Source organism: Erythrolamprus reginae, chromosome 2 (genome assembly GCF_031021105.1).
Source record: "Erythrolamprus reginae isolate rEryReg1 chromosome 2, rEryReg1.hap1, whole genome shotgun sequence".
NCBI classification, from domain to species: Eukaryota; Metazoa; Chordata; class Lepidosauria; order Squamata; family Dipsadidae; genus Erythrolamprus; species Erythrolamprus reginae.
The window spans coordinates 203,388,322-203,460,410 of NC_091951.1; the positions used below are offsets into that span (position 1 = coordinate 203,388,322).

General features: G+C 43.5%; 1 protein-coding gene across 2 annotated transcripts; it reads right to left on the reverse strand.

Moving 5' to 3' along the window:
* Window positions 1–23,420: 23,420 nt before the first annotated feature.
* Window positions 23,421–46,160, reverse strand: DUSP9 (dual specificity phosphatase 9). 2 transcript variants are annotated; one of them, XM_070741359.1, is made up of 4 exons: window positions 45,446–46,160; window positions 37,885–38,777; window positions 30,998–31,420; window positions 23,421–25,991 (listed from the first exon to the last, which is right to left on the reverse strand). In XM_070741359.1, the coding sequence occupies exons 2-4, from the start codon at window positions 38,240–38,242 to the stop codon at window positions 25,693–25,695; spliced, it is 1,080 nt and encodes a 359-aa protein (XP_070597460.1). In that variant the 5' UTR covers window positions 38,243–38,777; window positions 45,446–46,160; the 3' UTR covers window positions 23,421–25,692. The 2 variants fall into 2 exon arrangements, with proteins under 2 accessions (XP_070597460.1, XP_070597461.1); XM_070741360.1 differs by lacking the exon at window positions 45,446–46,160 and having other exon boundaries at window positions 37,885–39,257.
* Between the last annotated feature and the right edge of the window lie 25,929 nt (window positions 46,161–72,089).

Here is a 72,089-nt window from a genome sequence, read left to right on the forward strand (position 1 = left end):
TTCTAGGCCCAGGATTGTAAGTTTAGTTTCGTAGGGAATTCTGTTACGGGAGGAGGAATGCAGGGCTCTTCTGGTGAAGTATCTCTGGATGTTTTCAAGAGTGTTAATGTGCACGCCACAAAACACAAAAAAACCCAGAACCCATCCCGACACTTACACTGTAAAACGGCTGTTTACACAGGCTGGCTATTGCCTCTTGACACTACACCCCAAACCTGAGATGCTTCTTCCCCATCACCCTTTTGTGGTCTAAAGCAGGGGTCTCCAACCTTGGCAACTTTAAGACTTGTGGACTTCAGCTCCCAGAATTCATCAGCCAGCAAAGCAAACCTGGTTGAGGAATTCTGGGAGTTGAAGTCCACAAGTCTTAAAGTTACCAAAGTTGGAGACTTCTAGTCTAAAGCAGTATTTCTCAATTTTGACAACTTTAAAATGCATGGACTTTAGCTCCCAGAATACTTGGAATGCTGGCTGGGGAATTCTGGTAGTCGAAATCCACATAAAATTGCCAAAGTTGAGAAACCTGCTCTGAAGATACAGTCTCCATTGCATCAAAGTTGACCCATGTTGACGTTTTGACACGGTTGTACAGGTTCCTGAGCAATGACAGAGAAGTGGCTTCCCATTAGCTTTTCCTGCCACGTTCTTTAGATCAGTGTTTCCCAACCTTGGCAACTTGAAGATATCTGGACTTCAACTCCCAGAATTCCCCAGCCAGCGTTCGCTGGCTGGGGAATTCTGGGAGTTGAAGCCCAAATAGCTTAAAGTTGCCAAGGTTGGGAAACACTGCTTTAGATGTTACACAGGCAGCCTTGGAATTTTTCTCCACAGCCGAGTACTAACCAGGTCTGATTTGACTCCTTTTGATACAGCTTCCAACATCATGGCTGTTTTTGTGATAAGGCAAGTTGAATTGGGTGGGGGGGATGTAGAAACACAGCATGGCAAAAACCTAACTATTCTGTGAAGAAAGCTGTGGAGCAGGATTGAGAGAGAAAGCAGTTGGCCAACTTGTCTACTACCATAGTTGACCTGTCTTCCCATTCCCTCCACCCCCAAGGACCTAGACCAGTGATGGTGAATGTTTTTTGTCTTAGGTGCCGAAAGAGCATGTGGGCACACTATCGCGCATGCAAGACTGCCCACACCCATAATTCAATGTCTGGGGTGGGCAAAAACAGTTTCCCTCACCCCCTGGAGGCCCTCTGGAGGGCAGAAATGGCCTGTTTCCCAACTTCTGGTGGGGCCAGTAGGCTCATGTTTTGCCCTCCCCAGGCTCCAAAGGCTTCCCTGGAGCTGGGGGAAGGTAAAAACGCCCTCCCCCATCCCTCTGGAGGCTCCCTAGAAGCCAAAAACACCCTCCCAGAGCCTCTGTGTGAACTGAAAATCAGAGGGCTGGTACACACATGCATGTTGGACCTGAGCTGGGACAATGGCTCGTGTGCCGGCAGATATGGCTCTGCGTGCCATCTGTGGCACCCGTGCCATAGATTCGCCATCACTGACCTAGACACTGAGAAGACTGAGGCACCAGAAAACTGAGTTTAAATCCCATCTTGAACACAAAGCCAACTGGATGACTTTAGGAATAGCAATAGTGTTTAGACTTATACACCACTTCACAGTGCTTTACAGCCCTCTCTAAGCTGTTTACAGAGAATAAGCATATTGCCCCCAAGAATCTGGGTCCTCATTTTACTGACCTTGGAAGGATGAGAGTCTGAGTCTACTGAGATTCGATCTGCCAAACTGCTGGCAGCCGGTGACCAGCACAAGTAGCTTGAAGTACTGCACTCTAACCACTGCGCCACCGAGGCTTTGGCTTTGGAACAGTCATTTTCTCTCAGCTCTAGGAAGCAGACAAGGGTGAATCCCTTCTGAAGACCCTTGCTAAGAAAACTGCAAGGGACTGCAAGCTCTATCCAGCCAGTGTCCCCAAAAAACCAGACAGGATTAACCAGAGGGGGAAAAAAGAAGTTCATCTCTCTTCCAGTAGATGGCAGGCACGCCCCTTTTTCAGAGTCTGGGGATGTGTTGGCGTCTCATGCTAATTTGGTGGGTGTTATGAGGCTGCTGGCAATGCCAAGAGAGTTATGCAACCGTGGCTGATGACAAATCCCTCTTGTCTCCTGGCTGAATCACACCTCCCCACGCAAGGCATTGGAACCGCGCAAAACAACCCCCCCCTCCTCCTCCTCCTCCGGACTGATTTCCCCCTCAGTGGCCCTACCTGACTGCCCTTCCTGGGCTCTTAGAGTGCTTATCCCTGCCACTTATTTGCGGAGTGCAGAAAAAGATGCCGCAGCCTGTTCTGTGGGCGTATAGAAGGAAGGAGGCTAAAAGTGTGGAACAAGAGAAGCAAGTGGGACTTAGACCGTAGATGGCCTCTTGCAATGAATCCCACCCACCCCCTGCCTCCCGGGCTGCCTCTTCCCCTGCAGAGTCTGTACAGTTGAAGCAGGATCCAGGAAGCCCCCAGGAAATCTGGGGATAAAGTTGCCAACTGAACAGGAAAAACACTGACTGAGTTTGCTACCAGTCTCCTGTTTAGGAGCAGCTTGATTTGCAGAAACAAGTCCTTAGAGCTCTTCACAGTTCTGAGGTGTGTTATCAGCACTGCACCTGTTCAGATGCCAAGAATGGATTCGCGTGCTTTGAACAGTCATAAAGATAAGGGTCCCTCAAAATTTATTATTTTATTTTATTTATTTATTGGACTTATATGACTTATTTCTCTCTCTCTGCCCTCTACCCCCTCCTCTCACAGAACTGTTGAAGCCTTAGCTGTTCCAGAGAGCATTCAAATGAAGTCTAGGTGATTTGGTGCACATCTCATCATGTTTTTATTTTAAAATATGTGAACAGTACAGTCAGGCAGTAGGGAAAGGAAGTAGAATGCTTGGCTGCATAGCTAGAGGTATAACAAGCAGGAAGAGGGAGATTGTGATCCTGCTGTATAGAGCGCTGGGTGAGACCACATTTGGAATACTGGGTTCAGTTCCGGAGACCTCACCTACCAAAAGATATTGATAAAATTGAACGGGTCCAAAGATGGTGGAAGGTCTTAAGCATAAAACCTACCAGGAAAGACTTAATGAACTCAATCTGTATAGTCTGGAGGGCAGAAGGGAAAGGGGGGGACATGATCGAAACATTTAAATATGGTAAAGGGTTAAATAAGGTTCAGGAGGGAAGTGTTTTTAATAGGAAAGTGAACACAAGAACAGAAGGGAGCACTATCTGAGGTTAGTTGGGGGAAAGATCAGAAAGAAAATATTATTTTACTGAAAGAGTAGTAGATGCTTGGAACAAACTTCCAGCAGACATGGTTGGTAAATCCACAGTAACTGAATTTAAACATGCCTGGGATAAACATATATCCATCCTAAGATAAAATACAAAAAATAGTATAAGGGCAGACTAGGTGGACCATGAGGTCTTTTTCTGCTGTCAGTCTTCTATGTTTCTATGTTTAAATAGTAATCTGGATTTTGGGGATCTGGTCTTATTTAAAGGCTTTTATTTTTATGTGATGCTCAGGGCGGTTGCTTTCCACTGTCATAAGTATAATCGATGCAACCGTAATATGAAATGAATAAATATCTTCATAAATGACTTAGATGAGGGAATAGAAGGAGAAATCAACAAATTTTTGAAGGACACAGAAATGGGAGGAATAGCCAACACCCTACACCTGTGATTATGAACCTATTGCATGTGTGCCACAAGTGGCACATGGAGCCATAATTGGTGGGCACACAAGCTCAGCTTGCCAGCTAATTTTCAGGTCTTCCAGGCCCACTGGGAGTAGGGAAACAGGCTGTTCCCAGCCTCTGGAGAGGGTGGGGAAGGCCTATTTTTTGCTCTCCCCAAGCTCCAGAGCCTTTCTAAGAGCTTGGGGCAGGGGTCCCCAAACATGGCAACTTGAAGACTTGTGGACTTCAAGTCCCAGAATTCTCCAGCCAGCATAGCTGGCTGGAGAATTCTGGGAATTGAAGTCCACAAGTTGCCAAGTTGCCAAGTTTGAGGACTTCTGGCCTGTGGAGTGCGAAAATAGCCTTCTCTACCCACCCACCCCGGAGGCTCCCAAGAGGCCAGAAATGGCCTGTTCCCCATCTTGAAATGGGCCATTTCTGGCCTCTGGGGGGGTCTCCAGTGGAGGGAGGCCATTTTCGCTCTCCCCAGGCTCCTAGAAAGGCTCTGGAACATGGGAAGAGCGAAAAGCGGGCATGCCATCACATGCTGGGAGAAGGGGGTTGGGGTGTCATGCACGCATGTGCCGCCCCCCGCATGGGATTATGGGTGTGGGCACATGCGTGTGCGACACTCCCGCGCTCCTCCCCTTTTGGCACACAACCCCCCCCCCCAAATCATCATTGCTGCTTTAGATGATAGATTATTAGATTATATTAGATTTATTCGATTTGTATCCCGCCCCTCTCCGAAGACTCGGGGTGGCTCACAACGAGAATAATACAATAGATAGAATACAAATCCAATAAAGTTAAAAAATGAGATTTTAAACCCACAGATATTAAAAGCAATCATACTGCACAATCACACCATTCTCATATATTACAGTCAGGAAAAAAGGTAGTGGTGGTGGAAGAGATAGCTATTCCCCCTATGCCTGGCGACATAGATAGGTCTTCAACATCTTGAAGGTTCAATAGGTTCAAGATCCAGATGGATCTTGACAGTTTTGAACACTGAGCCCTATCTAGCAAAATGAAATCCAATGTAGAGAAAACTAAAGTCTTACCCTTAGTCAAGAAACCTCACAAATGGACTGGGCAAAACCAGGCTTAATCTATCTATCTATATATCTGTCTGTCTGTCTGTCTGTCTGTCTGTCTGTCTGTCTGTCTGTCTGTCTGTCTGTCTGTCTGTCTGTCTGTCTGTCTATCTATCTATCTATCTATCTATCTATCTATCTATCTATCTATCTAATTTGTATGCTGCCCTTCTCCTTAGACTCAGGGCGGCTTGCAACATATTAGCAATAGCACTTTTTAACAGAGCCAGCATATTGCCCCCACAATCCGGATCCTCGTTTTACCCACCTCAGAAGGATGGAAGGTTGAGTCAACCTTGAGCCGGGGATGAGATTTGAACCGCTGACTTGCAAATCTATAGTCAGCTTTAGTGGCCTGCAGTACAGCACTCTACCTGCTGTGCCACCCTGCCTCTTAATACCAGTAAGAAATACCAGTGAGAAATACGATCCAACCCAACAATGTGCGGCAGCAGCCAATGCAAATCCTAAATTGCATTAACAGAAGGATACAATCAAGATCAAGTGAGGCAACAAAACCATTCTATAAAGCAATGATGGCGAACATTTTTTCCTCGGGTGCCGAAAGAATGTGCACACGCGCTATCACTCCTGCGCAAGTGCCCACACCCATAATTCAATGCCTGGGGATGGTGAAAACAGCTTTCCCCACCCCCTGGAGGCTGGAAACAATAAGGCCCAGTAAGCTTGTGTTTCACTCTCCCCAGGCTCACTACAATATAAAAAAGATGTTGAGACTGTAGAAAGAGTGCAACCAGAGAAGAGCAACCAGGATGATTAGTGGACTGGGTGGCTAAAATGTACTGTATGAAGAATGGTTGCAGGAACTGGGCATAGCTAGTGTAGTGAAGAGAAGGACCAGGGGAGGCATGATAGCGGTGTTCCAATATTGGAGAGGCTGCCCCGGAGAGGAGGAGGAGGTGAAACTGTTTTCCAAAGCACCTGAAGGCCAGACAAGGAATAATGGATGGAAACTGAACCCACGGAACAGAAGTTGCCTTCAGAAGTTGTGGGAGCTTCATCACTGGAAGCTTTCAAGAAGGGATTGGACTAACATCTGTTAGAAACGGTGCAGGGTCTTGCTTGGGTGGGGGGCTGGACTAGATGATCTACAAGCACTAGTGGGTTCTACGTACCTTGGCTACCAGTTTGGAAATGGAAACACACAAGTGCTTGAACTCAACGCTTCTGCGATGTGCAGACCATTTTTTGATGACATCCAGGCAGGTAGGTATAGCCTCCAGCTGCCACTGCTACCAGTACACCGTACCAGGTCAAACCAAGAGCAACCCACCACTACAAGGTCCCTTCCAATTTTGTTTGTTTGTTCATTCTATCTATCTATCTATCTATCTATCTATCTATCTATCTATCTATCTATCTATCTATCCGTTCATTCATTCATTCATTCATTCATTCATTCATTCACTCACTCACTCACTCATTAATTCATTCAATTTTTATGCCACCCTTCTCCTTAGACTCAGGGTGGCTTAAACACAGAGCCAGCATATTGCCCCCACAATCCGAGTCAATCTTGAGCCGGTGGTGAGATTTGAACTGCTGACCTACAGATCTGCAGTCAGCTTCAGTGGCCTGCAGTACAGCACTCTACCTGCTGTGCCACCTGGGCTCTTAATCTGTACTTGTATAAAATATCATATTCCTCAACTTTATGTTTTATTTTATGCATTTAAGGAAAACGTCAAGCTTTCCTGGTAAGGTAGAAGCTCCTTTGTTATGTCTTAAGGGTCAAGCTGGTTGGGTTTCTTCAACACTCAGGCCTTGGTGACACGATAGTATTGGCATCATGCATAATAGCTACTGCTAAAAGTTACTATAACTTTGTCCTTCTATCACTTTTTGCACAGAATTAATTCAGGATGAGGAAAGGCACATTTGGATCAAACTCAGTGAGAACCTCTCATTGCTCTAAAAATATTATGTTTGTGGTCCTCCTGGTTTTTGCCCAGGATTAAAGTTCTTCCTGCCAGCATGACCTTGGAGCCAGATCTGGCTTCTTCCTGTGAGATAAGAGGAAATGTAGCTTCCTCCAAAGAGCTTATTCTTCCTACTCTAAAAACGCCTTTCTCAGCAGCCACAAATATGGGGGAATGGAGTATTTACAAGAGAGGAGGGATGGCTGTGTTTTTTCAGTGTGTACATCACATCTTTATGAAATCTTGCTTTTTCTTTTTTTTTAAAGCTTCAGAGGCTGCTAGTTTAATTGACCACTTTAGCAGGCATTAGGAGTACTTGAGAGTGAGTTCAGAACAGTTTGTAATCTCCATCACTGTGTTTCTCCATCTTGGCAACTTTAAGATCAGAGGATTTCAACTCCCACGGTTTCCCAGTTGGCTATAGCTTCTCCAAAGCAGAGGATGGGAGGCCATCTTTATTTATAATGGCTCCCTTAACTTGTTCCCAGCTTGACCCATTACTAAAAACACAACTGTTCAAGGGGGAAACAATTGTACGGTTTCAACAACAGTTGTTTTGACATTTAAAGGCAATCGGTCGCTGGCACGAATGCCAGAGACCGATTAGGTCCCACAGAGTTGGCCTTCTCCGGGTCCCGTCGACTAAGCAATGCTGTCTGGCGGGACTCAGGGGAAGAGCCTTCTCTGTGGCGGCCCCAGCCCTCTGGAATCAACTCCCCCCGGAGATTAGGACTGCCCCCACCCTCCTTGCCTTTCTTAAACTCTTGAAAACCCACCTATGTCTCAAGGCATGGGGAAATTGATATACCCCTCAGCTGTTATGATTTATGTATGGTTTATGTGGGTTGTATGATTGCTTTTTATTACAAGGGTTTTAAATACTGTTTTTAATATTGGATTTCTATTCTGTATATTGTTGTGAGCAGCTCCGAGTCTTCGGAGAGGGGTGGCATACAAATCTAATAAATAATAATAATAATAACTACAACTTTTTAAAAAGAGTCATTTTTCTTTTTGTATGTTTTTGTATGTTTATGTTCATGTTATATTTTTAATGACTGAGTGTTTAATTTTAACTGGTTGTACTGCAGATTTGTATTGTAGATTACTGATGTACCAGCTGAAGGTCAGTTAACTTCAGTGGGCTAAAATTAAAATGAATCAACAGGTATTATTTTATTTACTTATTTACAAGTCCGGAAGGAGTTGGGCGGCTAAATTAAATTAAATTAAATTAAAAATTAAATTAAATTAAAAATTAAATTAAAAATTAAAAATTAAAAATTAAATAATTAAATTAAATTAAATTAAATTAAATTAAATTAAATTAAATTAAATTAAATTAAATTAAATTAAATTAAATTAAATTAAATTAAATTAAATTAAATTAAATTAAATTAAATTAAATTAAATTAAATTAAATTAAATTAAATTAAATTAAATTAAATTAAATTAAATTAAATTAAATTAAATTAAATTAAATTAAATTAAATTAAATTAAATTAAATTAAATTAAATTAAATTAAATTAAATTAAATTAAATTAAATTAAATTAAATTAAATTAAATTAAATTAAATTAAATTAAATTAAATTAAATTAAATTAAATTAAATTAAATTAAATTACTAAATTGATAAAGTAGCTTGTGATTTTGGGGTATGCACATGACTCTATTACAGTGTTTCTCAATTATTTTCTGTTACACCCCCCCAGAAAGAAAGAAACATTTCATGCTCCCCCCCCCAAACTCTCCACTGGGACAATTGTTTCAATATTCATTTTTGCACATTTTCACTGAAAAATCTCAAGCGGCTTATCAGCATGATTGGGGTGTAGTGACACCCTAATTTATTTGGCTTCATGCTGTCTGCTGCCAACATTTTTAGACATAGTAAACATCCCGGTCGTTCCTCGTCTCCCACCGTAGTCCCAGTGAAGCCAAGCACTATATAAGCGTCATCATATTTCCTCATCTTAGCTTTCAGGAGACTTATGTTTGTCTCATTGTCTCCGTCTCTCTCCTCCTTTCTTTTCATCCATGTTAAATATTTTTCCATGGTGTCTCTTAAGGGTTTGTTATCTGCACTTCATATCTCCTACTCTGTGCTATTTTTCAGTGCAAAAACCCCCTACTCTCTGTGGCAAAAAAAAGCACCTTCCCTGGGGTCATCACTCTATTTCCCCCCAGGGAGGCCTGCCCCACTATTTCAGAAACACTGCATAGGGTGGGCAATTTCGTGTTATGCCTCAAGACTTGTCCTGGAACCGGACCATTTAATAATCTGCAAGGCAGGGGTGGGTTCTACTTACCTTCCCCACAAAGATTCCTGCGAGTGGAAGCTGTGTTGGAAAATCTTTCCCTAGATATTAAAATAGTTTAAAAAGGAGCAGATGAGTCAGCTGAAAAAATTCGGAACTTAGAGCAACAAGTTAAAAGTCAGGCTGAGATTTGTAAGCAATATAATTATAGGTTTGCCAATTTGGAGGATCGTCAAAGGAGAAGAAATTTACGTCTGTGTGGATTTAGACCAGATTTTGCTCCAGGCTTGAAATTAGCTGAAGCAATTCTTGGTTGGATGAAAGCGCAGGGCACCCAAGTTGTTTTTGATGACATAGTGCTTGTTCATTGGAGCGTTCCACATAGAAATCGGGAGAGGCAAAGAGACATTGTTATGGCCCTGGCCAGTGAGAAAAAAGCTGAAATGATCTATAAGTATTTGAAAAGTTGCACTGGTTCGCATTGCAACGGAAATGCACATTTTGCATGTGCACGTGCTCACTAAGTTCACATGCACACATGCGTTCCCTCATGCAAATTAGCTGCAGCGCATGCTCAATAGTTGCATTCAAACCCGTCTACATTGAAAACAAGGAAATTAGCATGAAAAAGAGCTGAGCTTCAGGAGAAGCAATAAAAGTCTGTATAAACCCGGGGCTGGGAGGACGGGCCCACTTCCAAGCACACACAGAACCAGATCTACATGCACAGAAGGCAACAACACACACACACACCAAAAAAAACCCCCAACCCACAAAGAAATTCCCCAAAAAGATGGTGGCGCCCATGGACCGACACCAACCGAACCTCGTCAATGACATCACCAGTGGGTTGCTAACAGTTTGGACAAACCGGTCCAAACCAGGTGGAGGGGAATCATCAGGAGTTCATTCAGGAAATGCTGAGCAAGTAATGCATTCGCTTTCTCTGCTACATTTCCATTCCGAAAGCAGGTTTTCTAGCAAAAACAAAGATAGCAAAGTGATGGGGAGAATCTCGCCACCTATAAAATTTATGAGCACTATAAAGGTTTCATTTGCATGACATGCTAAGGCAAAATGTTTTGTTAATAAATAAGCCACCCTACATGCAGCTGTGTAACAAACCAAGGCTTGTTGGGGATTTCAAATTACAGATTTAATATATTACAAATGATCGTATCTCCGGGTTTAAGGACTCCTCCAGATGTTGTGGTTAGCTCTGGCCCTGCTCCTGCCCCAAGGACTGTGGATGTGGGGGAGACATCCACATGCTGCAGGCCTGTTTTGCTCCCTGTGGAATCTGCTGATGAAGGCTCCTCTGACCAAGAAGTCATGAGTGACAGGGAGGAGGAGAGTGTGGCAGACAGCTCAGAAGGAGATCAATTATCTAGCTCCTCCTTGGATTCGGAACAAGAGTTAATGATACAGCCACGCATGCGGAGAGCGATGCATAGGCAACAACAACTGAGAGATTATTACCAAAGAAAATGAGGCCACCTGTGGTTGGGTGGGGCTGTGGTAATTAGTGAGGCTGCTATAAATAGCAGCCTGTGGGTTTGGCCATTGTGGAGGATTATCTGATCCTTGTGTTTCGTCCCTGCTTTGCTGACTTTGACTTTTGTGTGCTGATTTTTCCCTGCTTTGAAACTAAACCAGAGCAAAGTGTGTTTCACTTTGTGAAAGAAGAAGGACTGTGAATTGCTTCACAGCTGCAAGTTAAGTATCACAGAACTGATAAGGGACTTGTACAAATTGTTTGGAGACGAGTGCTCTTTGCTATACAAAAAGAGGGCTTAGGTTAAGTGACTTTTCATTATAAAGAACATTGTTTTGAATTTTCAAATGTGTGTGTGTCTGAAATTTGTACCTGTGAATTTTCGGGAGGATTCTACCAGAGAGCCCGACAGAACACCAGATAACCACCTTTTTATCATCCAAGTCTTCCGGTTGCACAATTTCAATGAAACACAACATTCTGACTAGCTTTTGTTTCCAAGAATTTAGGAGACCTGGCAGGTTAACTTCCTGGCAATGTGAATTAACTGAGAGCTAACAACTGATCAGAGTGCACACTAGATGCACACAGACATCAAAGGAGTTGGATATGTTTAGCCTTGTGAAATAAAAATAGGAGGCTACGATGGCACTCCACCAAGATGGGGTTTTCTCAAAGAACGAGGTCTATTCTGGAACACAGGAAGCAGAAAATAGGATTCAAATTGCAGAGAGGTAGATTCTGACCAAATTTTAGAACCCAGCCATCTCCCATCTTAACAATAGTTTGACAATAAAATGAGTGGCCAAGAGAGCTGGTGAGCTCCTTACCATGGCATGTGTTCAAGCCAAAGCTAGACAGCTATCTGCATAGGATCCCTGTACTGGCCACTAGAGGTCAGCAATGAGATGCAGAAGACTGTCTCTTTGTTGCCATCTGGTGGTAGGCTTGATTTTGCAACCCAGATATGGCATACAGTATTTTCAATTTTCTCGATGGTCATGTTGGTTAAGGCTTCTAAGACTTAAATTCAACACATCTGGATGGCACCAAGCAAGGGAAGGAAAGGAGGCTAAGAAAGGATGTAGGATGTGGTAGGGATAACATCTGATCAAGGGAGGCCTTTCCTGCTACTCTTTGTACTGCAGGATAAACAGGGCAACTGTTACATAATCTGGTCTTACGTCCACCCAAGGAGAACTCCAGCTCGCAAGGGCAATTCTATAACGTTTCCACCTGTAAACATTTTAATGCCCTGTATTTGTGTGCACCGCCCAGAGTCCGTCAGGAGTTGGGCGACCTATAAATTCAATAAAGTAAAAATAAAAATGAATAAATAAATTTAAAGCTTTTTTTGAGGGGGGGGCAGAGGTTGACAGATGATAAGGACGAAAGCACACAGCATACAATAACAGAGAAAAGAATAAGAATGACCACTAAGGCGACAGCAATCTCCTCTGGGTAGGAAGCTGCCCTTCCTGTCCTCGAACAGGAAGAAAAGTGAGTGAATTAATCCCTCGGAAACAGCTTGCAGGAAGGGACTGCAAAGAGGGGAAGGGTGGCGGTGGGAACGGAAGCTCCTCTAGCCCGAGAACCATAAATGTGCGTGTGGGAGAGAGAGGCCGAGAGACCCGGGGACAGCTAGTTCTCTCAATCCCTGGGAGGGCTGCAGCTTTTATTTTTTCCGGTTGGACTTCCTATCTCTTTAATAGAGATACAGCAGAAACACAGCCTGAGATAGAGACACACAGCATTGGTGGCATTGTAGTTGAAGCCAGCTCAGTTTCTCAATACTAGGGGTCTCCAACCTTGGCTACTTTAAGACCTGTGGACTTCAACTCCCAGAATTCTCCAGCCAGCATTCGCTGGCTGGGGAATTCTGGGAATTGAAGTCCAAATATTTATTTATTTATTTATTCATTCATTCATTCATTCATTCATTCATTCATTCATTTATTTATTTATTTATTTGTTAAATTTGTATGCCGCCTCTCTCCGTAGACTTGGGGCGGCTTACAGCAATGATAAAAACAATATATAATGACAAATCTAAAAGTTAGAATATAAAATAACAATAATACATTTAAAAAGTCTAAAAAACAAGAAACCTCAATATATAAAAACATACATACAGTCATATCATACACAAAAAACTACATAGGCAGGGGGAGATGTTTTAGTTCCCCTACGCTTGACGACAGAGGTGGGTTTTAAGGAGTTTACGAAAGGCAAGGAGGGTGGGGGCAGTTCTAATCTCTGGAGGGAATTCTGGGAGTTGAAGTCCACAGGTGTTAAAGTGGCCAAGGTTGGAGACCCCTGCTCTATACTTTGTGAAGCTTAAAATGTCAGACATGGAACTATGTTGGTCTCTCCCAAGCAGTGTCAATGATACAGAAAGCTATGATCTCCATATACAGTGCTACCTCTACTTAAGAACTTAATTTGTTCGGTGACCAGATTCTTCAGTAGAAAAGTTTGTAAGTAGAATCAATTTTTCCCATAGGAATCAATGTAAAAGCAAATAATGAGTGCAGACCCATTAGGAAAGAAATAAAAGCTCGGAATTTGGGTGGGAGGGGGAGGAGGAAGAAGAGGAGGAGGACAGTTGCTGCTGAAGGAAGAAGGTGAGGTGAGGTGAATTAAAAAAAAAACCCCAAAACTTTAAGGCTTAAAAAAAAAAGAGGGATTGAGGCAGTGAGGAGGAGCATGTGCCTCCCATACATCCGGCATCTCTCTACCCTGGTGTAATGGCAGGAAACTGACCGGGCTTTCGTGCCACTCTCAAATTTCCTGGGAAATTTTTCTGGGCTCAGGTTCTTCAGTAGAAAATGGTTCTTAAGAACAGGCAAAAAAATCTTGAATACCCGGTTCTTATCTAGAAAAGTTCTTAGGTAGAGGCGTTCTAAGGTAGAGGTACCACTGTACTTGGACTTCATAGCCCAGCGCCAGTCCCTGGACATAAAGATTAATGACAAAATGTTTCTATTTTCTTTTCTCCTAAAGAGCCTCGGTGGTGCAGATCACCGGTTGACAACAGTTTGGCAGATCAAATCTCAGTAGGCTCAAGGTTGACTCAGCCTTCCATCCTTCCGAGGTGGGTAAAATGAGGAACCAGATTGTTGGGGGCAACAGGCTGACTCTCTGTAAACCGCTTAGAGAGAGCTGTAAAGCACTGTGAAGCGGTATATAAATCTAAACGCTATTGCTATTATCCAAAGCTGGCACTGCTCTTTAATCTTCTTCAGTCCATCTGCATTTTATAAGCTTCCCATTCCTTACTATAGGAAATTTCTAGGATGAGGTAAAGCTGGGAAGTTCCTCCAGCTGCTGTCATCCACATAATCCTTGATTTATGATGAAAATCCACTGCAAAATTTATGTGGCTAAGTGAGACATCTGCTTTAAGTGAGTTTTGCCCTGCTTGACACAACTTTTCTCGACATGATTAATTGTTAAGTGCATCATTGCAGTTGTTAAGTCAGTAACACAGTTATTTGTTGACAATGCTTGTCAGAAGGCTGCAAAAGGTGATCGCATGACTCCAGGACACTGCATTAATATTAGTCAGTTGCCAAGCGTCTGAATTTCGATCATGTGACTATGCTGCAATGGTCGTAAGTGTGAAAAATAGCCTTAAGTCATTTTTATCAGTGCTATTGTAACTTTGAATGGTCACTAAACGAACTGTTGTCTTTTCTATGACAATCATGCTGGCTCAGGAATTCTGAGAGTTGAAGTCCACATGTCATAGAAAAGCCAACTTTGCCTATCCCTGAAGTAGAGTAATGAAAAAAAAAAGTCTTTGCAGACTTAGAGTTTGGAAAACATTCTCCGAATATCTCTGGGACCGCCTTCTGCCGCACAAATCCAAGCGACTGGTTAGGTCCCACAGAGTTGGCCTTCTCCGGGTCCCGTCGACTAAACAATGTCGTCTGGTGGGACCCAAGGGAAGAGCCTTCTCTGTGGCGGCCCCGACCCTCTGGAACCAGCTTCCCCCGGAGATTAGAATTGTCCCCACCCTCCTTGTCTTTCGCAAACTTCTTAAAACCACCTCTGCCACCAGGCATGGGGGAGCTGAGACATCTCCCCCGGGCCTATACAGTTTATGCATGGTATGTTTGTATGTATGTTTTCTTTTAATAAGGGGTTTTAGTTATATATTGTGTTATTAATGTTGTGAGCCGCCCCGAGTCTACGGAGAGGGGCAGCATACAAATCTAATACTGTAAATTGAATTGAATTGAATTCTTTGCTCTTTGCATTCACAGATGTATCCAGTATCCAGAATATCATTCCTTTGGGAGAGCATACAGAGCAGAGAAAATGGGTCAGCAATACTAAAATCAGGGAATTTAAAGCATGAGATATAAATCCTAAAAACCCCAAACCCCACTTTCCATAGCTTTATAACAGTGATGTCGAACCTAAGGCACAGGTGCCACAGGTGGCACGCGGAGCCATATCTGCTGACACACGAACCGTTGTCCTAGCTCAGCTCCAACGTGCATGCATGTGCCTACCAGCTGATTTTTGGCTCATATAGAGGCTCTGGGAGGCCATTTTTGGCTTCCAGAGAGCCTCCAGGGAGATGGGGAGGGCATTTTTACCCTCCCCCAGCTCCAGGGAAGCCTTTGGAGCCTGGAGAGGGCAAAACACAAGCCTACTGGGCCCACCAGAAGTTGGGAAACAGGCCATTTCCAGCCTCCAGAGGGCCTCCAAGGGGAGGGGAAGCTATTTTCACCCTCCCCAGGCATTGAATTATGGGTGTGGGCACGCACGCATGCGTGATAGTGCTCACACATCCTCTTTCGGCACCTGAGGAAAAAAAGGTTCGCCACCACTGCTTTATAATCTTGTAATGATCCTTTATAATTTGCACATCACACATTGCTTTTTGCTCTTGAAACGTCTCACCTCTCTCTTGCTGAGGATCTCATTTACTCCATCCATCCAACCAAGCACAATTTTCTCTTGATCCATTCGCTCTTTCAGCCTGTATTCGTTTTGAAATTCTCTCCTATTTTTCTACCTTACCAAACCACCACCTACTTCCAATATCATGCATCACCCATTCATACTTGAGCTTACCTCTTCATCATCTTGTACAGTGTTTCCCAACCTTGGCAACTTGAAGATATCTGGACTTCAACTCCCAGAATTCCCCAGCCAGCATTCGCTGGCTGGGGAATTCTGGGAGTTGAAGTCCAAATATCTTCAAGTTGCCAAGGTTGGGAAACACTGATCTAGTACACCAAGTGCTGCCTTCTCACTGCATATGACTTACTTTTGTGACACACCCAACTCTCACTGCCATGGAATAAAATAGGCAGAATTGCTGCCTTAATACATAACCATTTTCATTTCTTTTGACAAATATTCATTTCTTGCAACAATTAATGTACTAAACTTGTCTCTCTATTAGCATTTGCACATCTTAAAATGTCTCCATTTTCTCCCTCTTACCTTTAATAAATGTTCTGTCTAGATTTTTTGCCATGGATGTTTTACTTAAAATTTACAGCATATTATTTATTTATGATACTTACCTTATTTTTCAGAGTATAAGATGCATCTTTTTACTCCCTAAAAGAGGCTGGAAATTTGGGTGTGTCTTATACTCTGAATGTAACTTTTTTCAAAGTTTTTTCCAGCACTAACTGGGTGCTAACAATCCTCCCAGCTCTTACCTTGCAGGCTGTTTCATTGTTACTCTCTGCGAAGAATGTTTTCCAAGCCCTAAGTCTTTGCAGGCTGTTTTTCATTACTCTACTTGCTCCGAATGTTTCTTTCCAGCCCTAACAAGGTGCTAACAATGTTTCCAGCTCTTAACAGCTTGCAAGCTCTTACTCTCTGCGAATAATGTTTTCCAAGCCCGAAGTCTGCAAAGACTTTTTTTTTCATTGCTCTACTTCAGGGATGGGCAAAGTTGCCTCTTCTATGACATGTGGACTTCAACTCCCAGAATTCCCCAGCTAGCATGATTGCCATAGAAAAGACAACTTTGTCTACCCCTGCTCTACTTACTTACTTACTTACTTACTTACTTACTTACTTACTTACTTACTTATTTATTTATTAGATTTGTATGCCGCCCCGCTCCATAGACTTGCTTCGAATGTTTCTTTCCAGCCCTAACCAAATGCTAATGATGTTCCTGGCTCTTACCGGCTTGCAAGCATTTTCTTTATTACTCTCTCTAAATAAGCCCTAACCAGGAGATAAAATAATGTGCTGAAGCTGACCAGACTAAGGACGCTAGCCAGATGAATATCTGGTGTTCTGCTGGCGTGTTTCAACCGCCCGTAATTACAGGGTAATTAATCCAGGAAGACACACACCACACAATAAAAGGAAAACCCAAACGTTTTTATAAACAGAAAAACAGAAACAGCTCCCTTTTTAAATGTCAAAGGGATTTTCTGGTACACACAAGGCACAGGTGAAATGCAATCCAATTGCTCACCCAATAACTGGGAAATTGAGTTCAATTCTAAAGTCCCGAGAGTCTACACACACAATCTTGAACAGCACAAAAACCACGATCTTGACGAAACAATGAATCAGATAAAGTGCCATGAGGCTAAAACACCAGGCTGCACTTTTATCTGTAACACTAATTACAGCAGCCCCACTCAACCACAGGTGGCCTCATTTTCTCTTGTAATAATCCTTCAGTTGTCATCTCCTATGCATCACTCTACGCATGGGTGGATGTGTCATTAATTCTTGTTCAGAATCCAGGGATGATACAGATGACTGATTTCCTCCTGGGCTGTCTGCCAAACTCCCCTCTTCCCTGTCACTCACGCTTCCTTGGTCAGAGGAGACTTCGTCGGCAGATTCCATTGGGAGCAAAACAGGCCTGCGGCATGTGGATGTCTCCCCCACATCCACCTGCACATTCCTTGGGGCAGGAGCTGGGTCAAAGCCAACCACAACACCTGGTAGGCAGATTTCGCTCCCTATTTTCCTCCCCGATAACTAAGGTACATCTTATACTCTGGTGCATCTTATACACCGAAAAATATGGTATATAACACCGACTCTCAACTCCCTGTCAGTTTCATAGTGTCTGGTGCATTTAGCTTTGTCTTGGATAGATGAATTTTCAAATCCACATTTCTTTGTTGACTCACGCTCTTTATCAGGTGGGCCTTCCAGGTTACATCTGCCTCACAGTGAGCAGTGGGCTTAGCTGTTGAATCTGCTGGGTGCCGTTTTTACCCACATGGTTATTTCTTTATTTTTAGCCGGGGGAGTTTGTTTGTCCCGCTATAATCTGGTGGAATAAGCATTTGGACAAGGCTGCAGTTCGTGTTGACTCTAATTCCTGTACCATGTGGGTGCCGATAATGCCCGATGAAGCCTACATGGCCATGGAGCTCTTCCTCCCAAGGAAGGGGGAGAACAAAGGAAAGAAAATAAGGGGAGGGAGGGAATGCCCAACATGGACACCCTCCAGGATTAGAACTAATTTTCCTCCCACTCCACCCTCTTCTTGGAACAGAAAAGAGACTTGTTACTAAGCAACAGAATCAAAGAGAGAGGGTTTTTTAAAACACACACACACACCAAACAAATAAATAAAAAGACACGCAGCAGACACAGATGGGAAGAGTGGGGAGAACCAGGGAAGGAAGTTTGGGTGAGGACTGAACTGAAAAGGGGAAACTACCCTTTCTGTTCGATAGGTGATACCTGGAACAGGATTGTGCCCCTCTCCCAGATCAAAAGGTGGGGGGAGAGCAGAGGGGTAACTGATTGCCAGCCAGAGAACTGAAAACAGAGGCATGACAACAGGTAGCAGGACCTGAAGAAGCGCTCTGAAACAACCCATTGTGTAATAATATCCTTTCTCTCAATCAAGTGGCTGAAAGTTCCAGAGAAGTACCATCTTTCTGGAGTAAGTTATTGTTACGAATAGCGTCTACTGGAAGGTCTCTCTCTCTCTCTCTCTCCCTACCTATCGCCACGATGCAAAAAGGATGTTGAGACTCTAGAAAAAGTGCAGAGAAAAGCGACAAAGATGATTAGGGGTCTGGAAGCTAAAACATACGAAGAACGATTGCAGGAACTGGCCATGGCTAGTTTAATGAGAAGAAGGACCAAGGGAGACATGATAGCAGTGTTCCAATATCTCAGGGGTTGCCACAAAGAAGAATGAGTCAACCTCTTCTTCAAAACACCTGAGGGTAGGACAAGGAGCTATGGGCGGGAACGAAACAAGGAGAGAAGTAATTTAGAACTAAGGAGAAATTTCCTGACAGTCAGAACGGTTGATCAGTGGAACAGCTTGCCTCCAGAAGTTGTGAATGCCCCAGCACTGGAAGTTTTAAAGCAGATGTTGGATAACCATCTGTCTGAAGTAGTGTAGGGTTTTCTGCCTAAGTAGGGGGGTTGGACTAGAAGACCTCCAAGGTCCCTTCCAACTTTGTTGTTGCTGTTGTTGTTGTTGTAATAATAATAATAATAATAATAATAATAATAATAATAATAATAACAACAACTACTACTACTACCACCACCACCACCACCACCACCACCACCAAGAGAAGGGGGGAAACCCTGTTCTGGGATGTCAGCATCATCTTGGATGACAGCCCCTTGCTATTCTGTGAAGTCAGTGAAGGAAAACATTGTGGGACTGTTTTTAGACTCTCACTATGAAAGCCAAAGATCCAAGCAATTTGAATAAAGAGTTTAAGCTAAAAAACAAAGTGTAAGCTTTTTATATTCCGTAAGCTGTCCTGAGTCGCAAATAGGTGGCAATATTAATTAAATTAAACAAATAAATAATTAAACAATTAAACAATCAATTAATTAAATAAATGAATAAATATTATTTTGCTGCATCTGGCAAGGAGCAAGCTGTCAATCTTCGGTTCTGCACAAAATAACCAGAATGATTTTATCCCCCCTCCAAATCTGCCTTATCTTTAGATTTGGAATGCTATTTCTTTAGCTTTGGCTTTGATATATATATATTTCTTTAACTCAGGATTCACACATTTTATGCAAATGCCTACAGTATCCTGATCTGCTTTGGGTATCCCTAACCTACAGCTGCTTCTGGAAATAAATCCAAGTAGTACAATGCATTTTTTTAAAAAATGGGAATCGTAGCCATAACTTTACGAAACGGTCTAATAAAACACTTTGAACATGCTTCTTAATTCTCTTTTTAAAACTCTTAACCAGGTCATTTTCGGTATCAAGACAGCCTTTTCCCATCACCTCCTCCCCTTGTGTCATTCTCACTTTGTTGTTGTTGGCAGCATCTTTTCTGATGAAAAGATCTGGCAAACTTGAAAGATTAATCAAAACTTTGTAGATGTTTGAGTTTGTCCTTTTTTGAGTTTACCATTAAAATTGTATCGCTTCTTATGGACTAATGCAATTTGCTTGGCTGTTATGCTTTCTGGTAAAAAGATTGTTTTGGAATATACGGGCTGTCAATTCTTTTTTAAAGCCTATTGATGGCATACTCTCTTTTAATGATTATATAGATACACTTTCTATATGCTAGGCGCTTCCTACATTTATTATTTCACTCAAAGGATATACCACTGAATCTGATGACTAGATGGTTGTAAAACATTTCAACTTTCTCACATCCTGGGTGCCACTTCTTATAAGCCTCAAATCTCATAGGATTTTATGAGACTGTGGTGCCTTCTACTTTTAAAAAATGGATTTGGTGAAACCACAATAAATGATTTTCTCTCAGAAGATGTTTGTTGCCGTGAATCAGAAAGTTTAACTGAAGTTAACAGAATAAAAGAGTTGGAAGAGACCTCGGAGGTCTGCTAGTCAGGCAGGAGACCCTGTACCAGTGATGGAGAACCTTTTTTTTCTAGGGTGACAAAAGGGTGGGCACATGCGCGATAGCACACGTGCGTGTGCCCACACCCATAATACAATGCCCCCCCCACATGCACACATAGCCTCTTGGTGCTCCCCCACACATGAGTGCAGGTCTCACTGAAGCCTCTAAACTTCTGGTAGGCCCATTGGGCTTTTTCCACCTTCCCAGGCTTCAAGAGGCTTTCCTGAAGCCTGGGAGTGCGAAAAACGGCCCAATAGGCCTACCAGAAGTTCATAAGTGAATTTCTGGTTGTTCCGTTGTACCCATTTTTCACCATACACAGGCTCTGGAGGCTTTCCTGAAGTCTGGGGAGGGCGAAATTACCCTCCCTCCACCATCTGGAAGACCGAAAATCAGCTGGTCAGCATTGGGACATAGGTTAACGCCTCACGTCCCCTCAGATATGGCTCCATGGGCCACCTGTGGTACATGTACCATAGGTTTGCCATCATGGCCCTATACCATTCCAGACAGGCAACTGTGTTCAGGCTCTTCTTAAAAGCCTCCAATAATATCTCCGGGACAGCCTTCTGCCGCACGAATCCCAGTGATCAATTAGGTCCCACAGAGTTGGCCTTCTCTGGGTCCCATTGACTAAACAATGTCATTTGGTGGGTCCTAGGGGAAGAGCCTTCTCTGTGGTGGCCCCGACCTGCTGGAACCAGCTCCCCCCTGAGATTAGAACTGCCCCCACCCTCCTGGCCTTTTGTAAACGCCTTAAAACCCACCTCTGCCGTCAGGCATGGGGGAACTGAGATAACTTCCACAGGCCTATACTGTTTATGTATGGTATGTTGTGTGCATGTTTTTTAAATTATGGGTTTTTAGTTTTAATTATTAGATTTGTATTGTACATTGTTTTTTCTATTACTGTTGTGAGCCGCCCCGAGTCTATGGAAAGGGGCGGCATACAAATTTAATAAATAAAATAAATAAAATAAAAATAAATGGAAACCACAAGCTGATTCTCTCCTTGATTCTCTCCTAGTTTCCATCTATTGCTCCTTGTCCTGGCTTCAGGTGCTTTGGAAAACAGACGCCCCCTCTTCTTTGTGTCAACCCCTTAGATCAGGGGTCTCAAACTCATGGCCCATGGGCCAACTGCGGCCCTCGGGACAATAGTTTGTGGCCCCCACCTCAATATCAAAGTTTAATGTTAGTGCGGCCCGAGTCTGATACGAATGGCACTTTTCATTGTTGTGTGCGGAGCTGAATCAACCTACCAATCACGATGGGGTATATTATTCTCAGAGGCGGGACATCAGCCGGGCTTATTGCGAACTTGCGCCATTACCCCGGGCTCAGAAGCGGAGGCAGCCGTGGAAGTTGCTACTCAGCGAGACAGAAAAAAAAGCGGAAAAGACGCATCGGCTAAAGTTTAGCCGCGAAACACTGAAACAGTGACACTAAGTGGAATTATATATTACACAGCCCCAAACATGTCTTTTTCAAAGCCTGCAGTGAAGAGAAAGGTTGGTGATGAGCACAGACAATTTCAGGAAAAGTGGGAAGTGCAATATTTCTTTGTTGAACACAGGGACATCCCGACGTGTCTTATTTGAACAGAGAAAGTTGGGGTGCAGAAAGAATACAATTTGAAATGTCATTACACAACTAGACATGCTGAGTAGTATCAGATCCAGGGGCTTAAAGCACAGGTTTCGTTCCTTTTAGAGAAAATGGAGTCAGAATATGGGGGTGTGCTCTACTTCTCCGAGGTATGTTGGCTCAGCAGGGGAAACATATTGAAGAGATTTTTTGAATTGAGAGCGGAAGTGAAAACCTTCATGGAGAAAGATGGGGTTGCTGTTCCTGTGCTAAGTGATCCAAAATGGCTTATGGACTTAGCTTTTTTTGTTGATATCAATACATGAGCTTAATGTACTGAACAAGAAGTTACAAGGTCAGGGGCAACTTGTCAGTGCTGCCTATGACAACGTGAGAGCATTCTCTACAAAACATATGTTATAGAAAGCCCAGCTTTCTCAGACAAACCTTTGCCATTTCCCAGCATGCAAGGCACCCATGGATGCAGGCACACCATTCAGTGGGGAGGAGTATGTGGATGTCATTTTGAAGCTACAGGAGGAATTTGATCACAGATTTGCAGACTTCAAGACACACAGAGCCACATTTCAAGTTTTTGTGGACCCCTTCTCCTTTGATGTGCAAGATGCTCCTCCTGTGCTTCAAATGGAGCTCATTGACCTGCACTGCAACTCTGAACTCAAAGCAAAGTTCAGGGAGTGGAAAAGCAGACAAGCTCGGGCAATTTTTGAGACAATTGCCCCCCAGGTTCCCTGAGCTTTCCCGAATGTTCAAGTGGACCATGTGTCTTTTTGGGAGCACCTTGAACTTCAATAAGTCCAAGTACAGGTCCAGACTTACTGATGAACATCTTCAAGCCCTACTGAGGGTCTCAACTGCTTCCTCCCTTAAGCCAAATGTGGCTCGGCTATGCGAGAGTAAGCGCTGCCAGATCTCTAGCAGCAAGAAGTAGGCAGAAGAAGCCATGTTCAAAACAGTTTATGTCCAATGTTCCATTCATGTTCCGAAAGTTAAATGTTAAGGAAATTTTAATACAGACATTTGAATCTGAATAATAATTACATTTCTCTAGTCAGCAACTATATGTGGTTTCTTCAGTCTTCTATATCTGCTGTATTATTATTATAATTTTCATCTTATTTATTTATTACTGAATTTATTTTTTCTTATGAATTTATTATTTATTTATTTATTTATTCATTCATTCATTCAATTTTTATGCCGCCCTTCTCCTTAAACAAAAAGTAGCTGCAATTGGCTGAAAACAGCAGATGAATTTCCGAGCTCATAAAATTTATTTTGCAAGGCAGGGCCGATTGCCCAGTAAAACGTCCTCTGGAAGCCCCCTGAAATTCAGGGAGCTGGCAGAAATTGGCTGCCCCACCCCCTGCACGGTGCCTACACACAAGTAGAACAAGCTTTCTAATTCTACATTGGGGTCTGTAATAAAAGCAAAAAGGCCAGGGGCTACTTCAAAACTGCATCACCTTCAAGTCTCCCAATAAAAATCCACACTTGTTTGCGTTGTGTAAAAGTCCCGCTTTATTTAAAAAAAAACTGTTGTTGTTGGTAGTCCATTTAATGGCAGTTCCCGTCCACTCTCCTTCCATCTCCAGTCATTTACATTCACTTGAAAACAGAGACCCAAGACAGAGACTCAAGGAGACCCTTCGCAGCATGCAGGGGGTCAGACACTACGTGTAACCTGCATGGACAAGTAACATAAAGGTTGGGTGCTCAGGTTCACCCAAATTGTGAGCAAACCTGAATACTGCAATCACCTTGAATTGTGCGAATTGGCCAAATTTGCATAAGAGCGGTTTTGCATAATAGTTGGCCAGTTTGACTGCTTTGCATAATTTATTCTCAATTTATTCTAATTTATTTTCGCCAGAGGGAAAACCTGTAAGGCACTGCAGCCCCACGTTATCAAAACTCACTTAACAGCAATTTCAAATGATTTCAAGCAAGCGTTGCCTCTAGGCACGTATCTTCATAGCCTCAAAGAGGCCAGAAAAATCCTGAAAAAAAGGAAGCAAAGCATTGAGAAAACAGGTTATCGGGAAGATTCATTTTGTAGACAAAATGTTCTCCTGGACTCCTGTGGACCTACTGAGCAGAGCTAAAATAAAGGCCTTAAATGCAGATCACTCGGTCATCTTTTCAGCGTGCCCAAAAGGACCATTATCATGTACACGTAGTGGTTAATGATTTTAGATAATTATTGAAAATTTTGAAATCACCAAATCTGCAGTTTTCTTCCTAATAAATTCTGTTAAGTAAGAAACACTGTCCCTCTGTAACACAATGCTCAGAGGCTTTATCTTTTTATTATGAACTCAAAGGATTCTGGAATTGAGCTCCAATACTTAAAAGATCCAGACTGAAATTTGGGCAAAAATTAACCCTTTCAGGCAGATACTATGCAACAATGCCTAGTAAACACATTCACAGGTCTCTTTGCTTTCATGCAAGTATTAAGGCACACATACAAACTCACCATTTGTACAAATACAGATACAAAATGCAGAGCTGCTCTATTTTCTCCCACAACCAAAGACCGGGTTGTGTAACACCAATATTTTTGCTTCTAATACTTATGTCTTCCCATCGTGATTCTGTTCCAAAGCTTCTTCCCCCACCGTTTTTATTTCCTTCTACCTAAATCCTGAATGAACCACAGAAGTGCTTTGGGGGATGATGAAAGAATCTACAGCTTTGGGAATAACGGGAGAGTTAACGTTATTATACAAATGTTTGAATCTGCTCCAATTCTGGAATACAGTTCCTGGAGATTTTTTTTAAAGAATGCCACACTGGAACTTTTGTAGTCTATAGACATAAACACCTAGCATCAAAAAAATTTAGAAGCTGCAGATCCTCAAACCCATTTCTGCAGTTCCTGTACCAGGTATCTCCAGAGGTTATGTTTATATAAGCCTGCTACACTGATTCCTCAATTCTATGATTCATCCTGGTCTTAACAAGAGAGATCTGGGGAATTCTGTGGTTTCCTTTCTCCAACACAGGACTCTCCATTAAAATTTCTACAAGATATTATTTGGTCATTCCAGGATAACCATGTTAGAATTACATTCCTGTATTGTCCCTTCTCAAAAGGATGGGAATGATTCTAGAGCAGCCTTCATCAGTTCAGAGGTCATCATTTGGCCCTGTTCACTGGAGTTATTGGGAATTTAACACATCAGCTGGTGAATGCGCTTCTCATCTCACCAAAAGTCCTGCCTGGAGAAGATTCTTATGGGAGATCTGCAGGCTTCTGCTTAATTTCTGCATAATGGCTAGAGAAGGAGAAACACAAGACAATCATAAAACCTTCAATATGAGATCGACATCATTAATAATCGGCAGGTGCCAGCCCTGACATGTTCCATTTCAAATATTTAAATTTTAAAAGAGAGTAATCTGGATCAAATTCGAGATGCCCAGACCCAACATTTCAGAAATAGCCCTCCCCCTGCCCGGGAAAATTGTTGGTTCCTCGGTCTGTACAGAGGAGGAGGAGAAGAGTCTTTGGTTATTGGTGTGGGCATGTCAGTCTCGTTGTGAGATTAGTAAGGACACCATTGCTGTTGATATTTCAGAAAACCCAGAAGACAATGAGGAACCTTTGCTGGACGTAGCAGTTGTTCCTGAAAGAGGCAACTTCCCTCTCGATTGTGAGGTATTCAGTTGGTCCCAGAAGACTCGGCCACCAGGGCAGGCAGACAGAACCAAGAGCAGGAGATGTTTGGTGGACAATGACAAAAACGTAGCACCCTTCTGTCTCCTACGTAGGATCCAGCTCAAAGACACTGTCATTGGTTGGTGAGGTGAAGAAACAGGTCTGGTCTGAGGCTGGCCGCCGACTGCCCTGGCTAAGCCCCAGGGACTTCTCAAAATCCAGCAGCTGCCCCATGAAATTGAAGTTGGGTGAGATGTTGGACTTCTTCCGCTTCACCAGGTCATAGGCATCGTTGAGAGACAGGTTGAGCTTCTGCATGAGGTAGGCTACAGTGACGGTGACTGAGCGGCTGATCCCGGCCAGGCAATGCACCAGAATGCCACAGTTTCGAGAGAGGGCCTCATCTGACAAAGAGATAAGGGACAGGTGGTCAAGCGAACACAACCCTACACAAGGGCTTCTAAGCAAGTGGAATTTGTTAACACTGAGTTGGAAAAATGAAACAGCACATTATTTCTGTGACACGTTTCTGATCCAAGAGAAATAGCTTTCTGTATGACTTTTCATTTTCCCAACTTTGTCCCTCATGTATAGGAAGCCGTCAAAGCCGAGCAAGTAAGTATTTTCACAGCTCAAGCAAAAAGGGGACTTCAATTTCATAATCAACTTAGGCATATCCATATTGCAAAAACGTGTGATTTGAAACCACTCTGCTATGATATTATCCAGTAGTCCCAACTGGATTACGTAGCTGCATATTAAATTGTGTTAACCAACCAGAAATACCTTTCTAACTGAGCAAAAACCTTTAGAAATAATTCACTTTGCTTATTCATGATCTAAACATTAATACTGAGGTGTCATATTCTACGCAGCATTGCAGGGCATACCAACGCATTATCGAGATGACACAAGATTTGGGAAAGAGGAGACAGCTGATAGCAAGGAGGAAAAAACTTTTGATTCTTTTAACACTGAGGCCAAAGAAGACTGCAAGTCAATGGCAAAAGAAAAAAGAAAAGAAAAAGAAATGGGTGGGAAGAAATGCATGTTGCTGGCTAAAACCAATCAGAGTGAGAAATGTCATTACAAGTAGTCCATAGCTCAGTGTTTCCCAACCATGGCAACTTGAAGATATCTGGACTTCAGCTCCCAGAATTCCCCAGCCAGCGAATGCTGGCTGGGGGATTGTGGGAGTTGAAGTCCAGATATCTTCAAGTTGTCAAGGTTGGGAAACACTGCCTTAGCTTATGACCAACCCAAAAATAGGGAGTTTCAAAGTTCAGACAGTTCACTGAATTTCAGGCGCTTGTCAACACAGTCGCCCCGAGTCCAAGGAGAGGGGCGGCATACAAGTCCAATTAATAATAATAATAATAAATAAATAAATTTATGGTCATTTGCAGCATCCTGTGATCATGTGATTGCGATTTATTATGGTTTTATCGAAAACCAGCAGTTGCTTTTGCCTAATGACTGCTGCAAAAGATATCTTGAAATCAGATCGGCCACATTTTAAAGCTGTTACAAAATGCAACTGTAATGGGCAGATTTCATTATAGTTATATGTTGAGGACTACTGTATTAATAATACAGTAGTACCTCTAGATACGAGCTGCTCCACATGCGAGTATTCCAAGTTACGAGCAAAATTTCTGTTCGACACCGGAGCTCAAATTCGGGATACAAGCCGAGCTTCCACTAGGTGGCGCAAGAATCTCCTTGCTTCTAGTTATCTCGGTGTGAAAAACAAAGTCTAAAGGCATTCGTTCGAGATGCAAGTTGACCGACTTACGAGCTCGGGTCTGGAACGAATTAAACTTGTATGTCGAGGTACCACTGTACTGCAAGTTCAATTAGTGCAAAGAGCTGACCTTTGACTACTTAGCCTCCATTCCCCCCTCCTCCTTCCATTCTCGGATACGCAAAATCCTCTGTTCCTGCGCAAAAGCCTGAGCCATTTTATCCACACTTGTCTTTTGGCAATGAGTGGAAATTAGCAGAGGATACCTGAAAATACCTTCCTCTGACTAGATTTCCCAGCAAATCACACCGAATTAAACCCCATTTTCCATTTCCCTCTCTCAGAAAGTTATTTCTGGATAGGCTTTGTGTCCTATTTACTGTACCTCCTTCGCTTGAGGGAAAAACAACTGTTCTGATTAGCATGATAAAAGGATCGATGTGGAAACCTGACAGGTTTTAGGGACCCATCAAGACTGGGTGCATGTTTTAAGCCCCCAGAGCCTCCCTCAAAGCCTGGAGGCCTGACATAGCATAGATGGCAAACCTTTTTTCCCTTGAGTGTTGAAAGCGCATGCGCGAGCGCTATTGCCTATCAGTTTGCGTATCAGTTATAGAAGGGTCTATGTCAATGATGGTGAACCTCTAGCACACAAGTGCCCACAGCCATAATTCAATGCTGCCCCGGCATCCATGCAAGTATTTGTATTTGTATTTGTATTGTATTTATTAGATTTGTATGCCACCCCTCTCCACAGACTCGGGGCGGCTCACAACAGTGACAAGAACAATATATATTGACAAATCTAATAATTAAAATCTAAGGTAACAATTACACATTTAAAAAATCTAAAAGCAAGGAACCCCAATATAAAAAACATACATACAGTCATATCATGCACTAGAACTACATAGGCAGGGGGAGATGTCTCAGTTCCCCCATGCTTGACGACAGAGGTGGGTTTTAAGGAGTTTACGAAAGGCAAGGAGGGCGGGGGCAATTCTAATCTCCGGGGGGAGTTGGTTCCAGAGGGCTGGGGCTGCCACAGAGAAAGCTCTTCCCCTGGGCCCCACCAAACGACATTGTTTTGTTGACGGGACCCGGAGAAGGCCCACTCTGTGGGACCTAACCAGTCGCTGGGATTCGTGCGGCAGAAGGCGTAGATGCGCACAATCCCTACCACTCCCCCAGTTCCTGACTTTAGGTGGGCGTGGTAGGTTCTGTCTTTCGCCCTCCCCAGGCTGCAGAGGTTCGCCATCACTGGCATAGATTTATTTATTTTATTTATTTATTTTGTCCAATACACAATGAGGGTTTTAGTGGGTATACAGTATATCTATATAGTAAAATACATGATGAAGGTTATAGAGGAGATACTCATAGTAAAATATATCTAAGAAATAATAGAAAAGAAGGTATAGTAATAGAACATATCAATGAAAGAATAGAAGAAGTGATATAGGAATAGAAGAAAGGTATAGGAGATATAGGAGAGCAATAGGACAGGGGACGGAAGGCACTCTAGTGCACTTGTACTCGCCCCTTACTGACCTCTTAGGAATCTGGATAGGTCAACCGTGGATAATCCAAAGGTAAAGTGTTGGGGGTTTGGGGATGACACTATGGAGTCCGGTAATGAGTTCCATGCTTCGACAACTCAGTTACTGAAGTCATATTTTTTACAGTCAAGTTTGGAGTGGTTAATATTAAGTTTAAATCTGTTGTGTGCTCTTTTGTTGTTGTGGTTGAAGCTGAAGTAGTCGCGGACAGGCAGGACGTTGCAGCATATGATCTTGTGGGCAATACTTAGATCCTTCTATAACTGATAGACAGGAGCAAATAGGAGACTTCTGAGAGTGACAGATCAGTAACATACATTGGAAGCCAAAGTATCCAGATCTCTTTCGTTTTGGTCTTTGTACAAACTTTGACAACTCGTTATAATGGACTCTGGGTTGGAAAAAATTCAGTTTCTTTACCACCTGAAATGATTTGACTACAGAAGGGCATTATTTTCCAATTTGGGGCAGAGAATGCAAGCACCCTCAATAATCCCTGTATTATTTATTGGAGCTCATCATTAGAGACCACAGAAAGCCTTAAACAGATTATCATGCAGAAATATTTGAAATCTGAACATTATTTACAAAGGGTTTCTCCCTTACAGCTGTCCTCTGGAAAGACAGACTTCCATTTTCAGGAATGCATGTAGTTTGAGGGTGACCAGAGGCCTAAGGCAGTGTTTTCCAACCTTGGCAACTTGAGGATATCTGGACTCCAACTCCCAGAATTTTGGGATATCTTCAAGTTGCCAAGGTTGGGAAACATTGGCCTAAGGAAATTATGGTAGATCACCACTACCATTTGGGCTTATAAGATCCTCCCCACAAACCCCTTTACTGAGGAATAATCATGTTAATTGATTTTCAGCAGCTGACCTTTTTACTGCTATATGTGTGATCAGGACGTAAGGTGCTCATAATGTGTTTGACAGGGGGAATTGTTGGCTTTTAAGGCGTCCTAAATGCTTACTACTGAAAACTAGTAGGGGCACAAGAAGGGGGAAGTTAGAAAACAAACCTCTGGGGAGATTTTATTTATTTTATTTATTTATTTTGTCCAATGCATAATACACATTGAAGAGAATAGATATGTAATAATATAAATAAAGAAAAGAATAGAAGAAAAGATATAAAAGTATAGGTGAACATATTTGAAAGGAAGAAAAGATAAATGAGATAAGGAGAGACAATTGGACAGGGGACGGAAGGCAAACTGGTGCACTTATGCACGCCCCTTACTGACCTCTAAGGAACCTGGAGAGATCAATCGTGGAAAGTCTAAGGGAAAAATGTTGGGGGTTAGGGGTTGACACTACTGAGTCAGGTAATGAGTTCCACGCTTCGACAACTCGGTTGCTGAAGTCATATTTTTTACAGTCAAGTTTGGAGCGGTTAATATTAAGTTTGAATCTGTTGCGTGCTCTTGTGTTGTTGCGATTGAAGCTGAAGTAGTCATTGACAGGTAGAACGTTGCAGCATATGATCTTGTGGGCAATACTTAGATCGTGTTTTAGGTGACGTGTTTTTACCCTCCCCCAGATCCAGGGAAGCCTTTGGAGCATGGGGCGGGTGAAACACAAGTCTACCCGGGCCCACCAGAGGTTGAGAAACAGGCCGTTTCCAGACTCCAGAGAGCCCCTGTGGGGTAGGGGAAACTGTTTCTGTCCTCCGCAGGCATTGAATTATGGGTGTGGGCACTCCCGCATGCTCTTTCGGCACCCAAGGAAAAAAAAGGTTTGCCATCACTGGTATATACTGTACCGTCCAGGGTCACAAGGAAGTGACTCTGCTTGAGATTAGGAGATATATAAATTCAATACAAAAATCAATAATTTTCCCCTTCATCTTTAAAGGTTTACCTAAGCATCAAAGTGTTAAAAATCTCCAGTCAAAACTGTATGAATATCGCTGTGCCCAAATTACACAATGCACTACTTGTGTTTTATAGTGGCGATGACTGCAGTGTTGGGAGACCAGGTTAGAGACAGATGGTCCTGGAGGAAATCTACGTGGTTGTTAGGAGTTAAAAATGATATAAGCACACAATCCATCCCATCATCATCATCATCGTGGTACTATTACCCTTCAACCTGCTGACACTCACCAATGAAATCAATAGCTTCAGGAAAGAACTGAGAAAGGTTCTGGCTCCAGTGATCCGAGATGGGAATTTGCTTATAGTGGAAGTCGCCATTCTTCTCAAAGAGGTTTGGGAGGTTTGGAGTCACATTGAGGATGTAGTGGATTCCCAGTTTGGCCAGAGTGTCCATGTTGGCAGAGTCACGGGCACATCCCAGGTAGAGATTGGGTAGGATCTGCACAGGGAAGGAGGGTGGGCTGGTGCCTTCAGACTCCATTCCACTACTGAGGGGATCTGACTCGGCATCTGACCCATCTGAACTTAAGCTCAGGCCTCCCAGCCCCACGATGGGAGCCGCCAGGGGAACAGGAGAGCTGCTGGTACTGGCTGTGTCCAGGTTGGTTTCACAGAGATGGGGCCATTCAGCCTGGAATTTATTGAAGCCTCCTGGAGGAAGGACAGATCCAAGAAAGAAAAAGTATCAGTGTTATAGGCATCATGTTATAGGATGGCATCAGATGCTCCCCCAAATGGGGCAAACTTTGTTTTCTACTCATCCCACAAGTCATTTGGAAGATTAATTCATACCCAAGGTGGTAAGCTGTATAAATCATTCAATTTCACCACAATCGAGCCCAAAATTTCTGTTGCTAAACTAGACAGATGTTAAAAACACTACTCAAAAAAAATAAAGGGAACACTTAAACAACACAGTATAACTTCAAGTAAATCAAACTTCTGTGAAATCAAACTGTCCACTTAGGAAGCAACACTGATTGACAATTTAAATTATGGGTTTTTAACTTCGTATTACGTATTAGATTTGTATTGTACATTGTTTTTATCACTGCTGTGAGCCGCCCCGAGTCTACGGAGAGGGGTGGCATACAAATTTAATAAAATAATTTAATAAATAAATAACAATCAATTTCACTTGCTGCTGTGCACATTCAAATTTGTACAGAACAAAGTATTCAATGAGAATATTTCATTCGTTCAGATCTAGGATACGTTATTTGAGTATTCCCTTTATTTTTTTGAGCAGTATACATTTTACCCTATCAAAACGACGACGCTATAGAGCACTGCTCACAAAGACAACTAGACACAAGGAACAGTTTCCCCCCCAAACATCCTCACTCTGCTAAACAAATAATTCCCTCACCACTGTCACACTATTCATGAAGGCTGCATTACCATTACTATTAGTCTTCTCGTCGTTCCTATCATCCATCTCCTCCCACTTACGACTGCAAGACTGTCACTTGTTGCTTGTATCCGTACTTTTTATATTAGTATTGATTGTTTTCTGATTGCTTAGTAGTACCCTATGACAATCATTAAGTGTTGCACCTCACGATTCTTGGCAAATGTATATTTTCTTTTATGTACATTGAGAGCGTATGCATCAAAGACAAATTCCTTGTGTGTCCAATCACATCTGGCCAATAAAGAATTCTATTATATTCTGTTCTATTCTATTCACATCCTTTCTTATCAGAGTTGTTACATGAATCACTTAGTTCAGTGTTTCCCAACCTTGGCAACTTGAAGATATGGGGACTTCTGGGAGTTGAAGTCCAGATATCTTCAAGTTGTCAAGGTTGGGAAACACTGGTTTAGTTAATAACAGATTTGTTAGGTGCATCTGGCTTCCCCATTGACTTTGCTTGTCAGGAAGTTGCAAAAGGGGATCACATGATCCTGGAACACTGGAATTGTCATAAATACGAGACTGGCTGAGCAGCCATATTTTGATCATGTGACCACAGGGGTGCTGCAACAGTTGTAAGTGTAAAAAATGGTCATAATCACTTTTTTCAATGCCTTTGTAACTTTGAATTGTCACTAAATAAATGACTGTAAGTCAAGGCCTGCTTCTTGCTATATTTTTATATTTTCATGCTGGAATATATTCTGTTTTTGTAGCTTTCTGCTTTTATAGATGATTACATTGTTTTGTAATTCTATGCAAAAAGCACCTCAAAGAAGTTGGAAAAATACAAATACATGATTAAAAACTATTGAATTAGAAAGGTTATCAAAATATAGATAGAAACAAGGAAGGGGGATTGGAGAAGAAAAACAAAAGCAGAAATAAAAACATTAATCCAACATTTTCACAGAAAACACCTAGATGGCTAAATGGATCGTTCACAGAAACCTCATGAATTTAGTGTAATGTAAGTGACAGAGGAAAATAATTTCAGAATATTGGCACCTCTGCAGATGGATTTCACTACAGTGAAAGATTATTGAAATAATTAATATTGATGCCCAACCTGAACAGTACAACTTACGGCACCTTACAAAAAAGAAGCAATGCAAGATAAAACAACAATAAATAATTATCTGTAGGTAAAACTGCAAGGTTCCATGTGATGGGCTCTGCCCTGGTAAGCCCATCAATTATCCAGATTTTTAACAAAAAAAGGCCATCCATTACAGTAGTCCCTGTCATACAACAATAATTAAGCCTGGTGGCAATTATGATTATGATTATTTATTAGATTTGTATGCAGCCCCTCTCCGCAGACTCAGGGCGGCTCAATTATAAATTGTGATGGATGTAAAGTGGATCCCCAAGTGACCATATCTATTTTTATAATCTTTACTGCAGCAGTCATTAAGCAAATGTTGTGGTTGTAAAATGAACACTGCTTATTTTTTGTTATGGGCCAGTTTTTGCCAGGAGATGTAAATAAATGCCGATTTCCAGCAAAAATGTGGAAAGTTGCAGTCATGTAAATCTGGGGCGCTTCAAATGGCTATAAATATAGGCCATTTGCCAAGTGCCCAAAACATGGCCATGTGACGGTGGTGGTGGGCAACATTGAAACTTCAAAACTGGATTGTGAGTCCCTTTTGGAAACTCATCATAACTTTGAATGGTTGCTAAGCGACTGATCCCATATATCAATCCCTCACTGATTGAGCTAGGAAGGCCAGAATCGAAAAACATTCTATAATATGGCAATAGCAAACAATTTTCATTTCGTCCCCAAGAAACCTACATGCACATGACATGGATTTGAGGGAGTTTTTCTATTGAATGGGTGGCTTCATTTGCCATATTTCTATATTTGAGGAGGTCAAAACCGGATAATAAGGAATCGATCCACTCCCAGCACTTCTATGTTTGGGGAGTTACAGATCAAACATAGGAAGCATCACGCAGAACATTTATTTATTATTTATTATTTATTATTTATTTTTATGCCGCCCTTCTCCTTAGACTCAGGGCGGCTTACAACATGTTAGCAATAGCACTTTTTAAACAGAGCCAGCCTATTGCCCCCACAATCCGGGTCCTCATTTTACCCACCTTGGAAGGATGGAAGGCTGAGTCAACCTTGAGCCGGTGATGAGATTTGAACCGCTGACCTTCAGATCTATAGTCAGCTTCAGTGGCCTGCAGTACAGCACTCTACCTGCTACGCCACCCTGGCTCATTCAAATATTCTCCATTAAAAGATGGAAATTCGCCATATTTCTATATGAGGAAGTGGGCCAGACATGGTGCCTCTGGCAGTAAAAACAGAGCTTGGGAGGGCCGCAGGAGGCTGTCACAGTCAGAAACGCAGCTCGGGAGCCCGTTTTCATTGGCAGAACACTCGGGTCAGCACAGACACCCCCGACACAAGTGACGTCGAGCTGGCCACGCCCACCCCGGCCCTCCGAGGTCAAACAGCCTTGATGCGGCCCTCAATGAAATCGAATTTGACGCCTGTGCTCTAGAGCAGCGTTTCCCAACCGGTGTGCCGCGGCACACTAGTGTGCCGCGAGACATCGTCAGGTGTGCCGCGGCGAGAGGTGGCGGAGGAGAGTGGGCGGATCGGGCGGGCAATGGGGCAGGGCGGAGAAGCCAGGGGCGCGTTTGGCCGGAGACACCTACTGCCGCACCTCCCTGCCCCTGCCTCCCCACGGTGCCTCCGGCCAAACGCGCCCCTGGCTTCTCCGCCCTGCCCCATTGCCCGCCGGATCCGCCCACTCTCCTCCGCCGCCGCCTCCTGCCTTGGGGCGAGCAATCCAGGACTGTGTGGCTTTGCGCCATGAAGAGAAAACGGCCGACTTTCCCCTGCTGCCGTTTTCTCTTCATGGCGCAAAGCCACACAGTCCCGGACTCCCGGATCGCTCGCTTCTCCGGTCAGCAAAGCCATCTGCCCAGGAAAGCGCCGCGCTGGCCGGAGAAGCGAGCGATCCGGGAGTCCGGGACTGTGTGGCTTTGCGCCATGAAGAGAAAACGGCAGCAGGGAAAAGTCGGCCGTTTTCTCTTCATGGCGCAAAGCCACACAGTCCCGGACTCCCGGATCGCTCGCTTCTCCGGTCAGCAAAACCATCTGCCCAGGAAAGCGCCGCGCTGGCCGGAGAAGCAAGCGATCCGGGAGTCCGGGACTGTGTGGCTTTCGGCCGGGCTAACGGGAGGCGGCGTGAGGCCGGGCGCTGGGGACGTCTGGGAGGGCGAGGAGGCTGATGGCTGCTGCGCACTCCACTCTCTCTCCGGCTCTCTCTCGCTCTTTCTTTTTCTCTCTGTTGCTGGCGTGGTGAACGAGAGAGAAAGAGAGAGAGAGAAAAAGGAGGGGAGAGAGAATGAGAGAAAGAAAGCAAGAGAAAGAGAGGGAAAGAAAGCAAGAGAGAGAGAGAAAGAAAGGGGGGAAGGAGGGAGAGGGAAAGACATAGAGGGAGGGAAGGAGGGAGAGAGAAAGAGAGCAAAAAAGAGAGGAAGAAAGAAAGAGAGGGATGGAGAGAAAGAAGGGAAGGAAGGAAGAGAGAGAAAGAGGGAGGGAGAAATAGAGTGAAATGGAGGAAGAGATTTTTTTTTTGTCCAAACTTTTCTTTAGCCCCCCCGCCCCCCCCCCTTCAGTGTTCCCCAGAATTTTGAAAACATGAATAATGTGCCGCGGCTCAAAAAAGGTTGGGAAACACTGCTCTAGAGATTCATTGCCATGGGCGCACATGCGTGTCCGCGCACGATTTTGCTACCTGCAGTAGCAGAATTGCGCTGGACTCCGCTAGCACTCAAGAGCCACAGGGACGAGCAAACGTCACCGTTCCACCTGAGCAGCCCACCTCTGACTCCCAGCAACATACCTGTGCATGAATGTGAGAATGTTGTTGTGCTCTTGATCTTAGTCATGTATTCCCAGATGTAGCTGGATGGTCACCATGACTTGGGATGCTAAATAGATGGTTCTAACTGTGCCAAAAAAGGAGTTGTAATTCAGTCAGCTAAGGTGGGCACGTTCCTAGCCTCTTCCCCTAAATGTTGCCATCTGACGGGAGTTAGGAAGTGCGCCATTTTGTGATCACCCTGGTCCTATTGAATGATTTGTCTCCTGAAGTTTGATAAGTCTCTATCTACATATTTTATTGATTGATTGATTTGATTTGTATGGGACTCTAGGCAGCTCACAACAAAGATTTAAACATATAAATAGCATTAAAACCTCTAAAAAACAATTTAAAACAATTTAAATCTCACAGTTTAAAAAACCCATACATGCCATTTATGACCATCAACGGCCCCAGGCCTGCCGGAAAAGCCAAGTCTTTACAGCTTTCCGGAAAGCCAGTAGGGTTTATAAAATTTATTTGTAAAATTCATTAGTTGTCCATCTTGCCACATAATAAAACTTAGTTTTCCCCCCCGAATGCCATCATTCTACTAAACAAATAATTCCCTCAACACTGTCAAACGTTTTACTAAGTCTGCACTTCTATTTCTACTATCATTCCTATCACCCTTTTCCTCCCACTTAGGACTGTATGACTGTAACTTGTTGCTTGAATCCTAAGATTTTTATTAATATTGTTTTTTCATTGTCTATTTGACCCCTATGACAATCATTAAGTGTTGTACCACATGATTCTTGGCAAATATATCTTTTTTTTAATGTATGCTGAGAGCATATCCACCAAGACAAATTCCTTGTGTGTCCAATCACACTTGGCCAATAAAGAATTCTATTCAATTCTATTCTATTCTGCAGCAGGAGGTAAAAGCCGGTAAGACCTGGTTTTACCTCCAGGTGCTGGGATAAGATGAAGTGACTGCACATCAGAAGTCTCACCTGGTGCCAGGTTTTTGTTGTTGTTAGCACATTTAGGTTTTATAATATGTTTTTTTGTGCTTTTTAACTCTTGATTGCGAGCAGCCCAGAGTTGGTTATAAGACGGGTGGCTATGTCAATGTTTTATATTAATAAGGGGAAAAAAAACTATTGGTTTGTATTATATCAAACCAATGGATTTGTCACCTGCTTCCTTCGTGGCACACTAGAATCTCACCCATTTGAATGGTCGAAACAATGACTAAACAATGTCGTTTGGCGGGCCCCAGGGGAAGAGCCTTCTTTGTGGCGGCCCCGGCCCTCTGGAACCAACTCCCCCCAGAGATTAGAACTGCCCCCACCCTCCCTGTCTTTCGTAAACTACTCAAGACTCACTTATGCCGCCAGGCATGGGAGAGTTGAGACACCTTTCCCCCAGGCTTTTTTATACTTTGTTTTATGTTTGGTATGAATGTGCTATTTGGTTTTTTTAAAATAATGATAGGGATTTATATATTTTTTTAATATTAGATTTGCAGTCTTCATCCCTCAGTTTATTGGTGGATTTTTCCACCTCAGAAAGGAACATTCCAGCAACCACAATTTTGGCCCAGCTCAGGGGTAGGCAAAGTTGGCTCTTCTATGACTTGTGGACTTCAACTCCCAGAATTCCTGAGCCAATCATGCTAGCCCAGGAATTCTGGGAGTTGAAGTCCACATGTCATAGAAGAGCGACCTTTGCCTGCCCCTGGCCCAGCTCCATATTTACTCTGCTGCACCAATCAAGAATCAATCTAGAAGCTAGCATTGGTCAGTTATTTCTTTCTCCCCCACAGACAGCTTTTCTTTCTGCGCACCTACCCTGCAGGTAGTAGGCCAGGCAGCCCTCCTCTCGGAGCTTCTGCAAGAGCGTGAGCAGCACTGGTTCTTCTTCCTCCTCCTGGTTGTCTGGCCGAGGGAGCCGATTTGTCCCCTCGTCGTACAGCAAAACCATGTTCTCGCAGAGGCCCTGAGGGGGCCCAGGCAGCAAGGACCGGACCGCCAGGCTCCCCTTCCGAAGGCGGCGCAGGAGTAGCCCTGGGAGGGCGACGCTCAGGGCCCGCTCCACATGGGATGAATCGTAGAGGTCCCGGCTGCGGCAATCAAGGATATGCAAGCACGGAGAAGGAGAGGCCAACTCGGCCTGCAGCCAGAGCGTCGACTTGCCCAGGTCTTCCATAAGGGCTGCACGCCCACAGTTTAGGTGGCCGGAACTGTCTCGGTCCAAAGCCTTGGATCAACCTTGGCAGAATTTCTGAGTGGTGTCTGAATTTTCCCGCTCAAAAAAATGCATCAAGAGGAGAAGTCATACTTGCCACTTAGACTTGTTTCCCCTCTTCCAGTGCTCAAAAAGTGTTTGTGTGTGTGTGTGTGTGTGTGTGTGTGAGAGAGAGAGAGAGAGAGAGAGAAAGAGACACAGAGACAGAGATGAGAATGCACACACGTAGGGGATTGGTTCTGCCGGAAGGTAGGAGAATGCTCCAACCCCGGGGACTGGAAGATCCCAAGTTCTTGCTCTGGAGAAATGTCTACATTGTGCTGCCAGTCTAGACGGTCTTGTCCTCAATCCAGTTTTTGCTAGAAAGAAAGGAAAGGGGCATCCCGGAGCACGACATTGTGAGCAGAAGTCATCTTTCGTCCTATTGGCAGGAAAAAGAAAGCGCTGCAGCCTTTCCAAAGAAAGACGAGGGCATCAAACAAGGCTGGGATTTCCCCTGGAAAAGAAAAGGTCTGATGAAGGAATTGCCCCAAACAATTAGCAGTATTCAGATACGCTGCTCTGCTCTCAGTATCCCTGATTAGCGTGGCTTAGCAAAGATCGGCTACCGGATGAAACTTCATCTCCCGCAAATCCAGAGTGTTTATCTTGTTTATCTGAAATAACCTTTGTGCTGCAGCCGCCTCAGCTTGGCAGGCTGAGCAGAGCCACCACCATTTACAGCCAGCCCGAAGAAGTTGCTCCTTTTGGTGTTTCCAAACCCAACCTATCCAACTCCCCTGGAGAGGATGGGCTGGAGCAAGGGCCAAGTGGCTCTGTGGTAAGAAGGCATCCACATAAGCCTGCGGGGAACGGAGAATGAAGGCGGACCACCGCAGGGCAGCGAGGCAGAGCAAGCGAGCAGTGAGGGGTGCCTCAGGGCTCCGGAGGACAGAGAGTTGCTACGGTAGCCCTGAAAGCCATCCCTGGACAAACTTGCAGCAGAAAAGCAAAGGCACAGAAGGGGAGTGGGAAACAGGAGGAAGAGCAAGAGAGCAAGCAGCTGGGAAATACGGGAAGTGCGTGTTCCCTTCCTGGCACCTTGCTGTCCCCCTCCATCCTGGCCAGATACTGACCAGAGACTTCCTGGCAACCCAAGGGAAGACAGCTGCAATTGCCAAGAATCTGGAGGGTAGCAGGAAGAGCCCCCCCCCCCCCAACAGCAGCACCTCCAAGACACTTTCATTCATAAGGGGAGAGGTGGCCAGCCTCAACCTGCTGGTCAAAAATATCTCTGATCAGGGGTGCGCTGCTCGCTGGAACGCTAAATTGGGCTTGCTGCTGCGGCTTGTGAGTGCTAGCGGGGCCAGTGCGATGTTGCTTCTGCACCTGTGGAGGTAGCAAAATTGTGCACGGAGTTGCAGGTGCGCCCGTGTTACGGCACTGAAACCCGGGCACACCTACGGTTCCGTGTGCGATTTTGCTACCTCAACAGGTGCAGAAACAAAATCACGCTGGCCCTGCTAGCCTTCACGAGCCGTGGCGGTGAGCCCAATTTAGCGTTCCAGCGAGCAGCCCACCCCTCTCTGATACACCTGGAATTTATTTATTTATTCATTTTTATTTATTCAATTTTTATGTCGCCCTTTTCCTTAGACTCAGGGCGGCTTACAACATGTTAGCAATAGCACTTTTTAACAGAGCCAGCATCTTGCCCCCACAATCCGGGTCCTCATTTTACCCACCTCGGAAGGATGGAAGGCTGAGTCAACCTTGAGCCGGTGATGAGATTTGAACCGCTGACCTTCAGATTTACAGTCAGCTTCAGTGGCCTGCAGTACAGCACTCTACCTGCTGCGCCACCCTAGCTCCATATGAGTCATGACTGAAGCTATAGCAAGGGAAGAAGGGAGAAGGAGTGTGTTGAGTGCTGTAACTCAAGGACAGAACATCTCTGTTGCATTCAAAAGGTCCCAGGTGTAACCTCTGGAACAGGGGTGGGTTCCTCCCAGTTTGGACCAATATGCCCGAACTGTTAGTGACCCGCTGATGACATCATGATGATGTCATGATGTTGTCATCAAATTGGATCAGTCAGTGCCAGTCTGTGGGTACCACATCTTTAAAAAAAAAATCAAATTTCCCCCCCAAATTTTTTAATTTCCCCCCCTTTTCTGCGCATTTGCAGAAGCCAAGTTTCCAGCACTGTGCATGCGGTCATTGTTTTGTTATTGCATATTAAAAAATGGGGGTTGTACTGTGCATGCACACGCATGTGAGGCATGGGCCTGTCCATGAGGCACAGCCATGCAGTACAGGAGGAAGCGAAATGGCAGTGAGGTAACTTGGAACCCGTCCCTACTCTGGAGTATCGAATGAAGTTGGGAATAATTCCCTGTCTAAAACGAGTGGCTATATAATTGAGTTATGTGGACCAGAATCTGACTTGTTGAGTGCTGTCCCAGAAGATTGACTTAACGGTATTTATGGAGTTCCCACAATTCACTGATCCATGAACAAACTGCGGGGCGGGGCAAGGGGGAAGGAATGGGACAGGATTGGCACAGCACATTTGCTAAAAATGAACAAGCTTAGGACTAATCAGAAGGTATCTCATACTTTCCTTTTGCTGATTAAGCATCTTTGGGACCATAGCCAGAATTATGGGTAAAATGCAACTTATCACAACTCTATGCCACTTCAAGAACATCTACAGGAAACTCAGTACATGTATATTCAGTACTGGGGTTAAAGGAGTAAATCCTGCTATCAAAGTAGAACATTGAATAGAATAGAATTTTATTGGCCAAGTGTGATTGGACACACAAGGAATTTGTCTTGGTGCATATGCTCTCAGCGTACATAAAATAAAATATACATTTGTCAAGAATCATGTGGTACAACACTTAATGATTGTCATAGGGGTCAAATAAGCAATGAAGAAGCAATATTAATAAAAATCTTAGGATATAAGCAACAAGTTACAGTCATACAGTCAACATGGGAGGAAATGGGTGATAGGAATGATGAGAAAAACTAGTAGAATAGAAGTGCAGATTTAGTAGAAAGTCTGACAGTGTTGAGGGAATTATTTGTTTAGTAGAGTGATGGCGTTCGGAAAAAAACTATTCTTGTTTCTGAAAGGACTGCTATTGTCATCTCTCCCCTCCTCATTTATGTATTTATTTCATTAATTGGATTTCTATGCCACCCCTCTCTGAGGAATCATGACCCTTGCTTTCCTAAAAGCTGTACCCTGGGGAGGCTGGACAGGAGGGGTTAGAACAGTGATGGCAAACCTATGGCATGGGTGCCACAGGTGGAACGCGGAGCCATATCTGCTGGCACGCGAGCCATTGCCCTAGCTCAGTTCCAACGTGCATGTGTGTGCCGGCCAGCTGATTTTTGGCTCACACAGAGGCGGGGGGGGGGGGGGAGCTTTTTGGCTTCCAGAGAGTTTACAGGGGGCAGGGGAGGGTGTTTTTACCCACTCTGAGCTCCAGGGAAGCCTTTGGAATCTGAGGAGGGCAAAAACACGAGCCTAATGGGTCCACCAGAAGTTGGGAAACAGGCCATTTCCGGTCCCCAGAGGGCCTCCAGGTGCTGGGGAGGCTGTTTTCGCCCTCCCCAGGCATTTGATTATGGATATAGGCACTCACGCATGTGTGATAGCGTGCATGCACGCTCATTTGGTACTCGAGGGAAAAAAGGTTCACCATCACTAGGCTAGGACTTTTCCTACTGTGATGGCTGCTGGTGGACCAGTATTAAGATCACTTGTATCATGGTAGGTGCTCTCAAGTAGAGGTAACCGTCTTGTACAAAGTTTTGAGGAGCTTGAATGTGTGCAGATGAATGCCCAGAGCTGACCTATAACACATCCCAGGAAATGGGCCAACCTCCCAACTTAATAGTTTTAAAAAGAGAAAGCAGAGAAAATGTGGCTTTGTTTATACATGTGATGTAGCCCTGACAACTATTTCACTGTTACTATATTTTATAGGCAATCCTCTATATCCAGTTACAAATCTCTGAGCAAGCAGTAGCACTTAAGAAGATTTAATTACGGATTTCATAATCCTTCAGTCATAATATTGGGTCGCCAGCCAATCAGCAACCTGTTTTATCCCTATGCTTGCAGGAGGAAAGATTTTTTTAATGTTATAAAAACAGACATTAAGTGGCAAGCTTTAAGTGTGAAGCTTTCTGGTAAAGATTGCCTTAAGCTGAACAAGCTGTAGCTACGCAGGCTGAAATCCTCATTTACACCTAAAGAGCAACTGGTAATGCTTCCACCACATGCTGAGCCTATTTAATCTATGACAAGTCTTGATTTAGTAAAACAAAATGATACTTGGACAACCCACATCTGCGGGAACATGAAGGGAATCAGAGAGGAAGGTATGTAGGCTGATTAATGATTAGAGCTCCTCAACTCTATGATTCAACTCTATTTTTGCTATAGTCAGTGGAAGAAAACAGAACAGAAATACAGGCTGAGATCATGCCATTATATTGCTTTGTGTTTGCTTTAGTTTTGATTTAAGCATCATTTAATAATTCATGGATAAGTCGGCCATGGCTTGCTACATTCCAGGAGCCAATGCTATACAATATAGGTGCTTATTTTTTTAATCTTTTATGCAGTTGAAATGAAAAGGCTAATCAAGCAGAATTTACTCCTAGTTCTTTAAGGTTTAGGAAGCAGAATTCAGAGTCTATTTTCAAATGGGGTGCTCTCTGTTTTAGAAAATTAACTTGATTCCCCCAGGAGAATTTGAAAGCTATGACCATTTATCAGTTGGGTAGCGCTTTTAATGTGTCAAGTGTTTTACTGCCTTACGGAGTGGATTATGTTGTCAAGTTCACAGAACTCAAATTGTGCAGCTCCCCCTAGACCAGGGGTAGGCAAAGTTGGCTCTTCTATTATTTATGGACTTCAACTCCCAGAATTCCTGAGGCAATCATGCTAGTGCAGGAATTCTAGGAGTTGAAGTCCATATGTCATAGAAGAGCCAACTTGGCCTACCCCTGCTCTAGACCTTGCAGTCAGCAAAATGAAACACAAGCTTGGGTTTCTATTGCTGATTTCCCCCCCCATGTGCTTTAGAGCTGAGAGAAGCCATTGAAGATGACAAAGTGGAGAACTTCTCTTCTGCCAGACCATGTGGAGAATAAACTGGGAACCTTTCTTGAAGACTGTTCCCTCATATTAACTACAGGGAGAAGTAGGGTATGTTTCTTCCATGCTGGCAAACTCCCCCCACCATACTACTTTCTAAGGGCTAGAAGCCTCCAGAATTAAAGTGATAGCAGGACTAGCTGTCATAATTAATAATAATAATAATAATTATGATGATGATGATGATAACAACAACAGAATTGGAAGGTACCTTGGAGGTCTTCTAGTCCAACCCTCCTGCTTAGGCAGGAAACCCTACACTACTTCAAATGAATGGTTATCCAACATCTTCTTAAAAACTTCCAGTGTTGGAGCATTCACAACTTCTGGGGGCAAGCTGTTCCACTAATTAATTGTAATTGTAAGGGTAGTTTTTAATTAGAATTTTAAAGACTGTTTTTAATGTACTTTTTACTAAACCTGCACTTCTATTTCTATTAGTTTTTCTCATCATTCCTATCATCCTTTTCCTCCACTTAGGACTGTATGACTGTAACTTGTTGCTTGTACCCTAAGATTTTTATTAATATTGATTGCTTCTTCATTGCTTATTTGACCCCTATGACAATCATTAAGAGTTGTACGACATGATTCTTGACAAATGTATCTTTTCCTTTTATGTACACTGAGAGCATATGCACCAATACAAATTCCTTGTGTGTCCAATCACACTTGGCCAATAAAATTCTATTCTATTCTACTATTAATTGGATTATTATTACTGCTTTTTTTCTTGTTTTTTGTACATGTTGTGAGCCGCCCCAGTCCCCTGAGAGAGGGGGCATACAAATCCAATTAAATCTTCAATCTTAATTGTTCTCACTGTCAGGAAATTTCTCCTTAGTTCTAAGTTGCTTCTCTCCTTGTTTAGTTTCCACCCATTGCTTCTTGATCTACCCTCAGGTGCTTTGGAGAATAGACTGACTACTTCTTCTTTGTGGCCACCCCTGAGATATTAGAACACTGCTCTCATGTGTCCCCCACCCCCAATCCTTCTTTTCATTAAACTAGACATACCCAGTTCCTGAAACCCTTCATTATTACAATTTGGGGACAATGGTAATACGTAATGGTACTCAATGAACAGCTACAAGATCTAATGCAGACGTCCCCAAACCTGGCAACTTTGAGACTTGTGGACTTCAACTCCCAGAATTCTCCAGCCAGCTATGAAAGAGTTGAAGTCCACAAGTCTTCAAGTTGCCAGGTTTGAAGACCTCTGATCTAATGTTTTTGCTCCATCAAGAAGTCTGTTTTGAGGCTTGCTCCCCCCCCCCCCTAAATGCTCATCTAGAGGCCTAAGACAAGGTCCCTTAATTCTGGATCAGTCCCTGCACCTAATAAGATACCTGGGACCAATGATGGTCTAATTTATAAGGCTGATGTAAGATAATGCAATTCGTAAACATCCTCGGGAAAATGAGCAGGCACATTCAATGGTGGGTTCTACATTGCTCTGTCTATTTTGCTCTGTCGCCCCGGATGCTGGTTTGGTGGGGACAGGCTGCCTGGATCAAAGCCTGGCAACATGCCACAGGTGCAGGAAACAAACCTTTTGCCTGGGAGGCAAACTCCAACCATGCAGGGCTGCTGCTGCGTGTGCCCAAAAACCGTCCCTCCATTTCACAGGGCCACTTGTTTGTTCCAGAACTGGAATAAAACTTTACAGCAGGTGTCCCCAAACTTGACCTATGGACTTCAACTCCCAGAATTCAGGGATCAGGGATCAACACTGTTTCGGACTTCAGGGACCACTAAATTAAAATTTAAAATCCCATGGACCACCGATATGATTTTTTAAAACGATAAATAGTATTTTAGTGCAATATAAAAAGTGCAAATATTTTTTCTGTGGACCACCAAAATTTTCTCACCGGCTTGAGAATTCTGGGAGTTGAAGTCCACAGGTCTTACAGTTCCCAAGTTTGGGGACACCTGCTTTACACCGTACCTACAAAAACAGGATCCCGCCGTTTTGTGCAGCGGGTGCAAGCGTTTCTTACCCGGGTTTTTTCTTGCTTTCCCCCCTTCCTCCAACGGTCCCTTGGGTGGCGGCGGCGACCGCAGATGGGAAACAACGCCTGCACGCAACTCCAGCCGTCAGAGATGCCCTTGTAGAAGCCCGTTTTCTTCGGATCCCGCAGCAAGTAATCGGGGGGAGCGAGAGCGACGAGTAATCCCCGCAAGATGATTCCCCCCCTCGCCCCCCAGGGTGGCCGCAACCAACCTTTGTGCAGCCCGAGCGTGGTTTTTGCTCCGGGTGCGGCCGATCTCCTCCGGGTTCTCAAACGGTTATTCCACCTGCCGCCACCCCCACCCCCCAGCAACCGATTCAGTCCGTGTCTTGGCTTCCGTCAGCAGGAAAACAAGAGAACTGACGTTGCTGCAGTCCCAGCAGCGGCGGGAGCGACGAAATATTCGGTCGTCTCCATCTGCAGCGGGGGGAAGGCAAGCGAGAGGATGGATCCCTCCAGCAAGGGAGGTCGCCTGCTGGCTGGATCGCTAAGGTGCCAACTTCTATCGGCGCATCTAAACTTTGCAAGGGCGGGAACGACGTTGTTATTTTTGTTCAGATCCCCCCCGGAGAAAGAGAGCCGAGGAAGAAAGAATGGACGATGGGGGAAAGCAAAGGAAGGGATCGCGGAGATCTCCTTGCTCGAAGAATCGCCGCCGCTGCTGACTCTGCCTCGTCGGAGGCTCCGCGGCTGCCAGTCCCCACCCCAGCCGCACGTGGTGGCTGTGTACAGCCGGGAGCCCCGCCCAGCGCGCTCCTGATTGGATGGGGCTTCCGCGGGGAGGCGGATCGTTCTTCCCGTACGTGCGCGTGCACGAGGAGACGCTGGAAACCGGAAACGTTGCCTTTGGCTGGCGGGATTGTGCCGGGAGGGGAGGGAGTAGTGGTGGGCTCCTAAGGGAACAGTCAGGAACAGTTCTGGTAGCAAAATTTGGAGCTCCATCCCAGAGCACCCAATTTGCACTGAAAGATGTTGAAACAAAATGCATAAGCCACGCCCACAGTGTGATAGTCAACATTTTGGTAGCCCATCACTGGGAGGGAGGGATTTTTTCGCAGGACCCAGCCGCTGCCTTCAGCTCGAGATAGTTGAATGAAAGTGGTTTTTCGCCCTCATCAGAACTGGGTCACTGAGGTCAGCGCCGGGTGGTGTAATTTCAGAGAACAAAACACAAAATCAAACGGCTTACTTCAAATACAGAATAAAAGCACTTTGCAAGATGGGTTAGAGCAGTGATGGCGAACCTTTTTCCCCCTCAGGTGCCAAAAGCACTTGCTCACACACTATCATACCGGTGCGAGTGCCCACCCCTATACAGTAGTCCCTCACCTATCGCTGGTGTTACGTTCCAGACCCGTCCGCGATAGGTGAAATCCGCGATGGGGAATTTATCGACTGATAGTACTTATTTAAGTATTTATATTGTAATTGTTTGGTAAGTTTTCATTGTTTTAAGTGTTTATAAACCCTTCCAACACAGTATTTATTTTAGATACAGTATTTAAATACAGTATTTACAATTTTAGATATATATTTTTTTTAAAAAACCTGCCGATCGAGTTCGGCGGGCTGTTTAAATCTGCCGATCGGCTGCCTCAGAAACCCGCAATGAAGTGAAGCCGCAGTAGGTGAAGCGCGGTATAGCGAGAGACTACTGTATTTAAATGCCTGAGGAGACCAAAAATTGCCTCCCCTTCCCCCCCAGGCCACAAACAGCCCATTTCCCAACTTTTGGTGGGCCCAGTAGGCCTGTTTTTTACCCTCCCCAGGCTCCAGAGGCTTCCCTGGAACCGAGGCAGGGCAAAAACATGCTCCCCCATCCTCCTGGAGGCTCTCTGGAAACAAAACAAAACAAAATTATTTTATTTATTAATTTGATTTTTTTTTTATGCCGCCCTTCCCCTTAGACTCAGGGTGGCTTACAACATGTTAGCAATAGCACTTTTTAACAGAGCCAGCCTATTTCCCCCACAATCCGGGTCCTCATTTTACCCACCTTGGAAGGATGGAAGTGATGAGATTTGAACATGCCCTCCCAGAGCTTCCATGCCAGACAAAATCTGCTAGCCAGTGCGCACATGCGTGCTGGAGCTAAGCTAGGGCAACGGCCCGTGTCCACTTGTGGTACCCATGCCATAGGTTTGCCATCACGAGGTTAGAGCGACGTCCACCAACTTGGTGTCTCCCTAGATGCGTAGGATCACTGATAAGGGAGGAGGTTCAATCCTGCCGTTCAGCAAAGACAGGGGAAGGTGCTTAACAAGATAAGGGATTCCTTGAAGAGGGTTTACTGGTTCCCAATCCACTGGACCTAATGTGTGGCAATTTCCTGTAAGAGGTTAACATGCAATTTCGATCTAAAATCCAGCAGTGAAAAAGCCAGGCTGTTGCCCAGTTTGGTTTATTCTGGAAGGTACTGTATTATATTTATTTACAAGTATAAAAGGGGGAGAGTGAAATAGCTTAATAGTCTGGAATAACAGCCACCAAATGGTGTCTCAGTGAGAAAATTTTGGTGGTCCACAGTAAAATTATTTGCACTTTTTATATTGCACTAAAATACTATTTATCGTTTTAAAAAATCATATCGGTGGTCCATGGGATTTTAAATTTTAATTTAGTGGTCCCTGAAGTCTGAAAGATTGTTGATCCCTGGTCTGGAATGTGCTTGGTTTTGGAGGCAGGCAATCCCTAGATCCTTGCAAGATCTGAGATGTCACCAGCCCAATAACTTCCCATTTGGATCGGGGATCTTCTGCTTTTATGTAGGTCTGAGAACAGCCACCAGTTACTTCCATAATAGGCTAAATTAAGCCAGAGGGTTTGGCTGTTCTAGTGGTGTTATGATTGCATAAGCATGTTATAAGAGAACTCAAGAACACAACCAGTTGTTAGAAGGCGATTTATGTGCCATACTGTATCAAATATAAATGTAATCCTTCTGGATCACTTTGTACAAGAGCAAATGTGCAGGTACAATAAAGTAAAAATAAAACTATTTTCCCCAAGAGCCTATGCAGTATGGATCAGCCTTAATTACCTCCAAAATAACTGGCTGCCTCTGTCTCTGGAATAGGTTCACAAGCTCACACAGGTGCTAATCCTTTATGCATTTATCCGAGAGTTAAAACTAAAGATTATTCTTGACTCATGGTGGCTTCACTGGTACATTCAAGTAGTTTCTTTGGGACCAGGATGAGTGATTTGGCAGGGCCTACTTTGAGAATGCTTTTCTCAACTCCCCAATCTATTCCTATAGTCTTGGTGGTCTCCCATCCAAATACTAGCTATGTTGAGTTTCTGAACTCATAAGAGGCAATAGAATTACCAAGTATTGCTGAATGCATTACATTAGTATTGCTGAATACATTAGAACATGTTCCAGATAAGATCAGATGCCAAGGATAGAATAGATAGGAAAGCTATACAGACAGTCCCCAATTTACAATAGTTCATTTAGTGATCATTCAACGTTACAATGGCACTGAAAAATGTGACCTCTGACCATTTTTTAGATGTATGAATGTTGCAACATCCCTGTGGTCATGCAATCAAAATTTGGATGTTTGGCAATTGATTCATATTTACGATGGTTACAGTATCCCAGGGTCATGTGATCAAAATTCAACCATCTAACAACTGACTCGTGATAGTTGCAGTGTCCTGGGGTCATGTGATCCCCTTTCGCGACTGTTGTGGTTCCGTCTGAGGCCCCTCCGGGAACGGCTGACCTTCTGTCGGTTTCCAGCTCAGAGGGAGAGGCTGAGGAACAGGAGGTGCAGACAGACGAGGAGGAGGAATCCCAGGCTGAAGAAGAGGGAGGACAGCCAGAGTCCCACCAGGGGGAGCTCTCCCCAGCAAGCAGCCTGGATTCCTTAGAGGAAAGTGCACAAGCCATAATTGATCTGCGACAACGAAGAGCTACTCAGAGACGGAATCAATTGGCTAAATACTTTCAGCATTAAAGTGGCAACAGCTGGGTTTGGGTGTGGTGCTCTTGGGAAAGGCTAAAAGGCAGACCCACCCTTCCTGGCTTGTGGAGTTTTATCTTTGAGAGTCGTGGGACCTGACTGTGAACTTTGGCGTCTTGGAATCCTGGTTTGTGCCTTTGACTATTGAAACCTTGGGGGGGGGGGGGTGCCAGCAAGAAGCTTGCTGTATTGTCTGGACATCAGGACCCTGCTGTACCGTATTATATCCTGTCTGTTGGGAAGAACAGGTTTTCCTCTGTGCTTATTTTTTCCAGTTATAAAATACTTTTGGCTTTTACCAGAGTGTCTGGCTGTTTTTTCCAGTTGGTGTTGAGGTCTGGGGGAACCCAGACAGAACAGCGACCTGACAAAGTAAATGGGGAAATCAGATTCACTTAACCGGGTTACTAATTTAGAAACTGCAGTGATTCACTTAACAAATGTGAAGTGAATGGAATAAACGCACTTAAACTTCTCACTTAACAACATACATCTTGGGCTCAATTGTGGACATAAGTCGAGGACTACCTGTATTGATGGTATTCTCTTAAGTATAACTTTCATTACTATCTGTCCGATACTTTCTTCTAAAACACCTTTAAAACCTTGATCATTGCAATAGTCAGGTTGCCATCTTCATTCTTCCTCCTGTTGCTTGTTTCCCCATAAATCAACTTTAGATAATTAATTTATATTAATTTAAAATTGCATACACAGAAAACGTAAAATGGAAACAAAATAAGATGAAGGCAGGTAAATTAAAGCATGAATGATAAAATCATGGGAATTTGAACAAAAGCAAAATGTTTTTTTAGATTTCCTAATGATAGAGCTGTATCTGTGTCTGTGCGTGAAAAACAATGCTTTTAACTTCATGTTTTCTACTTCCCCCAGATATTAGAACACAGGAATCGACAACCTGATTTTTGTCACGGAGAATCCCATCTTCCCTCCCACTTGGGTAGGAGTGTTATTTGTGAGTCACAGCAAATGAATAGACAAAGCAAATCTCCAAAAATAGTTTATGAGAGTGCAATGCACACAGAGAGAGGCATAGCCTCCTCTTACAGTACTAATTACCTTGGCAACATTTTCATCTTGTAAGAAAAGTTAAATAAAAATGGAGTTTCCCTTTCTATGATGAGTGGGTGATTTTCTCTATTAATAATTATTTAACCCATGTTTATCATCAAGTTTGCCCAGACAAGAGAGAATCAATGGAAGAAATTGTCTGAGGTCAATCTTTTCCTTCAGGAATGGGAATCCTACCAAAAGAGTATTTTGCAAGCCATCAGGAGGCAATGAGGAGTATGAGGAGAATCAGGAAGTCATAAATGGTTTTGGCCTAATGGTATTGACCTTCTCCATTCAGTCCTGCAGAAAGGTCATATTGCAGACACTGTCAAATACAGTAATACCTCTACTTACGAACTTAATTCATTCCGTGACCAGGTTCTTAAGTAGAAAACTTTGTAAGAAGAAGCAATTTTCCCCATAGGAATCAATGTAAAAGCAAATAATGTGTGTGATTGGGGAAACCACAGGGAGGGTGGAGGCCTTGTTTCCTCCTAGGAGAATCCTAGAGAGGCCCCACAGGGGCTTCCCCCCATCTTTTCTGGCCCTGTTTTCTCCCAGAAGATTCCTAGAGAGGTCCCACAGAGGCTTCTCCCTGCCTTTTCCAGTTACAGTTTTGGAGGTTCAGGTTTGTAAGTGGAAAATGGTTCTTGAAAAGAGGCAAAACAATCTTGAACACCCGGTTCTTATCTAGAAAAGTTTGTAGGTAGAGGCGTTCTTAGATAGAGGTACGGAGTAGAAAGAGAGACTTTTCTGCCATGAGCCTTACTCTATAGAATATCTGTAAGTGTGAGATGAGGTCCGACTTGTCCATTTGGCCTTCCAGAAGGGCATTAAAACCTGGCTCTGCCAGTTAGCCTGGGGTCTTGAGAGGGGTACTCAACATTGGAGGTGGTTGGTGGATTTATTGAGAAGATGAACATTGTGCTGATCTTGCCTTTTTGTTTTTTTTGTTCTTGTATTTAATGTTTTTAATATATTTTTATGATTTTGTGAGAGTGAGATGGGCAGAATATAAATTTAATGAAATTAACTAAAGTTTTGTGCAGGAAGTCATACTTCTGAGATCACTCTGATGGTGCAATTGTAAAATGCAATGTCACAAGACCACATCACTTAGCAGTAGAAATTCCAGCACTTCCACTTGCTGTTGTTAAGTGAACCTCCATGAGTTACTTAAGCAAAGATGCCATGTTTGTGACCTCCTGCCAATTGACTTTGCTTGTAAGACGTTAGCAAAGAAGGTTGCAAATGGCAATCATGTGACTGGGGATGCTGCAATCTATATAAGTTTATAGGCTGGACATAACTGACACTTATACAGCACTGTCATAAGTTCAAAGCTTCACCGAACAAGTGGTTGTTAATTGTCACCTGTAATACTTAAGAGATAGAGGAGTTAATTAGGAAGATTACAGTCTATCAGGGATTGGGTTTCTAATATGCTGGATAATGCAGGGATCACTGGAGGAAAATGTTCCTGAATAGTGTTTGGCTGTGGAGCTAATGATAATAATTCCCTAAGATGAAGGCCAAAGGTCCTAATTTGAATAAGAGTGATGCTTTCAAAATTAGCCCTTGTTGAGGGCTAATTAGTCCTAAACCACAATCTCCTCCTAATGTACTGTAAAGGCAGAGGGAATAGCCTTGAGGGATGGGAGGATCTGTAACTATTCTAATAAATTTAATATTGGATTAGGCCTACATGACATACGATGATAGAGAGGAGTCTATTGCACTATTTCAGTGCGCTCAGTGGAATAGAAGCTTCAGACTGAGGGAACATCATAATAAAAGTAGTGGTATGAAGAGACCTGAGAAAGGAAGTTCCAATAAGCTGCTTAAAACCCACCTCTGCCGCCAGGCATGGGGGGATTGAGATACTCTTTCCACTAGGCCTCTACAATTTTATGCATGGTATATGTGTATGTATGTTTGGATTTTATAATAATGGGTTTTTAACTGTTTTTAATATTGGATTATTATTATATGCTGTTTTATTACTGTTGTTAGCCGCCCCGAGTCTGCGGAGAGAGGCGGCATATAAATCCAATAAATAGATAGATAGATAGATAGATAGATAGATAGATAGATAGATAGATAGATAGATAGATAGATAGTAGATTAAAGGCAAATGTTGTCTTTTTCGTCTTGCTTTGTACAGGATCAGGTGGGGCTGACATTTGAGGAGCTCTTGGCCACTTAACCACTGATCTCAAGGCAATGAGGCCGTCCCCTAACAGTTCCCAATAAGAGGCTTCGAGGAAGATCTCGAACTTGGCTATGTAGGCGTCCCAGGAGGATTTCTCCGGATCGAAGAACTCAGGAGCCCGGACGATTTGAAGATTGTTCATTTTGCACGCGTGGTTCTTCCGTCCGTCGTCGCCAGTGAAGAGTCCCGAGACAGGGATTAGGTAAAGACGGTTCCTTTATTCAGCTCTTAGAAGGAAGTGACAATCAGCGGAACACGTCTGCTCTACCTGGAGAGAAACCGCTCTTTTTATACATTTGCGGTTTCCGCCAAACGAGAGCAGCTCGCGTCTGAGCCAATCAGGCGCGACTTCCTGTTTCTAGCTCAGACAGCGTTTCTCATGGAACCAACTATTTACATAGGATACAACAAGTTACTGTATTGATCTTGGTCTTGTTCCTCAGAAAAGAACATAAGGAATTCCAGGGCTTTTTCTGAGAGATGATGAGAACCTGAGGGTGTGACAGAGCATCAGAGATAACAGTAGCAGAGGAGGCAATTATAGCTTTGGAATCTGGGACTTTCTAAGCCTACTTCCAGGTGATTATGACTGTGATAAGTGCTCTGGGGGAGTTTATTAAATGCTTTCACTTCTCAGTAGATTCCATTGTGTGTCCTTCCCCAAGCTGTAAAAGCTGCAGCAATCCAAGAGGGATGAACACGCTGCAATGTGACACTGAAAACTTTGCAATTCTTAAGATCGCAGGGCTGGAGGAGAACCATCAGAGGAATTCACCGGTATTTGTACCAAACCCTCTTCCCATTTCTTCCTCACGTTGTATATTTTCTTACCATCTTTGATAGTTTTAATTTAAAAAAAAAATGTGGAGCACAAGGATTATTCTGAATCAATGAACAAGCCTACCATTGTGGTAACCAAATATAACACGAGCAAGTAAAGACTCCGTGCCAGGAGTTCTTCCTCACAGCCCTCTTAATGTGCTTTCATCCTGTCTGTCTCCCTGTTGTGGGGCAAGTATATCGACATAACTTGCATTGTGTTTAGAAATCAACCTTTACCACTTCTGAGTAACAATGCCAGGCACTGCAGCCATGCTCATGTGTTTGTGCAATGTGGGCATCTTCCAGTGGCAGTTGGTAGGTTTCATATGCTCCTTCCCTCTTCCATCCAGCATCACTTACTTGGGGGAAAGCTGAACGTACACCTGGAATGAATTGGAGATTCAAACCTTAAATTGGCTTTATTTATTTAGCCACCAATCCCCACTTTCCCTCTCTGTGCTAATGCCTCTTCGGACAGGACTCTTGATCTCCCAGATGACCAATAGTCCTAATAATAAAATCTATAAACTTGATTCATGGGACTGTAAAGCTGCTGGAGGATCAATAGACCTGCTACAGAGATAAAAGATCAATATACTTGCATCAAAAAACTCCACCCCCACCCTGAATTCTGTCTTGAGTGATCCGAAGAGACGATTTGAAATAGAAATCAGAGAAATGTGAACCAGTGCAGGGATCTCCAAGCTTGGCAACTTTAAGATTTGTGGACTTCAACTCCCAGAATTCCTCAGCCAACTGCTGGCAGAGGAATTCTGGGAGAAACAACAACAACAACAACAAAGTTGGAAGGGACCTTGGAGGTCTTCTAGTCCAACTCTCTGCTTAGGCAGGAAACCCTACACTACTTGAGACAAATGGTTATCCAACATCTTTTTTAAAATTTCCAGTGTTGGAGCATTCACAACTTCCGGAGGCAAGCTGTTCCACTGATCAATTGTTCTAATTGTCAGGAAATTTCTCCTTACTTCTAAGTTACTTCGCTCATTGTTTAGTTTCCACCCATTGCTTCTTGTTCTACCCTCAGGTGCTTTGGATAATAGTTTGACTTCCTCTTCTTTGTGGCAAACCCTGAGATATTGGAACACTGCTATCAGGTCTCCCTTGGTCCTTCTTTCCATTAAATTAGCCATGCCCAGTTCTTGCAACCGTTCTTCATATGTTTTTAACCTCTAGTCCCCTAATCATCTTTGTTGCTCTTCTCTGCACTTTTTCTAGAAACTCAACATCCTTTTTGCATCGTGGCGACCAAAATTGAATGCAATAAGTTGAAGTGCACAAGTCTTAACGAGCTGAAGTCCATAAGTCTTAAAGTTGCCAAGGTTGGAGACCCCTGAAATGGAGCACTCAGTGATGGGATGGCTCTGAAATTTTCGTTCCTTATTCTCTCCAGAAGTCAATTTCTCTAGAAATCATTTTGGTCAGGCAATAAGCTCCTTTTCTTGCCTAAATTTCAGGTAGTCCTCAACTTACAACCATCCATTCAGCAACCATTTGAAATTATAATGGCATAAATTGTTATTACTGTTCCTTGCACTTAACAACCATTGGAGGATCCCCACAGTCACATAATCAAGATTTGGGGGCTTGGTAACTGGCACATAGTTACGATGGTGGCAGGTTCCTGGGGTCATGTGAACCCCTGCTGCGACCTTCCCAACTGGCTTTCTTGGCAAGCAAAATCAATAGGAAAGCTGGAGTTGCTTAACCACCACAGGACTCACTGCAGTGATTTGCTTAACCGTGTCAAAAAGGTCACGAAATCAGACGTTATTCGCTTAATGATTGCCTTGTTTAACCAAAGAAAATACTTGTCCCCAATTGCAGTTGTTAAATCAAGAAGTACCTGTACGCTGTAGTGCCACTGTAAATATTTGGCAGGAGTTCCAACGAGAGGACATTTCAAGGGCTACAATAGCTTTGTATCTTAAAAAAACTGATCCAAAATTAATTCAAGTTGGAAGGCATCTTTAAACTACAGATGGAGACATGGTTTGGCACCACATCCAAATTTGGGTTTCTCAATGCAAAAATTCCTACTTCAAATGTATAGGACTTTAGTAATAGTGTGTAGTGATTAAGGCACTAGGTTAGAAACTGGGATACCATTAGTTCTAGCCATGTTTTGGGTGATCTTGATCAGTCATTCTCAGCCAGTGATGGGCTACCAAAATTTTTACTACCACACTGTGGGCGTGGCTTATGCATTTTGTTTCAACATCTTTCAGTGCCAATTGGGTGCCCTGGGGCGGAGCTCCAAATTTTGCTACTGGAACTGCGTTCCTGACCGTTCCCGTAGGAGCCCATCACTGCTCTCAGCCCTAAAATAAGCAGGCAAGGGCAAACCACTACAGAAATCTTGCAAAAAACAACTACAATCCTACAGGGATGTGGCCTGGCAGTCTCCAGAAGTCAACACTAACCTAAAGACACTCCCCCCCCCCCCAAAAAAAAAGTGTGGACAGAATTTAGTGTACATACTAAGTTAATTCTATGACTCATACTTTGGTCTTTGATATTTATGCTCTGCTTAGAGCTTAATAATGATTCACAGGCTTTTAAAATAAAATAATGGCTTCCATTATTTATAATCAATTAACATTTACTGCAAAATTATAATATGTACATTTGTGATTTCCTTGTTTGTTCATTTGCATCCTAGCCTGTATTCCATTCTTTTGCTTTTTCCTTCCTTTGCTGTTATTCTGGTTTCCCTAAAATGTCTAATTAAAACTGCATATATATGTATGTGATACATACAGAACATAGTTTGTTGGCTATGAATACATTAACTGCCTTGATATGGCCCTGGGTTGGGCCTAGAGGCAAAAAGGAGCTGTGACTGACGTTCCTTCAATATATTAGGGTGATCCAACAGAAAAAAAATATATAGCCCCTCCCTGGTACAAAGCTGAAGGGATCAGATCTGGTGGACTAGAGGTTAATTCTCTGCCTTGCAAGGCAGAGGCCCCAGGATCAAATCCCAGTAAGGGTATGGCTAGTTGATGAGGCCAGAACAAGGCCGAAATAGCGCTATCCTAGTCTCCCTTAATTTTAAATATCCAGCAAAAATATGTGAAATATAATATAATATAATATAATATGATATAATATATATTAAAGACTTAAAGATTATGTTAGCTTATAATTTGAAAGCTAAAGTGCCAAGTGAAATATGGATTGTGGTCATCCTCAATGGCTTCCAGTTCATTTTTGGACATATTCAAGATGCAATTCTGGTATTACCGGTAACTTTTAAAAAATCCTCCACAGCTTTGGACTATGGTATCTGAAGAAATGCTTCTTCCCAGTATATTTTGTTGGGGTTAGAATTTTACAATCCACATGAATGTGTAGAATGTAAATAGGGAGTTGTCACTTAGAACAAAGTGTGGAATTGTAAAGCATGTATTGAAAAAGCAGGAAGTGAAGGGAGTGAATGTGAGGATATACTGTATGTTGTGACATCTGCAGTAATGATCAGAAGTAGTTAGCATTGCCTCTGATCAGTTCCTGCCGACATGCCCTGGAGCTCTCTTTTGGTAGTGCTCCTTGGATTGCGCAATTTGCAGGTGATGGCTTCAATATTATTATTATTATTATTATTATTATTATTATTATTATTAATTAGATTTGTATGCCACCCCTCTCCGCAGACTCGGGGCGGCTCACAACAGTGATAAAACAATATACAATAGTATTGTCATTGCCGGTCTGTCGCACGGCACCATCTTTTTTTTTTTAATTTTTAGGTTTATTTCGCTTCCTGTGCATGTGCGGAAGCAAAATCGTGCAAGAGGACATTTGCACACGATTTTGGCAATTTTTTGCTTCCGTGTATGCGCGGAAGTAAAAATTCAGCAAAATCACGTGCTCATGAGCGTCCCCTCACAAGATTTTGGTACTTTTTTGCTTCCTGTGCATGCACAGAAGCAAAATCTCACAAAGGGACGTGCATGATATAGCGAGTGTGCGAATATGCAAAACGTGATGTGCGTGCAGCGCATTGGTATGGAGAAAGGAGGAACATGGTGCTGCCTCTGATGTTCTAATGAACATTCAGTTCTAGCATGCAGTGTAGAATTTCTGAGAAGTTAAAACAAACTGGAGCCAAAGGAAGCCTGATAGCCTATATCAGTGGTTTCCAAACTTGGCAACATTATTATTATTATTATTAATTAGATTTGTATGCCGCCCCTCTCCGGAGACTCGGAGCGGCTCAACTTTAAGACTTGTGGACTTCAACTCTCAGAATTCTCCAGCCAGCTATGCTATGCTATGCTATGCTATGCTATGCTATGCTGGCTGGAGAATTCTGGGAGTTGAAGTCAACAAGTCTTAAAGTTGCCAAGTTTGGGAACCACTGGTCTATAACAATGACGGCGAACCTTTCTTTTCAGTGGTGGTCTCCCAACTTTGAAATTCTCTACCCAGCAAAGCATACCTGGTGCTTTTCTGGATAGAGAATCCCCAGGTTACATTTTATTTAATTTTTAAATATATTTAATATATTAATTTTTAGGCTACAGTGGAACTTTTGAAGTGATTTCATCCAGACGTTTTGACTTTTGCTGTCTATAAGTGGCATATTACTGCCTGCTGTCCTTACTTCCGTATTTTAACTGCAATTTTGAAGGATCACCTTGGGAAAACTGCCTTGAAGGTCAAGATACACTGTGTGCATTTTAAAAAGAAACATTCCAAGTAATTGTGGGCATCCCACAGACCACTGTGGGAAACAGGATGGTGACCTTGGTCTGAACCACTTGGGCTCTTATGCTGGTCAATAGCTACCACCCCTCTTCTTCCCCATGAATTCTTCTGTGGTCAGTGGACCATTCTCTCCATTGAAATGCTGCTGCTCCCTTTTGAGGCTACCTCTCTAATGACATCATCTCTTTTGAAAGGGAAAGATCTGCCAGGAGCACATCAGCCTTACACACAAAGGAGATGAGAGACAGCGAGAGTCATCCTGATAAACAAAGGGCTGGTTTCATCAGCCCTTAAAAGCCTCCCTCCCCTCCCCACCAGTTTAATGGAAGAAACAGTACGTAAAAACAGATGATCTCATCTCTTGGCTGGATCATTTGGTTTCTCCATTACTTGCTTAGAGATGCAAGTGTATGATTCCCGTATTCTCCACAGAGCTGGTCCAGAGGATGGAATCAGGCAGTGACGGAGACCTAAAGAGCATTAGAGTGAATGCTGAGAGAAGAGAAGCAAACATAGTTTATTGTATGGCTTTTGCGTTAGGCCCCATGTCATTCATTACAAACACGCCTACTTGCTGCCAAGGCCCTGCTCCAGAGACAGCAAACGTCTGGAGTGACACTTCTCAAATTATTTATATTTACTCGTGTATAAATTTATAAACCATTTTTCTATGGGACTGCAGTGAAGAAAATAAACACAATACAGTACAGTCATGATGCAAGCTGCAAAATCCCAATGTGCTGGATGGCATCTTCTCCATTCCTGTTGCTGGTCTCCTGAAAGGCCCTGATTTGTCAACTCTTGTTTTGGGGGGCAAACTATTCCCCAGGAGGGAAGCTGCTTCTTAGAATGCCCACCCTGCCCTTTGCATTCCAGTAAATCTTGTTAAGCAGATTCTATACGATTTGTTCTGAGCAAAGAATTGCTTTTGATCTGGGTCAACTGTCAATATTTATTTGATTTATATTTCTGCTCATCTTGCAGATGTGATTCTTAAGCAATTCACAACACCTTAACAAACAATAAAAAGAACAGTATTTATGCAACATATAGGCCCTAAAATGGGTGCCAATAATAAACCCAAAACAATTAGCAAGACAATGACCACGTGCTGATAGTCTCCTTCTTATTAGACCTTAATAAGGCACCTTTTCTCAAATACATTTTCTAACTCTACCATATACTGTATTCTTATTTGGGGGGAAAAATCAACTTTTAGAGGCCAGGATTCTAGGTGGTTTTTGACCACCTTTGGCTATCCAGGCTTAGGACCACACAGATGTGAGATCAGAGCTGCTTTTGCACATCTCCATGACAGCATATGGGGCTTGCCATGGATAACTTAATGAAAGATGAGTTCATTCATTCCAGAAGTTAATTGACTCAGCTTCCAGTCCAAAGGAAAAATGACAAGGACAGTTTCATGGCAATTACTCTGGAGTTACAGGGCAGAGGGAGGCTTCCCACCTGTCATGCCCCAATCCCACTCTTCACCTCTTAGAAGCTAAGCCAAGTTTGGCTTCTACTCCTAGCATAACATACTGTAATCAAGAGTGACTTTGCCCTTTCCTTCTTCCATTAATGAAGCATGGCAAATAGAAGAGAAGGGATGAGAGTAGAATGCAGGTTGCTTCCTGTTTTTGGTACTCTCCTTTAGTTAGTTGAGTGATTGGCTCCAGCAAGCAGCTTTTATAGATCACTCCTTACATGGTGACCTGAGATGGCTAATGAGTGTTCAAGCAAGTACTGAAGCCACCAGTGTAAAATTTTGGAAATGTCCTCGCAATGAGCCTTCTCAAACAGCCTCCATCATGTTTCTACTATATAAATCTTTGCCATTTCATTTAAACACAGTTAAGGGCAGGGTGTGAGACTTCAAAACAAAAATGTTAACTGACCGCACTATGCTCCATAGTTATCCACACTGGTCTGGATAGTGACTGCTTGACTGTAAGGGTACATTGTGATTCTTTCTTCATGTGATAGAGACTTCCATGCAAGGAAAGGTGAGTCAGCATGTCTCCAAATGAGGGGAAATGATAAAAAAAAATCAGGGAATAGGCTGGCCTCCCAAGTAAGAATGAGAGATTGCCCACTTACACCTGATAGCTTTTCTTCTTTTCCTAATAGGCTCACATCCAAACATTAACCAAGTAAGCCCTGCTTAGCTTTTCAAGGTGAGCTCATGCCAGTTAGTGGCAACACCTATTGCAGTGTTTCTCAAAGTGTGAGGTCCCCCAAGGTTCTCTCAGGGATCTGAAAAATGAAAATTATTTGCAGCTTATATTGAAGAATAATATTAAAATCTCATCCAATAATGAGCAGTGATAGTGACAGCAAATAAGTCAGTTTTAATTTTTAATGCAGCAAATTAACCCAGTATAAGTCATAACAACAAAAAATTCTTTGTGGTCTTCCATAATTTTTAAAAATGAGAAAGGAACCTGAGAGGAAAAAAGTTTAAGAAACATAGATTTAATGGATCAAGTTATCTACCCAGGATTTCATTGGGCAGGAGCGCTACTTTTTATGCTGCTACTATGGTATTAAAATAAAAAAAGATTAATAGATGATACCCATCATGTTTATATGAGTAAGAGAAAAATGGAGAAGGGCAGGCAGCAATAACGGTTGATTATTGGAAATATTTTCCTTTCAAGTGGGTACATAAATCCAGTCTGGGGTAGGTAAGTGAGTAGTTAAAACACATAGAAATAGACATTATATTAAAAACTAAAAACACTGAGTGAAGAAGAGGCAATTCAACAACACTTGTTGGCTTTTTCATAGATTAGTGGTGAAGGGAAAAGCAAGTAATTCTGGCTATTGATTTTTAAATAAGATTTCACTCCTATCCTAGAGAAAGAGGTAGTGATGTCATTTTCTATTTGATGATACATAGCCTGTATTAGTCACTGGACCAAATATACCATGATGATATGTTACTTCTTCAAGAAGATATACTGCTGAAATGCAAAGAAGAATTAAAATGCTTTTTAGAAATATATATGACTCCTGGGGATGACAGAGACAACCATTTGGGAAATAAATAAAACTTTCATGAGAGGAATTCTCATAAGCATCATTGCAACCTAGAAGAAAGAACACAACAGACCGAAATTATAATAGGAAGAAAATAATAAGAGTTTCACAAAATTAACTCACCAATTTTTGTGCCTTAAAATTATATTTTAATGTTTCCCTTAATCTTTATTTTTCCCTGGCCTTTCACACTTTGTGTCATGGCCCCACCACTATGGGCTTAAGCCCACTTCACAAAACAAAAATGGCTCCCTGCTATTATGAAATTTTGGGAAGAACGGACTAAATAATTATTCTAGGTCAGTGATGGCAAACTTTTTTCTGGTTGCGTGTCAAAAGTATGTACGCGTGCCCCGTGATATTGCACGCATGTACTGACACCCACAATGCAATGTGCACCATGCATGCATGTATGGCTGCCACCTGTGCATGCAAACAGGATTCCCCCTGCACATGTATGCTTGCCTACATATGCACCACCTACACATGCCTCCCCAGCCCATTTTGGGCCTGGAAAGCCTCCTGCACCAAACTTTGCCAGCGCGAACAGTCTGCTGGCACTGTTCTTCTTCCTCCTGCCAGCGTTGTGCTCCAGGCAGCGTTCAGCATGGCTGTTTGTGTCAGCAAATGTTGGTGCCTTAGACTTCTTCAAGGGAGCATTCCTGGCCAGCATGCCTCTTACCACTTACTGCAGCTGCCAGGAAGCTGGGGTGATCTGTCCCACCTCCAGAAGTTGAGTGAGGCAGAAAAATAGAAGGAGCCTGTTTTCAATGTGCACACATGCAGAGCTGCCAAAAGGCAAGAACAGTTTTAGAGGAGAAGGACTACTCAGGAGTAAGGCTTGGGGATAATTGGCCCTCCCATAGGCTATATAAGTGAAGGAATGAAAAGATTCGTCGCAGGAAGCAACTCAGTTTCTCTACAGCTCTTGTCATTGCAACTCAGATTCAGTTTTGTTCTTGTTTGAACTTGCCAGGTTTTCCTGCAAATTGGTCCTTGGCAGTTTGCCAAAGAATAGCAAGTTTTGTGTGTGTTTTCTGCCTTTCCCTGAAAGACTTTAGTTGGATTTGTTTTACTTTGTTGGGACTGTTATTATGACTGATAATGAAAATAATTATCAGCCACTATAAAAAAAGAGTGTGAGATGCCATTTGTGCCGTTTTATTTAATCAGGAAGCCTAGGCCAGAACATTAAGATTTTTTTTATCAATTGAGCTAGCTAAGAGGTTGTCTGGGGCACTGACTCTGAAATCTAGCAAAACTTGAAAAAGATGGGCTTGGGCAGCCATTCGCGGCTCTACTATAACATTCCAGTGGTGGTGGTGTGTGTGCACCCTTTAGCTTTCTGCACATGCCCGAAGCACAGTGATGGAGGCCCGGACCCAAAGCACCCCAGCTATGGCCCACGGCACCCGCGGCGCCTGCCTCTCTCTGGACCTTGGCCCCACTTTCCCTCAGCCCTCCTGCTGCCTGTGCCCGGCTGAGGGCAGCCCGGGCTCCAGCAGCACCTTGCCCGTCTTTCCTGCACTCCTGCAGCTCCTTGACAGGCTGGCACAGCTCATGGCAGGCAGTGGCAGAATGCCAGCCGGCGCGAGAAGCTCCACGTACGGTGCCTAGCCATCCACTACATTGGCCACCTCTGCAAGCTGCTTCTTGCATTGGTTCGGCCAGGAGACATGCCCAATGCCCTGCCTGCTTGAGTCGCTTTGCTCCCACTCTGGTTGTGGTAGGGCGGTGCAATCAGGTGGGGCAGCAGGCATGTCTCCTGGCTGAGCAGCTCGGAGAGGTGGCCGATGTAGTAGATGGCCAGGCGCTGCATACGGAGCTTCTTGCACTGGCTGGCGTTCTGCCGCTGCCTGTTGCTGGCCACGCCCCCCTGCCAGGCCCACCCTGGAGGATTTTTTCCTGGTGGCGGCTCCCGGACGGGACTGAGTGCTGCTGCCGCGCCTCGCAGGACCCAGCCCCACAGCCATCAACCAGCACCAATAGCAGCAGTGGCAGAGGCGCCTCATGCCTGCCGGAACAAGTGCCACGCTCCCTGGGCCCACCAACCGGGGGGCGCTGTTGCTGCTGGCTGGGGCAGTGAGATTCAGCTTCTGCACATGCACAGAAGCCGAATCTCGTGTGCATGGCACGTGCCTGGCCGGCAATGATGGACCTACGCGTGCAGGTCCATTTCTGCTGGTGGAAGAGTGTCCTGTGCTGTCCCACTTGCTGCCCAACCCTGGGCACGGGGCAGTCCGTTCCTCAGCCAAATGCTTTGTCTGTCATGTGCTGCATCCAACATTATTCAGAAAAGATTAGAGATGAAATAGGGAAAGTAGGGGGTTGCAGATAAGGGGGCTGCCACATTTATGCCAGTTTTGCTTTCTGCTGACTGAAGGAGTATTGGAGAGCATTTTAATTCAGTCAAGGGACATTTGCAAATTCTGCATCCAAGGCCTGGTAGGAATAAAAATCTGTAGTGTGCTAAATGCTATAGAATAACCTTATGCTGATTCCAGGGTTCTGGCCGGGGCATTAATACCAGTAATATAAGTCTCCCAAGGGAGGTATAGTGTAGTGTCCTTTCATTGCTATGCACTTCTAAGCAACAAACTGGCTAAAAACATTTGGTATTGGTAGTACTCAGAGGCGGTTTGCTTACCTTTCCCTACTGGTGTGCTTGCGTGCGCATCACAATGATTCGTGCATGTGCACGGTTGCTATGCTTGTGTACGTGTGCACGTCCCCAGTGCAATTTTCCTTCTGCGCATGCTCAGAGAACTGAAAATCGTGGAAAATTATTTTAAAAGATGGTGGCACGCACAGACCGGCAAAAACAGACCGCAGCCATCATGCCAGAATTATACAACTGGTGGGCCGCTATTGGAGTGGTGCACCAGACCGCACCACTAGGAACCCACCGCTGGTGGTACTAGAGACAATAGTAATACTACTACACTGCTCAAAAATATAAAGGGAACACTTAAACAACACAATATAACTCCAACTAAATCAAACTTCTGTGAAATCAAACTTGGGAAGCAACACTGATTGACAATCAATTTCACATGCTGTTGTGCACATTCAACTTCGTATGGAACAAAGTATTCAATGAGAATATTTCATTCATTCAAATCTAGGATGTGTTATTTGAGTGTTCCTGTTATCTTTTTGAGCAGTACTGTATATGAATAATTTTGCAGTTATGGTTTCTTCAGCATCTGATTTTCTTTGGCAGTGTTCTCCTGGCTCAACCTGATCCTCTTTCTCTTCCAAAGTCTTCTTTTTGTTGATACTTTATCAGACTGGCAGGCTGGCCTGCTTTTGCTGGAGTCTGTGACTGCTGGAAGAGTTCTGCTACTGGCTATAAATAGAGAAAGGGGAAAAATCAATGGGCCAGACCGAATGCAATTTAAGCCACCTTTCCATCACCTACGGCTGGCATTTTCTTCACCACCACATCATCTCGGGTCTTGGCTGCTTTGCTTATTTCTCTTGCCTTTCCATTGGCCTCGAGCCCAAGATGGCATTCTTCTTGAAAGCAGAGTATTTGCAGCCCCTGGGAAGGTGTTGAAATACACCTTCAGCATGACTTTAATTTTTTGAGAGTGCAACAGCCTACAGGCTCTAATTTCAGTAAGAAACTACTGCTTCTCTGAGAAATTCTCCAATAATTATGTCCTCAAATAATCCCTAAATCGCTAGCAGGGGAAGAAGTTCCATTTCAAAACTTTGATATTTTTCACACTGGAGTTTTCTCTGGCGAGGAATGTTCAAGTTCATAGCATACAAATATTGAGTTGTGTTATATGCAATAAGTGTCTTGCCCGGGTTGTGGGGGGATCATATGCTTTTCAGAAGTCAATCCTCTGCGAAATAAAAGAGAAAAAGTGGTTTTCTGTTTGAAAGACTGACCTGTTTAGGGCTAAAGACCCATAAACAGAAAGCACAAGAAGATTCTTTGCCCATCAATATTTAGCAACAGGAGCTGTAAGTTGCTTGACCCACTATATTAAAATGTTCAATTTCAATTATAATTTTGGTCCTTCAGGTCAGTGTTTTTATTACTGGCAACTACTTGGACATATTCTTGCAGTTTTCTTGGCAAAGTCTTTTGGAAATGGTTTACCATGGGGTCTTTCCTAGGGGAAGGATAGAGAGAGAGACAGACACAGAGAGAGAGAGAGAGAGAGAGAAAGAAAGAAAGAAAGAAAGAGAGAGATGGAGAGAGGGAGGGAGGGAGGAAGAGAGAGAGAGATGAGATGTAGACGTTAAGAAGATGGTAGATTGGTCTCCAATTTGTACCACTTCAGCGTTCAGGTGGAGGCTCAAATGTCAGAATGTTTTTCCCAATTGAAAATGTCCTATATCTAGAAAACATAGTAGAACATCGAGGAAAAGTTTTAATCCAGCCTTTTTTTAAAAACAGGAGCAATGAATACATAGGCTTACTACTGCCATAAAAATTAATGAAACTGGGGTAGGAAATTAATATGAATTTATCTATTTAAAGATATGCATTATAACCAAATTGCATCTGTAATGTATATTACAAAAATAGTTTTTCAAAGAGAGGACAGTGACATATCCATAATAAATTGTGGCACCATATATGGAAGAATCATTTTTAGTAGAACAGTTTTGGAAAGTACGGTAAACACATGGGTGAAAAAATCCTCTTTAAAATAATCTTCAATGTTAAATAAAACCCTAATTCTCTAACCATGAAGATAAAAGCTTCCAAGGAGATAACCCGATTAGAAATAAGCGCAAGTACAGTGATACCTCGTCTTATGAACTTAATTGGTTCCGGGAAGAGGTTTGTAAGGTGAAAAGTTTGTAAGATGAAACAATGTTTCCCATAGGAATCAATGGAAAAGCAATTAATGAGTGCAAGCCCAAAACTCATTCCTTTTGCCAGCTGAAGTGCCTGTTTTTGTGCTGCTGGGATTCCCCTGAGGCTCCCCTCCATGGGAGACCCCACCTCCGGACTTCTGTGTTTTTGTAATGCTGCAGGGGAATCCCAGCAGGGAAATCCCAGAAGTGCAAAAATGGGTTCTTCGCTGGCAATGGAAGTCCGGAGGTGGGGTTTCCCAGCGAGGGGAGCCTAAGCGAAATTGCAGCATCACAAAAACACGGAAGTCCTCGAAACCCCACCTCCGGACTTCGTGTTTTTGCGATGCTGCAATTTTGCTTAGGCTCCCCTCGCTGGAAAACTCCACCTCCGGACTTCCGTTGCCAGCAAAGTGCCTGTTTTTGCGCTGCTGGGATTCCCCTGTAGCACCGCAAAAACACAGAAGTCTGGAGGTGGTGTTTTCCATGGAGGGGAGCCTCAGGGAAATCCCAGTGGTCTGTTAGGAAATTTTGGTGGTCTGCAGAAAAATCTTTGCATTTCTCTTGAAGAGCCCAGCCAAAGTTTCCCACGCCTTTCACACTTCAGTGCTTTGACTCCCAGAGGCAGGATGGGATCCTTCCGGCAGTTACCTTGGCCACCTGTTAGCAGAGAGAAGCGCTCAGGGTCAACCCTAGCTTTGCTGTCCATCGCAGCTAGAAATCTCAAATACAATCCAGAATGAACGTTTCTCTTGTAGCCAGCCCAGACGTTAAATCGGCCCCCTGCAAACTCTTGTCTCTCGAGCACTTGCTGAAGCGTTGCAGGAAACATCAGCTGGGCTCCTTGAGAGATGAGAGATTTATATGAGGTAGGGGGCCGATCTAACATCCGCAATGGACAGAAAAGCTAGGGTTCCTTGCCACCACCAGCTAGTGCAAATATACTACAACGAAGGTGGAATGCAGATGCTGTGCAAATGCAAGTAGCGCTTTGCTCCCATACTTTCCAGCCATTGCCACCCCTGCTTTGGCCTGCTTGCTCCCCCCCCCCACAACAGCATCATTACCTTGCAAGAGCTGCACTCCTTTATGCACATTGCACCACCTGCAAAGTTGCACACTGCACCTGCCACCCCCATGGTGGAGATTCCCACCACGGGCCAGTCCCATATTCCGGAGCTGTAGTAGTCACAGGACTGGCCCTTTGGTAATCCTGTACCAATGATGGGCTTCTACGGGTACGGTCAGGTACGCAGAACCGGTAGAAAAATTTTGGTCAGGTAGGCAGAACAGGTAGAAATTTTTTGAATTGTTTTCTTTTTCCCCCCTTCAGGGCTCTGGGTATGTTTTTCCTATTGCAGTAAGTGAGGTTGAATGTGTATAATTTTAGAAGAGCTGTGTGCGCATGTATGTGTGTATATACACATACATTTTGTATAGTAGATACTGTATATTTTGGTGTGCCTGTGTGTAATATGTATGTACACATATAGCATATACACATACAATTAAATAGTATATTTTGCATGTTTGGTAATAGTAAATAGATAGGGAAATTGTATCTCTTTGAGGCAAGGAGAGGCCAGGCACCCTAACCCAAACCCTTGATGTGAGTAACGTCAAGTTGGCCATCTTTAAGCCAGTCACATGGCCTTTAAGCCACCCTGGTCACATGATGGTCAAGCCACTCCCACCTATTCACATGGTCGGCAAGCCACACCCACAAAATAAGCCACACCTACAGTGTAGTAGTAAAATTTTTTGCAGCCCTTCATTGTCCTTTACCTTGCTCCTCCCCAGCAGGCTGGTGCACCCGGGTGGAGGAGCTGCTCCAGGATGACCAAAGAGCCAGTCCTGTGACTACTACCATGTTTCCCCGAAAATAAGACACTGTCTTATATTAATTTTTGCTCCAAAAGTTGTGCTACGTCTTATTTTCGGGGGGTGCCTTGTATTTCTCAAATAAGACAAATTCACAGGCAGAAAACCTAACACCCCCAAAGAAAGTGTACCGTACGGTACACTGATTACGGTACAGTACCTGTCAGTTTGGCACCCACACCCACAAATGACGGCATTTATATGGTACAACAGTATACTCCCACTATTGCAGCTTCCGGCCACCAGAGGAACTACAGTCTACGCACTGTAGTGGAGACTGTAATGGCGGTGAGACAGCAGCAGACTGTGTCTGCTGTACTGGACGGTACAAAGCGATGGAAGGGGCCAGCAGGGGATGCCACATTATTACAGTACCGCTATGAACAGCTTTGAATGGTACCGTATGTTTTTCCACCGTACCGTATGTAAACTTGACTACGCCTTATTTTCGGGGGGGTGCCTTATATTAGCAAATTCTGCAAAACTTCTGACATGCCTTACTTTTGGGGTACATCTTATTTTCAGGGAAACAGGGTAGTACAGATCTTCAATAAGGGACTGACTTTCCCACCAACATCAACAAGTCACCGTCAGTCTGCCCATCTTCATTTTCCTTCACTCAGACTGACTAAGTTTCTTGAGAGAAGGAACACAAAAGAGGTTTCCAGGCTGTGTCCCTGGACCAGGCACTTTCTCTCTGGCCTCCTACCCAGAGGCCTTGCAGAAGCAGACAGGCAGGCCTGAAAAACGTCTGAGCTTCCCCCCCCCCAGTGGTCCACGGGATTTAAAATTAAAAATTTGGTGGTCCCTGAGGTTCAAAAGGCTGTGAGACCCCTGCTTTAAAGTTCAGGTAGTCCTCTTTTAGCAACCATATTCAGGACTGGCAATTTGGTCACTAAGTGACGCATTTGCTAAGCAAAACTATCACCCATCTCCTCCCAATGATGACTGTAACTTGTATCCTCACGATGTATATTGATTGTTACCTAGTATGATTTGATTGCTTATTTGTACCCTGTGACTATCATGAAGGTTGTACCTGTGGGAAGACCACTTTATAGGGTCTTCAATAGGCAGGCCTAAAAGAAGATAGCAGGTTTAAACAAAATTGTTATGTAATAGGAACGGGAAGGATTGCACAAGAATAGAGCATTATTTGTATTCTGCGAATTTATGTATTTGCTAAGTAGATAATTTTAAAAGCTATTTGTAATTAAGAAACCAAGAAATATTAAGAATATAAGGGAACTGAAAGTAACAGAATGAGAAGTTTCACATGCACATGTGCAAGTATATGCTGAATTGACAGTCTGGATGCTGAATTGACGGTTAGTATGAAAGGAACAAGGAAATGAAGTAGCAGAAAATACATGTCTGTTGAGGACTGTAAGAAAGAGGGTATAAAAGAAGGGGGTGGTCCCAGATGATGGTCATTGATTGTAGTTATTGCTCGCTATCATCTCTGGATCTCATTGCAATGGGTTGTTGATGTAATTTGTATTATTATATGATGGCTCTTCATGTTCCAAATTGCTTTTGAAATAAACCTCTGAATTTCAAAGTAAGATTTATTGTCTGTGGTTTCTCTGTGTTCCTTTTTTCTATTGGAATATTTTTATAACTTACCTTATGATTCTTGACAAATGTATCTTTTCTTTTATGTACACTGAGAGCATATGCACCAAGACAAATTCCTTGTTGTGTCCAACCATACTCTGTTCTGTTCTGTTCTATTCCATTCCATTCCATTCCATTCCAGTCCAGTCCACTCCTAGCATGCGCCCCTTTCCCCGCATGCAAAGAATGATAGTAGAATATCTTGCTGTATGAATGGGAATGAATGATTTTAAATGTTATTAGAGTTTTAAAAGTTTTTTAGCTATATTAACTCAGTGTTTCCCAACTTTGGCAACTTGAAGATATTTGGACTTCAACTCCCAGAATTCCCCAGCCAGCTGGCTGGGGAATTCTGGGAGTTGAAGTCCAGATACCTTCAAGTTGCCAAGGTTGGGAAACACTGTATTAACTGGATTTTTTAGATATGTACAGTGGAACCCCGACATAAGAGCTGCTCTACTTAAGAGCAACTCGAGATAAGAGCTGGGAGGGGAGAGATATTTTTGTTCTACTTACAAGCCCAAATTCGAGATACAAGCGCCAAGGAGCTGTCTCCTGAAGCCAAACGCTAACTTCCGCGTTCGGCTTCAGGAGACAGCTGCGAAGCGGCGCACGTGTTTTAAAAGGTTGCAGCCGGCCTGGGGGGCTCGGGGGGGTGCTTGCAGCTTTCTTTCTTGCTCTTTTTCTTTCTCTCTTTTACCTTCCCTTCCTCTATTTCTTCTTTTCTTTCTCCTTCCCACCTTCTTCCCTCCCTCCCTCCCTCCCTTCACTCATTCCTCTCTTACTCTCCCCTTTCATAAGTTTCCTTGCTTCCTTCCTCTGTTCCTGTCCCTTCCCTCTTTCCTTCCTTCCTTCCCACCCTCCGTCCATTCATTCACCCATTCCTCTCTTGATCGCTTAAAGCCGGTCCCTGGTGCAAAAAGGGTTGGGGACCTCTGTCCTACAGGATTGGGTGGCAGAGAAGTTGAACATATGTAAATTTAAAAGTTTAAGAAAGTTTACAAGTTAAGTGAAAGAAACTTCATTATTCATTTATATGTACATGTACATTTCTTCATTAAAAACATGTCTTTCTGCATAATTTAGACTAACTTTGTGAGTTTTTTGAGGGCTGGAACCAATTAAAATTATTTACATTAATTCCTATGGGGAAAAGTCGTTCGAGATAAGAGCTGCTCGACTTAAGAGCCCAGGTCCGGAACGAATTAAACTCGTATCTCGAGGTACCACTGTATATGGTTTATTGTTTTGATATGTTGTGAGCTGCCCCGAGTCCTCAGAGAGGGGCGGCATACAAACAAACAAACAAACAAACAAACAAACAAACAAACAAACAAACAAACAAACAGTGCTACTGTTCTCCTCACTGCCTGCTATCTAAAGGCATCACATCTCTCTGCCTAATAGTAGAACAAGCCCTGTATGAGATCACGATCAAACAGCAGGATGGCAATGGTGGCAAAGATGCTTGCTGTCAGTACTTTTTCCTCAAAAAGCTTATTTTCATCTCCTTTTTCTTTCTCCTTCCCCCCTTCTCACTCTCTCCCCCCCACCATGACCTGCAATGTTTTCTTCTCCATTACTCCCCCAGGGGACTCTGGTATGCAGTTAGCCTCCTGCCCACTTTCCTATGATCTGCGGTGACTTCAAGGAGACTTGATACCTGAGATATTTAAAAGGCGAGCTGCTTGATGTAGCCCTAATGGGTCTGATTGATTCTTAGGCTGTGGATCCCTCCCTCCCTCTCTGGCCCAATCTCCTGCAGGATGCTGGAAGACAACATCATTTCTAGCTAAGTGGTATCATCTCTCAGGCGAAGCTGTTCTCTTTACCTTCCTCCAGCCTAAGAAGAAAAACTGGGGGGGGGGGGGGACTTTTTAGTAGCAAACTGGCACATGTGGGAATGGAAACCATGGTAACTGGAAATGTGGGAATCAGTTTACTCTGCAACTTTATGGCTTTTTCTCTTTCTCCTTATATGTAGGGTTTATTTCATGCTTCTCTGGATGATATGTAGCCGTGATGGCGAACCTATGGCACAGGTGCCACAGGCGGCACGCAGAGCCATTTCTGAGGGCACGCAAGGCGTTGGCCTATGTCAGCTCTAACATGCATGTGCACACTGGCCAGCTGATTTTTGGCATTCCAAAGGGCAGGCCATTTTCACCCTCCCCAGACTTCATGAAAGCCTCCGGAGCCTGTAGATAGCAAAAAACAGACACAACAGGCCTAACGGAAGTCCGGAAATGAACTTCAAGTTGGGCCGTTGGGCCATTTTTTCACCCTCTCCACATTCAGGAGGCATTCCTGAAGTCTGTGGAAGGAAAAAAATGGCCGAATGGACCTACTAGAAGTTTGGAAGCCTGGAGAAGGCAAAAAATGACCCAATGGGCCATCCACAAACTGGAACTTTGTTGCGGAACTCCCAGTAAGCCAGTTGGGTTGTTTTTCGCCCTCCCCAGGT

Excerpts from the sequence above, each read along its gene's own strand:
- DUSP9 (XM_070741359.1), bottom strand. The coding sequence starts at position 38,242 with ATGGAAGACCTGGGCAAGTCGACGCTCTGGCTGCAGGCCGAGTTGGCC. Across the intron at positions 31,421-37,884 it reads CCTGGCCTACTACCTGCAGG|GAGGCTTCAATAAATTCCAG; the intron begins GTAGGTGCGCAG and ends TCCTTCCTCCAG. Across the intron at positions 25,992-30,997 it reads TGAAGCTATTGATTTCATTG|ATGAGGCCCTCTCTCGAAAC; the intron begins GTGAGTGTCAGC and ends TCTCTTTGTCAG.